Source organism: Miscanthus floridulus, chromosome 8, assembly GCF_019320115.1.
Source record: "Miscanthus floridulus cultivar M001 chromosome 8, ASM1932011v1, whole genome shotgun sequence".
NCBI lineage: Eukaryota > Viridiplantae > Streptophyta > Magnoliopsida > Poales > Poaceae > Miscanthus > Miscanthus floridulus.
Window position 1 is genome coordinate 162,557,079 of NC_089587.1, and position 71,526 is coordinate 162,628,604.

General features: G+C 46.8%; 5 protein-coding genes and 1 non-coding gene across 6 annotated transcripts; 5 read left to right on the forward strand and 1 right to left on the reverse strand.

Annotated features, from left to right (window-relative positions):
• Positions 1-17,362: 17,362 nt before the first annotated feature.
• On the forward strand, positions 17,363-20,760 carry LOC136473884 (uncharacterized). The gene is made up of 2 exons (XM_066471521.1): positions 17,363-18,396; positions 20,167-20,760. The coding sequence occupies exons 1-2, from the start codon at positions 17,443-17,445 to the stop codon at positions 20,290-20,292; spliced, it is 1,080 nt and encodes a 359-aa protein (XP_066327618.1). The 5' UTR covers positions 17,363-17,442; the 3' UTR covers positions 20,293-20,760.
• Positions 20,761-21,704: 944 nt separating this feature from the next.
• On the reverse strand, positions 21,705-22,497 carry LOC136473885 (molybdopterin synthase sulfur carrier subunit-like). Its single transcript, XM_066471522.1, has 2 exons — positions 22,349-22,497; positions 21,705-22,229 (listed from the first exon to the last, which is right to left on the reverse strand). The coding sequence occupies exons 1-2, from the start codon at positions 22,365-22,367 to the stop codon at positions 21,916-21,918; spliced, it is 333 nt and encodes a 110-aa protein (XP_066327619.1). The 5' UTR covers positions 22,368-22,497; the 3' UTR covers positions 21,705-21,915.
• Positions 22,498-22,513: 16 nt separating this feature from the next.
• TRNAS-AGA (transfer RNA serine (anticodon AGA)) lies at positions 22,514-22,595 on the forward strand. The gene has a single exon. It is a non-coding gene; the product is annotated as a tRNA-Ser (tRNA).
• Positions 22,596-22,888: 293 nt separating this feature from the next.
• LOC136473886 (APO protein 3, mitochondrial-like) lies at positions 22,889-25,273 on the forward strand. The gene is made up of 2 exons (XM_066471523.1): positions 22,889-24,067; positions 24,162-25,273. The coding sequence occupies exons 1-2, from the start codon at positions 23,655-23,657 to the stop codon at positions 25,030-25,032; spliced, it is 1,284 nt and encodes a 427-aa protein (XP_066327620.1). The 5' UTR covers positions 22,889-23,654; the 3' UTR covers positions 25,033-25,273.
• Positions 25,274-44,160: 18,887 nt separating this feature from the next.
• LOC136470099 (uncharacterized) lies at positions 44,161-44,583 on the forward strand. The gene has a single exon (XM_066468058.1). The coding sequence runs from the start codon at positions 44,161-44,163 to the stop codon at positions 44,581-44,583; it is 423 nt and encodes a 140-aa protein (XP_066324155.1).
• Positions 44,584-52,063: 7,480 nt separating this feature from the next.
• On the forward strand, positions 52,064-57,773 carry LOC136473887 (ferrochelatase-2, chloroplastic-like). The gene is made up of 11 exons (XM_066471524.1): positions 52,064-52,278; positions 52,362-52,480; positions 52,794-53,076; positions 53,445-53,588; positions 54,212-54,313; positions 54,757-54,860; positions 54,945-55,071; positions 55,540-55,692; positions 55,777-55,877; positions 56,043-56,244; positions 57,155-57,773. Exons 2-11 carry the CDS (start codon positions 52,374-52,376, stop codon positions 57,377-57,379), a joined length of 1,548 nt encoding a protein of 515 aa, XP_066327621.1. The 5' UTR covers positions 52,064-52,278; positions 52,362-52,373; the 3' UTR covers positions 57,380-57,773.
• Positions 57,774-71,526: the final 13,753 nt, after the last annotated feature.

A 71,526-nucleotide genomic window follows, 5' to 3' on the forward strand; every position in this document is an offset into this window, starting at 1 on the left:
AACCAAACTAGAGCTTTCAATCTCCCCCTTTTTGGTAATTGATGACAACCCTTATACAAAGTTATGAATTGAAATTCAATTGAATCCATATTGCTTGCCCAAACATATTTACCATGTGTAAAGGAATATTGAAATGACCTAATTTCCACGAAGGGAAATCCACAGAGTCGAAGTGTATTATGACCGTTGTAGATCATATTACCCAAATTCCAGTTGAATACCACATCCATACAATGATAATATCAGAGTACATAAAGTGTGGAATTACATAAATTATTACATCGCCACATTGGCGAAATCAAAGGTAGCATTCATCCAGAACAGCTTGGAGATAAGATCGCCAAAACTCAAGCGTAGGAACGAACCCCTCAACCGTCAAACTCCTCAGAGCTATACTCCTAAGCAGAACCTATGTGCCAAAGTTTATCAGTACAATTTGTACTGGCCACTCCCACCCTATGAGCAATGCTTTATGGAAATTGGATGCAAGTTGGATATAATCAAAAGGAACCTATAAGGCTGGGGTTTCCTATGTATTAGCATATCAAGTATATAATAGTAGTTGGTCAAGTTTTTAACACCATTCTCACACACATTCCACCCCCTTTTTCTATCTAGAGCCAGGTTTCGATCATGGGATCGATATACCACCATCTCCATATCATCACCATACCACCACCATACCATCGCTTAGTCGATAGGCCAACTCCCTCTCGGCACTGTCTCATGGCCTATAGCCCCTGGCTACGACCGACACTCTCTCACAGGGGAAGAAGAGAAAGACTCATCTCGCTATCTAGTTTAAGCGAAACCCAGGAAAGGTCCATAGCCGACAAGTCGGCATATGTATCGATCGATCAACCATACACTCTGCAGAGGTTTTACATAACCACAAGATCTGCCTTCTTTGCTGACCGTCGTCAACTAGGCTGATTCTGGCCGCTTGCTAGCCTAGGATAATGCCACTCTACCATTCAGCCCTAGTACACCCCAAGTCTAGTCTGGGGTGGCTAAAACTGTGAGTCATGAGCTGGGTCCACAAGGTCTCCATGAAGTCTCGGAAGGGTGTGGGGGAAATCCTCCGCGCCTCGTACCTCCTTGCACTATCCGCTATTGGCCTAGCAGTAGTGGCAATATCCTACCAAGTAGTTCGTCCGTCCCGCACCATATAGGGCAAGTGGTATGTAAGGCTTCCCGATGAATCTGAGTACTAGTAAGTCCTTAGGGATGACCAAGCCAAAATGTCTTCAATAGAGTTTCCATTTACCATGCCACCACAGCACCTCCACCCCGAGCTCCTCCCATCACAGGTTCACACCCAGGGCCACCTCATATCACCATTTACCCACCACAGGTATTCATTCCAGGGGTGCCTAGGTAGCACCTCATGGCAAGACTTGCTCTAGGCTCGTCGTATACTTCAACTTGGTCAACACAACCCTCATCCTCCACACACCTAAGTCACCCACGTAGCACTCTCCCCAAAGTCTAGATAACTCCAGTTTCCACCACGCATCAATATAGTATATATAAGCATAGTAGAAATAATAAGCAGCGAAATATAGCAGCGTGCGTGTGACTAGCCTAACAGCAGGGTGAGCAAGGGTAAGGTTGCGTCAAGGTAAAGGCCATTAAGAAGGCATACTACCATGCAAGTCCTATCATAGTGTGAAAATAACGATAAAGTAAGGCAATAGCAGTTCTATATTAGCCATGCGTAATAGGTGCTATGAGATTGGGTGGGATGTGGCACCTTCAGTGTAGTCGTCTCCGTACTCCTCATAGTACTCTCGGTCCTTGTCTGTCTAGTTCTCCTCTGAGTCTGCAAACGATCGCATTATAGTCGTGTTAGCGACGTCTATAGAATAGCACAAAGAAGCAATGAAAATTCAAAGGAGCCAAATGCACACAAACATGGGTCCATTGCGTAGAGCTCAATTTTTAGATGAATTTTGGTCTTGGTTTCATATTTTTCTGAGTTCATATGAATTAGTTATGAATTTCTGAAGTTTAAATCATTTCTGAAAAAGGGAAAAGGCTGAATTAATATCGTGCTGACACGTGTCACGCTCCTGTTGGTCCACGCGGCATGCTAACGTCAGCATGACGTCATCGTCTCGTTTCTAGTATTGATAGGTGGGGGTCCCGCTGATGTCATCATGATGTCAGCATGACGTCATCTACGTCATCAGCTACTGACAGGTGGGACCAAGGGCTCTTGGGTCACTGACATGTGGGTCCGGTCAAAGTCAACGTCAGGTCAACGGGCGAGTCAACGGTCAATGGATCACAGTCACTGATAGGTGGGGCCAGAGCTGCTGACGTCAGCAGCTGACGTTATCATGATGTCAGCATGACGTTAGCATGACGTCATCTCGACTGTTTCATCCTCTGACAAGTGGGTCTCGCATGGCGGTGTCACTAACATGTGGCCCCGATCAATGGTCAATGTTGACCGGTCAATGGTCAATACAGGCCGAGCCTCGATTAGGCTGGTTGGGCCTAGATTTGGGCCAGGCTTGGCCCGCCACGTGGCACGCGTTGGTGCGGCCACGTCACGACCCTGGACCTCTACTAGGCTCTGGTCCACCGATCCAGTGCATGGTGGACTGTGCGGTGTTGGTTCATGGACTGTAGACACGGTCTACGTAGTCCGAGTCCACCGATCCTTCTCCTCCATTTGGTTCACCAGGACCGGGTGCACGCGTACGTGAACTAGGCGGGGAGAATTCCCCATCGTCCTCGACGCTCCCGCCGGCGGTGAGCTCACCGGTGAGACTCTCGGGTAGTACTGGTGCGCGATTAAGGTAGGCAAAAGCGTCGCCAAGCCTCGGCGAGTGTAGTGGTGGGGTCAAGGTGGCAGCTGGGGCTTCCTAGGGTTCCAGCCACGATGAACGGCGGCATGGGTTCAACGGCGTGCATGGACAGGGCTGCAGTGGTAGCGAGAGCCCAGTTGGAGGAGCGTGTGAGCTCCACGGTGCTTCTACGGCCATGGTGGGCGTGTTGAAGGAGCTCCTAGTGCTCCCAGTGGCTCTAGCCATGGTGGTGGGGGCAAAGCGGAGGCGGTGGTGCTCCGACGAGGTGCGGTGCGGCAACACAGGGCTCCGGTGGGCTTCTTCCTCGGCTAAGGTGAGCGCGGTGTGTCTCTCATCATGGCGGAGCCAGTCAGGGTGTCAATGTCGCCTTTACCGCGATGTAGAAGACGTGGTGGTCTCGCCATGGTTGTGCTCTCGGCCATGGTGAGCGTGCCCATGCATGTGCGCTCCTGCTCCGATGTACAACGTCATGGTTGAGGTCCTCCTTTTGGCAGATGGTAGCGCGCATGGTGTGTCCTAGGTCTCGGCAAGCGTGGCCATGGCGGTCTCCCTAGCTAACTAGTTGGGCTAGGCCGGAGCTCGAAGCTTTAGCAAGGTTTCAATCATGGCGGTGCACGTTCCATTTGGATAGGGAGGTGGTCTCAGCAAGATGGCTCACCGCGGGGAGCTCGAAGGCGATGGTGGTGGTGCAGTGTCGATGGTGTAGCAGAGCCGAGCCGGGACAGAGGTACTCACCGTCTTCCATGCCGGCAGCTCCTCCCTTCTTGCTCCAGTAGCGGCATCCTTCTCCGTGCCTCTCCTTCTCCTCTCATCCCTTGGCTTAGTGTGTTGGTGCGAACCGCACGGCGGCGGTGAGGTGCTAGGGTTCCGGGCTCCTCCTTTTATAGGCGAAGCTCCAGGCTTCTCCAATGGCGATTGATCGGGCGGCGATGATGCGTGATGCGCATCAGACGGCTCACAGGCACGGGGCAGTTATCATGGGGGTCATGTGAGCACTATGCCAAGGGGACAGGGTCATGCTCTTTGCGTGACCCCGGGCCCACGCCTACTGCTCTGGTCGGTTCCCGGTCGAGGGAGAGGTCGGCGTGGGGAGGAAGAAGACCCTGTTGCTATGTGACTGACGACGAGGGCCCACCCGTCAGTTTGTCCTGGAGCAGGGAAGGCTATAGCTGCTACGCTGTGCTGCTGGGCCACGGTGTTGGGCCGGCCCGCTCTGGCTGGCACGCGGGGGAGTGAGAGGGAGGGGCCCTCGGCTGGGCTGGGCAGGCCGTTTGGGCCGAAATGGCCTTTGCCATTTTCTGGTATTCCTTGAAGGCTTTTCTATTTTCTGTTTTCAGCAATTAGTTACTAAGTCAAGGTTTAGTCAAAGTGTCTTAGGTTTTATTAGCTTGATGGTGGTTTACAAGGGTCATACATGGTGGTTTTTACCTTTCCCATATATTAGGGATATTATTGACTATTTTTGTTATACAAAAATAGTTGTGGTTTTTATTAAGGCATTTTTTCAAAATCTGGATATTGATTTAATTCAAGGAATTTAACAATTGTTATGAGGGTTTATTTACTCATCACATAAATCAATAAAATCCAAATCACATATTGAATTAAGATGCATGCAAGATTCTATTTCATGGGAGTTTCGAATACACATGTGACAATGCATCCTGCTCTGCTTCTGATATAACCTAGTTGGGTTGCACCTAATGCAAAACTAGGGTTTGGGTTCCACACATGTCACTTAACAATACATAGGTTTTTAAACAAAAAATTTTCAGTTGGAATTTTTGGTGTGTGGATTTTTGGGTTGTTACAAATATGGACAAGTTTCATGAATCATAAATGGTAGCAATTGCTCCCCCTACATATGTGCTAAGAGTTTGGATTGAAGCTTGCACATATGCTTAGATAGGAAATGTAGGAGACAATGTCTACCAAATGATGCTAAGGTATAAAAGATGGACCTTTGAAGCGTGATACCAATCGGAGTGCACCATTATACCATTCTTAGCACCATGGTTAGCTTTATACTACTTGAAAACATACTTTGAAAAGATACCACTTGGAAATACTTGGAAATGAAATCATTAGATATCCTATGCATGCTAGTTTTTCATTTTATCATTCAAACCTACAACTAGCATACATCACACAAGCATGGATATTTTAAGTTTAAAACTTATGCCATGCAAGCAAACATATGAAATGCACATTCAAATGCACCATACAAGTTCATGAGCTTGCTCCCCCTACTTGTGTGCTCAAAGTTTTAAATGATCCCTTTCCATTTATCATATCTCTCCTCTTATGTCAAGTTCTCCCCCTATCACTTGTATCTTTATTTCTCTTCCCCTTTGTGTTGTCTTTTCACTTATCTTTGTGCACTATCTCTCCCCCTTTGTCACTTATGTCTTTGTTTCACTTATATCTTTGTTTCTCTCCCCTTTCACTATCTTTGTGCACTATTTCTCCCCCTTTGTCATCAATGACCACAAAGGCTTAAAATATAGATAGTACCACTTGTAGGGTCGAGATTATCAATGTCAATCAATGGGGTGAGGATCATTTTCCCAAATTTGGTCTAATCGAGATCATTTACCAAGGATATTTAACTCGATTTGATCCAAGGACAAGCTTCTTCACACCTCCAAATAAGGGTTATCTTGTACCATGTTGAGTTAAACACTTAGAGTTCATTTTCTAGATTAAACACTAAGTTTACAAGCCCATAAACATGTCATATGCTATCACTAGATCAAGTCAAGCATAGAAGCAATAGTGATACCATATAAACATCAAATTCATTTGATTTTCATGAATGAGCCTAATAAAATTGAACCACTAGAAAGGTCCTAATAGAATTGAAAATATGACTAGATGCACTAAACATGTCCTTAGCAAGAATGTGTGTCATGCCAATCAACTTTTACCTTGGATTGCTCGAAGGAGAGGCATGTTATATAAGTGGGGGTGCATCAACACATATTTGAGAAATCCAATATGTTCAACTCATTCCTTAGCTTGCAAAACCTTTTCTCATCCAATGGCTTGGTGAATATATTGGCAAGTTGATCTTCGGTGCCTACACTTTCCATGCAAATGTTCCCTTTTTGTTGGTGATCTCTTATGAAATGGTGGCGGACATCAATGTGCTTTGTTCTTGCATGTTGAACCAGATTGTTGGTTAGCTTGATTGCACTCTCATTGTCACATAGCAATGGCACTTTCTTGAACTTGATTCCAAAGTCACTCAAAGTGGCCTTCATCCAAAGTACTTGTGCACAACAACTACCGGCAGATATGTATTCGGCTTCAGCGGTTGATAAAGCAACACTATTTTGCTTCTTTGATGACCATGAAACAAGTGATCTTTCTAATAATTGACATGTGCCCGAGGTGCTCTTCCTTTCAACCTTGCATCCCGCATAATCCGAGTCGGAGTAACCAACTAGCTCAAACTTTGCTCCTTTGGGATACCACAAACCAACATTTGGTGTATGATTCAAGTACCTCAATATTCTCTTTGTAGCCTTCAAATGACTTTCTCTTGGTGAGGCTTGAAATCTTGCACACATGCATACACTAAACATGACATCTGGCCTTGATGCAGTCACATAGAGTAGGCTTCCAATCATAGACTGATACAACTTTTGATCCATCATATTTCCACTTGCATCACTATCCAAGTTGCCATTGGTTCCCATTGGTGTGCTAATGGCTTTACTATCAATCATTCCAAACTTCTTGATCATATCCTTGATGTACTTGCCTTGACTCACAAATGTACCATTCTTCAATTGCTTGATTTGAAGACCAAGGAAATAACTCAACTCTCCAATCATGGACAACTCAAACTCATTAGCCATCATCTTTCCAAACTCATCACAAAAATCTTGATTGGTTGATCCAAATATGATATCATCAACATATATTTGCAACACAAATAGATCTTTTCCAATCTTCTTGATGAAAAAAGTGGTGTCAACCTTGCCCATTGTGAACCCTTTAGAGAGTAGGAAGTCCCTCAATCTCGCATACCATGCTCTAGGTGCTTACTTTAAGCCATACAATGCCTTCTTCAACTTGTATACATGGTTGGGCTTCTTGTCATCTTCAAAACCGGGAGGTCGCTCAACATATACTTCTTCATTGATGTAGCCATTGAGAAATGCACTCTTAACATCCATTTGATAGAGCTTGATATTGTGGGCACAAGCATAGGCTAGCAAGATTCTTATTGCTTCCAATCTAGCAACCGGGGCATATGTTTCTCCAAAGTCAAGACCTTCAACTTATGTATAGCCTTGTGCTACCAATCTTGCTTTGTTCCTTACTACTATCCCATCTTGATCTTGCTTGTTTCTAAAGACCCATTTGGTTCCAATCACATTGTGTCCCTTTGGTCTTTCTACCAACTCCCATACTTGATTTCTTGTGAAGTTATTCAATTCTTCATGCATAGCATTCACCCAATCAACATCCTTCAATGCTTCATCTATCTTCTTTGTTTCAATGGATGACACAAATGAGAAATGCTCACAAAATAAAGCCAATCTTGATCTAGTTTGCACACCTCTTGAAATATCACCAATGATAGTGTCCAATGGATGATCCCTTGCGATATTGGTTGGTTGGAGTATTGGAACTTGATTGCTTGCACTTGGATGATCATTGGGTTGAGATGATGTACTAGCCACTTGATCTTGTTCATTATCATGAGATCCACTTGTACTAGCTTGAGTTGTATCATCTTGCACATTTGAGTTAGAGAGCACTTGCACTTGATCATCTTCATCATCATTCACTTGCCTAGGCCTCAATTCACCAACATCCATGTTCATCATGGCATTTAAAAGTTGAATGCCTCTAACATCTTCCAAGTTCTCATTCTCTACTTGTGAACCCTTGGTTTCATCAAATTCAACATCATGAACTTCCTTAAGAGTACCACTATCCAAATTCCAAACTCTATATGCTTTGCTTGTAGTGGAATAACCAAGTAGGAATCCTTCATCACATTTCTTGTCAAACTTGCCCAATCTAGTGCCTTTCTTCAAGATATAGCAGTTGCAACCAAAGACCCGAAAATATGCAACGTTGGGCTTTCTACCATTCAAGAGCTCATATGGTGTCTTCTCTTTCAATCGGTGACAATAGAGGCGGTTGCTACAATAGCAAGCCGTGTTGATAGCTTCAGCCCAAAAAGATTGACTTACATTGTACTCACTAAGCATAGACCTTACCATATCAATAAGTGTTCTGTTCTTCCTCTCAACAAGTCCATTTGATTGTGGAGTGTACTTGGCCGAGAATTGATGTCTAATTCCAAATTCATTACACAACTCATCAATTCTAGTGTTCTTGAACTCACTACCATTGTCACTTCTAACTCTCTTGATGGTTGTTTCAAACTCATTGTGAATGCCTTTGACAAATGATTTGAATGTTGTAAATATATTACTTTTGTCCATTAGAAAGAATACCCATGTGTATCTAGTGTAGTCATCCACTATCACAAAGCCATATTTGTTTCCACCGATACTAGTGTATTGTGTTGGCCCAAACAAATCCATGTGCAATAACTCAAATGCTTTGCTAGTGCTCATCATGCTTTTCTTAGGATGGGTGTTTCCAACTTGTTTGTTGGCTTGACAAGAGCTACAAAGTTTATCCTTCTCAAACCCAACATCTTTCAAGCCTCTAACCAAGTCATGCTTAACCAATCTATTTAATTGTTTCATTCCAACATGACCAAGCCTTCTATGCCATAACCAACCCATGCTAGACTTAGTGAACAAGCATGTAGATAATTTAGATTCACTAGCATTGAAATCAACCAAGTATAGATTCTTATATCTAAATCCTTTGAAGATCAAATTAGAGCCATCTACACTTATGATCTCTATATCATCTACCCCAAATATGCATTTGAATCCAAGATCACACAATTGAGCCACGGATAGCAAATTGAAGTTCAAGTTCTCTACTAGCAACACATTGGATATGCTCATGTCATTGGATATTGCAATCTTACCAAGCCCTTTGACCTTGCCTTTGCCATTATCACCAAATGTGATACTATCATAACCATCATTGTCATTGGTGTTGATTGAGTTGAACATTCTTGCATCACCGGTCATGTGTTGAGTGCACCCACTATCAAGAACCCAATGCCTTCCTCCAGCTTTGTAATTAAGCTACAAAAGAAGATCAATTCTTTTTAGGTACCCAAACTTGCTTGGGTCCTTGAAGGTTAGTCACTAAGCTCTTTAGTACCCAAATGGCTTTCTTCTTTGAGCCCATCCATGGTTTACCAATGAACTTAGCCTTCACACCATTTGTACCCTTAGTAAGCATATAACATGAATCAAGCTTTATGAAGGATACATTAGCTTGTGATTTCTTGTTCATGCATTTTTGCTCTACATGACCAACTTGCTTGCAACAAGTGCAAAACCGACCATTGTTCTTCATAAAACTAGTCTTGTGAGGAGCAAAGGCCACCTTTCCTTTCTTGGGGGTATAGCCTAATCCCTCTTTGTAGAGAGAAGCTCTTTGGCTACCCAAGCACATAAGCAAGTGGTCCTCACCACCATAAGCTTTAGCCAAGGTGTGAGTGAGCTTATTGACCTCCTTCTTGAGGTTCTCATTCTCAACCACTAGTGAGGCATCACAAGTGAGACCATCACTACTAGATGAGGTGGAAGTGGAGGTGCTACAAGAAGGGTTAGTAGGAGCAACAATGATAGGCATAGATAGTGATTCATCAATTATATCACAAGTTAAACCTACATTGCAAGTTTCAACATGCTTTTTTTATTTTGCTCATCAAGCAAAGAGGAATGAGCCTTTTCAAGCTTTTTGTGAGCTTTGCCAAGCTTCTCATTGGCTTTCTCTAGCCTATCATGAGATGCATTGAGCTCATCAAAGGCTTGCTTAAGGTCTTTTAGTTCCTTATGCAAGTTTTTGCATTCCCTTCTCTTGATGTCAAAGTGTTCTCTAGCATCCTCTAGCATGTCAAATAATTCATCTTTAGTAGGTTCATCATTATCACTATCACTATCATGGTCATTTTCATTTTCATCATCATGTTCTTCATCGCTTTCATCATCACAAGATTGCACCTTAGTGGCCTTAGCCATGAAGCATGATGAAGATTCGAAGAGAGAAGGCTTCTCATTGATGGCAATGCTTGCAAGAACCTTCTTCTTGGTGGTCTTGTTATCATCACTATCATCATCATCATCACTTGAGAAAGCATCACTATCCCAAGTGACTACATATGAACCACCCTTCTTCTTCTTGAATGCCATCTTGTCCTTCTTCTCTTTCTTTTCCTTCTTGTCCTTCTTCTTGTTCTTCTTGTTGTCATCATCATTGTCGCTGTTGTATGGGCATTGAGCAACAAGATGATCTTTGTTTCCACATTTGAAGCACCTTCTTAACTCTTCCTTGTTCTTGGATGAAGACTTCTTTCTTCTAGCACGGTAGCCTTTCTTCACCATGAACTTGCCAAATCTCTTCACAAAGAGGGCCATCTTCTCATCATCATCATCATCCCAAGATTCATCTTCTTCACTTGATGTTTCTTGCTTAGCTTTGCACTTGGACGATGTGGCTTTGAATGCTATGCTCTTCTTCTTGTCATCCTTCTTTTCATCTTTCTTCTCCTTCTTCTCTTCCTTCTCATCATCATCTCTATATGTGTCATCGGTCATTATGTCCCCCAATACTTGGTTTGGTGTCATGGTGTCCAAAACGCTTCTCACTAGAATAGTGACCAATGTGCCAAATCTTGAGGGTAAGCATCTCAAGAACTTATGTGAGAAGTCCTTGTCCTTCACCTCTTCACCAAGTGCTTTAAGATCATTAACAAGCACTTGAAGCCTATGGAACATCTCCGGCACACTCTCATCTTCCTTCATCTTGAAGCTTGCAAACTTCTCTTTGAGGATGTATGCCTTTGCACCCTTCATGGCTTGAGTGCCCTCAAATGATTCTTCCAACTTCTTCCAAGCTTCATATGCCATCTCAATATTCTTGATTTGCTCAAATGTTCTTTCATCAATTGCATCATGAATAGCACTTAGAGCAATGTCATTGTTTTGGAGAAGCACTTCTTTGGCTGTGGTGGGATTCTCTGGATCACCAATCTCAATTTTGGTTTCTACCACCTTCCACACTTTTCTATTGATTGACTTGATATGTGTGGTCATCTTTGATTTCCAATACGGATAATTTGTGCCATTAAATTGGGGTGGCTTCTTGGTGTTGTTGATTTGAGCCATTTTTACATCGAAGGTTGTTAAGCCTCAAATCACGGTGACCTTGGCTCCGATACCAATTGAAAGGTCCTAATGGCTAGAGGGGGGGTGAATAGCCTAATAAAAATTTCTACAACAACACTTAACAAAATGGTTAGACAATTATGAGGCAAAGCAAGTGTTGCGCTAGCCTACTTAAAAAGCAAGCCACCTACCACAATTCTAGTTTAGGTAGTATCTATTCACACAATAGCTATGACACTACTCTATGTTAGTGTGCTCTCAAAGACTAACTAAAGAGCCACACCAACCAAGCAAGCAAGCTCTCACAACTAGCTACACTAAAGATCTTGACAACTAGTTTGCAGTAATATAAAGAGAGTGATCAAGAAGGTTATACCGCTGTGTAGATGAAAGAACCAATCAATCACAAGGATGAATAACAATGAAGACCAATCACCTCGGAATCAATGATGAACACAATGATTTTTTACCAAGGTTCACTTGCTTGCCGACAAGCTAGTCCTCGTTGTGGCGATTCACTTACTTGGAGGTTCACGCGCTAATTGGCTTCACATGCCAAACCCTCAATAGGGTGCCATACAACCAACACAAGATGAGGATCACACAAGCCACGAGCAATCCACTAGAGTACCTTTTGGCTCTCCGTCGGGAAAAGGTCAAGAACCCCTCACACTCACCACGATCGGAGCCGGAGACAATCACCAACCTCCGCTCGATGATCCTCGCTGCTCCAAGCCGTCTAGGTGGCGGCAACCACCAAGAGTAACAAGCGAATCCCGCAGCAAAATACGAATACCAAGTGCCTCTAGATGCAATCACTGAAGCAATGCACTTGGATTCTCTCCCAATCTCACAAAGATGATGAATCAATGATGGAGATGGGTGGGAGGGCTTTGGCTAAGCTCACAAGGTTGCTATGTCAATGTAAATGGCCAAAGGTGTGAGCTTCAACCAGCCATGGGGCTTAAATAGAAGCCCCATGAAATAGAGCCATTGTACTTCTTCACTGGGCACAACATGGGTTGACCGGATGCTCCGGTCATGTTGACCGGACGCTGGACCTCAGTGTCCGGTCGCCCGACGACAGCCACGTGTCCCGATCTCAATGGTCACTTGAGTTGACCGGATGCTGCGCTATAACTGACTGGATGCTCAGCCTCCAGCGTCTGGTCATTTCCAGTAAGGTTCTAGAAATGATTTTCTTTGACCGGACGCGTCCGGTCATGCTTGACCGGACCCTGCCAGCGTCCGATCACATAGTGACTTCTCTCTATGCTACCCGACAAGAGGACCGGACACACCTTGCCAGCGTCTGGTCACTGAGTGACCTAGCGTCCGGTCGTTTGACCGACGCCAGCATCTCTGCTGTTATAACTAACCGGACGAGCCGGTTCCACTAGGACCAGCGTCCGGTCACCTTGTGACTAGCAAGACTAACTCCTTTTCACCTCTAACTTCTTCACACTTGCTCAAATGTGCCAACCACCAAGTGTATCACCTTGTGCACATGTGTTAGCATATTTTCACAAACATTCTCAAGGGTGTTAGCATTCCACTAGATCCTAAATGCATATGCAATGAGTTAGAGCATCTAGTGGCACTTTGATAACCGCATTCCGATACGAGTTTCACTCCTCTTAATAGTATGGCTATCAAACATAAATGTGTTCACATTCTCTAAGTGTCTTGATCACCAAAACAAAATAACTCCTATGGTTTATACCTTTGCCTTAAGCTTTTTGTTTTTCTCTTTCTTCTTTCCAAGTCCGAGCACTTGATCATCATCATGGCATCCTCATTATCATGCTATGATCTTCATTTGCTTCACCACTTGGAATATGCTACCTATCTCATGATCACTTGATAAACTAGGTTAGCACTTAGGGTTTCATTAATTCACCAAAACCAAACTAGAGCTTTCAATAGTGCAGTGAGGACACCTAGCCAGCCGAGTCGACGTCCAGAGGTTCCAGAGACTGCAGCTCAGCAAGATGAGACCATCAGGAGCATAGCAGCTATAGAGGAAGAGGAGCTTGATGCTTAGCAGGAGGGAATTGTCCCGAGCGACCCTAGTGACAGCTCAGATGATGACTACCAGCCTATTCCTCAGATGCCTCCATGACGACATGACCATGAGGCAGGTAGCTCTAGTTCAACTCCACCTGCACTGCAGACAGACTCCGCTCTACTTGCCATACTTGAGCGGACGAGGCAAGATCAGGCTCCCCAGGCTTAGGAGACAGCTGCCACTTTTGCTCAGTTTCAGACTAGGCAGGATGAGTTCTAGCAACAGCAACAGGTGATCCAGCAGCAGCAGTAGGCTATACAGCAGTAGCTCCTCATGCAGTAGCAGCTCCTTGGATTTATGCAGCATGTTGTGATAGCTATTGGGGCTCCACTGCCACAGTATTCGCCCTAGCTAGGTCAGCCTGTCACCACTTCTATGACTCTAGCTTTACAGCCTAGTGGCCTTCAGAGTCAGGGACAGCCACTAGCATAGTTTGCTTTACCTACAGAGCAGGTGTCCTAGTGGTTTGCCTCACTAGTGCTAGCCCCACAGTTCACACCTCTTTAGATGGGTTTCACGCCAACTCAGACTTCCTCGCTGCTAGTGCTAGATACCTCAGTCTCTAGGAGCCTTGGAGCAACTTTCAGTGAGTTGACAGGGCAGCCTACTCCACCATATTTACATGTCCCAGGTCCTTCTATAGTTGCACCTATTACCGGGACTACAGAGACACTCCCTTCTTCTATTGCATCATCAGAGCCGCCTGCTTCAGTGATACCTGCATGGTCTATGGCCGCTCTAGTCCCTGATCCTACCTAGACTGCTTCAGCATCGCTTCCAGCTACATAGGGTCAGACAACTCAGAGCTCAGGGTCAGATGATGATGGCACACAGTTCCAGCTTGCTCCTCGTACCTCAGTGCCCAACTCGTACGCTGCAGCCCTGCCGACTGACCCTTAGGTTTTGGTGTTTGACGAAAAAGGGGGAGAGGGATCGAGTATGTTAGACTTAGGGGGAGCAACTACTTATCTAGGGGGAGCTTAGTATTCTATTATATTTGGTTTTTATGTGTGATACACTATTATGCATCATTGTGTTTACACTATTATGCATTCGTGTGTTTACTTTTATGCATCAAACTATATTTATGTGATAGTGATATCTATGTGATCGTGATATGTGACATGTGTGCTCTCTACTTTGAATCTTTTATATGTCATATCACTAGTGTTATGCTCATTTGCTTTGCTTCTGCGTTTTACTCCGATGCAAATGAGCTTTATTACTTGTACTCTTGCTTATTTCATATCTTTTGAGTATATCAGGTTGGCTTGGGTCATATAAGCTTGCCTAACTCTTTTGTTCTTATTGTCAAAAGCTTATATGAACCAAGCATGTTAAAAACCTCAACTCTTTCACATACTCGAGGTGGTATTGTCATCAATCACCAAAAAGGGGAGATTGAAAGCATCTAGGCCCCTAGTTGGGTTTTAGTGATTAATGATAATACGTGATTACTATGACTAATATGTGTTTTATAGAGGCAATTAAGTTAGGTCATGGTAATGGAGATCGATTGGGCTATCATGGTGGTCATGGCCCTACGATGGAAATCGTTTCAGTTTTCAAAGGATGAACGACAAGGTTAAGGATGGACTAGTTCTAAGTGTCGATTGGAGTGGAAGAGACACTTAGAGTAGTTTAGGACTTTATTTTTCCTTTGGCTGTACTATTAAGAGGGTATGAACGGATAGCTTGACCTAGGTGAGTCTAGTGAGTTAGGTGTGGTGCACACTTACTAAACCTAGCACTAGGTAGCTCCTAAAAAGCCCTTAGATCTATTAGAGCAAACTTTATTCACACATGATCGAGAGTTGGAAGTGAATGGAGGATCAAATACTGACCGGACGCTGGCGCAGAGTCCGGTCAGTTCATTTGATCAAGGTGAAATCGTCTGGTATGACCGGACGCTGAGAGATGAAGTGACCGGACGCTGAGTCCCAGCATCCGGTCGACTACAGTAAGGTTCTAGAGAGAGAAACTCACGACCGGACGTGTCTAGTCAGTGTTGACCGGACGCTGAGTTCCAGCATTCGGTCGACTCTAGTAAGATTCTAGAGAGGGAAAATCACAACCGGATGTGTCCGGTCACGTCTTAAACACTAGAGTTCAGGGAGAACTGACTAGAGCGTCCGGTCAACATGACCGGAGCGTCCGATTACCCCACAGAGGCACATAACGGTTCGTTTTTCAGCCATGGTTATAAATACTTCCTCCATTCGTATGTGGGGGTACTTTTGCTCATTCCAATAGCTGAGAAACACCTTTGAGAATGTCAAGAAGAGCAAGGTCCTAGTGAGGTGATTGAGATTTGAGAATCCCGAAGAGAGCCCTCATTAGTGAGATCAAGAGTAGCAAAGTGTGCATCCACCTTTCTCATTAGGCTTGTTATGGTCAAGTGAGAGTTCGTGCTTGTTATTCTTGGTGATCGCCAGACGGCTTGGTAGTGATTGGGAGTTTGATGATCATCCGGCGGAGCTTGTGGATGACCCAACTCAAGTTATGAGCGGTTGTGGGTGATTTACCGCAACGGAGTGTCGAAGAATCAACCCGTAGAGAGCACTTGATCCTTGCGTGGATCAGGGGGAGCTACACCTTTGCGCAGGTGCTCCAACAAGGACTAGTGGGGAGTGATGACTCTCCGATACCTCGATAAAACATCGCCGCATTCCTCCTTCTCTATTTATTTTGAGCATTTAGTTTGAGCAATTCAATTCTTGTCATTTATATTCATAGAATTACCATGCTAGAGTAGGATTGGAACATAGGTTGCTAAACTTTTGTGCGGTAGATCAATAGATACACTTTCTAGGCACAAGGGGTTAATTGGGCTAACCATAGGACTTAATTATTGCAAAAAAAATTTAGAATTAGCCCGACATCTTGATCCTTTCGCCAACTAATAGCAGCTAATATTAGCTATGAGGTGTTAGCCAGCTAATTAGTGGCAGCTAATGGATCCAAACATGATCTTAATAGCTGCTTATAGTGTACTGCCTTCGTTTCAAATTGTAAGTCGTTCTAGCTTTCTAATATAGCTTTTACTACACATCTAAATATATTGTGTTCGGTCTGCAAAAAATATAAATCTCACTTCCCGTAGATTAATCATGAGAATATATTTTCATAATGAACCTAATTGAAGATCTAACGTAGATAATATCTTATAAACTTAGTCAAATTTAAGATTTTTTAACTCCTCGTAAAACGAGATTACATTTTTTTAGGGTGGGGGGAGTATGTATTAAAAAAGCAACTTGGAACAGATGGAGTGTAACTTATCGTCTATTTTTAACTATTCAACCACCTAGCTTATAAAAAACTATTAGCTAACTTCCTCCGATTATTATAGCTAACAAAAAAAGAATTAGTTCATCTAATCATCGCCCTATTCGCTTGACTTATAAGCCGTACTTTTTCAGCCAACGAACAATATTTTTCTCTTATAATAAATCAGTCAACAATACTTTCAGCCATGACTTATCAGCCAAGCGAATGAGACAATAGCTCAATCTATCAAAATTATTAAGAAAATATACTAGTACTTCTTTTGTTCTTAACTGCGGCTTTTCTAGGTACATAAAACATCTCGGAGGGAGTACTTATAGCTACGTCATTCAACGCTGCGTGGCTGTCGGGTCCTCATCGGGAGAGCGCCACATGTCCACAAGGATATACCACGTCGGCGCTGCGGTGGTGTCTTGGAGAGCCAACGTTAGGTATTTTTTTCCTCGGCGAAAACTCTGCCCCACGAGAACCGAGCGGGGGCTCGGTTGTTCGGCTGAGCAGGGGCTCAGGCTGCCCGCCCGCGGTTCGAGCGCTGGCTCCCGCGCGGCGCCTCACCTTCTTTCTTAAGAGTATTCTGGAGACTCCCCCGTGCTTTAAAAAAAAAAACTCTGCCCCACTGCGCTGGGAGGGATTTTCCATACACTCGATGACAACCGGGTCCCAACGCAGAGCACACTTGGAGGACCCACTCCATACTCAGGCCAATGGGCTCCGCTGCGTGAGCGTAGTCGCGCGCTTTTTTCTCGCTATCCGACACGCGGGGCTTCTTGCTACGTGTCCCGCCTGGCCCTCCCCCACTCAGCCTTTTTCTCGCCCACACCCTTCTGGTCTATGCCGGCTGGGTCCCGCCAGCGCTGGGTCCCACATGCCTGCCTCCTCTCCGCCTCGGCTCTCCCCCACACCGCCGTTCCCCTCCCTTGTCCCTCCCCCCCCCCTTCCCTTTCCTTCCCGGAAGAGACGGGCAGACGGCAGAGCCACCACGGCCATGGAGGACGCCGCCTCGGAGATCAGCGACTGGGAGGTGCTCTCTGCCACCTCCGCCTGCGGGGGTGGCGGCGACGACGATGAGGTATTAATCGTCTCCGGCGGGGGCGGCGACGTCGTCCTCGACCACTTCGCCCTCACCCCCGACCCCGCAGCCGCCTGCCCCGGCGACGGCGAGGGCTCGCGGCCGGTCCCCGGGGGCGCCTGGCAAGGGTTAGAATTATTGGATGGATTCGATCCGATTCCGGAATCAAGTTTCAGCCTCGCAGCTGGTGTTAGGAGCCAGCAGCCGCCGATAGGCGGCGTCGATAACGCCCGCGAAGAAGTCTCGATTCTTCAAGCCACCCTGGCGCGCGGTGCGACCCGTAGCGCAGACGGGAATCAAGCGGAGGAGGTGGTAGACGGCGAGATTGAGCAGGAGAGTAATTCCGTGATTAGTCTCGGTGAATTGTGCCCGGTGCTGCAGCCGACGCATCATGGCGTGGGAGAAACTCTGGATTCTGATGCAGCTACACCTACAGGTGCCTTGCTCCAAAGTGAGGTATCGGAGAGTCCCCTTGTGCAATTGGATGATGGAGGAATTGGTGCGGGTGTAGAAAGCTCATGCCTTGAGGATGCTGTGTCAAGTGATGGGATTCATGGTGAACAGCAGGAGCAGGAGCAAGGGAGCAACGCTAATGCTGCCACTGGTTGCGATGAACCAGATGGAGAGGCCAAGGATGGTGCTTTGCCGCTGGCTCACACGCCAGGTACTGAAGAGGGAGAGAAGCAATTTGTTGTCTGGTGGAGGCTGCCGCTCAGGCTGCTGCACTACTGTGCCTGGAAGGTGAAGCCGGTGTGGTCCTTCTCCATCGCCGCTGCATTTCTCGGCCTGGTTGTGCTGGGGAGGAGGATGTACAGGATGAAGCGCAAGGCAAAGGGCTTACCTCAGATTAAGATTGCGTTTGATGATAAGGTAAACTCTTTGCTACTTACTGTTGATGTTGCTATATTAGAACCTGATTCTTACTGTGGTTTAGTCCAGGACAACACATAAGTAGCAATAGCATATATAGCTGATAGGAAGAGTGGAAGACTTAATTGGTTCATGAAATAGTTTATTTGGTGGAGATGATTTGTTATGAGAATTGATGGATGAAGTATGATCAATACCGAGTCATTAACTTGAAACATCACAGCCTGTGGATATAATATTCAGGCACAAGTATCAAGGAAAACAAGATAATTGTGAATCATAATTTACATTTATGCTGTAAAAGTGATAGCAACCTGTATTCTTTGCAACTTTTTCATGAACGTTGATTTGCATGGTCTTATGGATGAACTTGCTTCCAAATTGGGTGTGAGGTGACAAGAGTTTAAGCATAATAGCACAGAATTATTGGCACGGTAACATAATGAGCAATTAATGAATGGTAGAGTTTTGCTAAATCATTTTGAAGGGTGAAATAATGCAGTATATATGCATGGAGTTTTTTTGCCATTATATTGGCAGTGGGTTTAGATAATTTCCGAAAATTCAGCACTCTATAGGGGATCGTTGTCTTATGGGATCTATAACTGTTTGCTATGATCATGTCTCTGGGGTTTTGCAATATTATTTTTCCTGCTCTAACTATGGGTATGGGAAACATCTCCTCTCGTGCTACCACTGGCAGCCTTCACACTTCACTTGGAGAAGGTGGATTCATTAGTTACGTTCGGTTTCTCACGCTGGTCTCAAAATCAGTTTTTTTTTCCAGATTTTGTCATGACCAACCCCAATTTGGCTAATGCATAATATGATCATAACTGCTACCCAGTGAGGCAGTATCCCTCATGTAGGGGGGATGTATTAAGAGGCACCTGCCAGTGTGTTTGACTATGGCTGACGGAAATTGGTATTATATCTTCCGTTAAATGACACTGAATTAGGGTTGTGTTTAGTCATTAGTATGTTTTGGCAAGCCAGGACCAAAGATTAAATATTTTGTCATACTTCAATTTGGATACCGAAGGGCGGGCCTGGTGCAAGCGGTAGAGTCTTACCGCCTGTGACCGGAAGGTCCCGGGTTCGAGTCGCGGTCTCCTCGCATTGCACAGGCGAGGGTAAGGCCTGCCACTGACACCCTTCCCCAGACCCCGCACAGAGCGGGAGCTCTCTGCACTGGGTACGCCCACTTCAATTTGGATACCATCATACCATAGCTTTTTTTGGCTCCCTTCTTTCCAGAATGGAAGTCATGGCTCACTATAGCTAAGTTGAGGCATGTTGATTGATGATTGCTGTCCATATGGAAGTTAAGAGGATAACAATAGTACCTGCTCTACTGCCCAAAGTGTTCACACCCAGAAACCCCAAAATGCACAGTCCAATTATCATGGAGAAGCCAGGGATATCAATTGCACCTCGCTGTTCATTTTCAAATAGATGTAACACCATTTTCAGGTGGGAAAGAACACCAGGGTACAATTATTGTGAACCATAGAAAACAAGCTAGTAAAATGACTTGTGGCTAGGCACTCACTTTCTGCATTTAAGATGACAAGGTAGCAAAATGACTTGTGGCTATGCAGTGTGTGTTCACTCGCTTCCTGCATTCCTCTAAACGATGAGTCAGTGGTCATAGTTGATAGCGTTTTATTGTGTTGACATCATTAGATTTCGATCAGGAGGTACAGCTCATGACCATACTTGTCTTTCCAGGAAGTGTCTAACCATGTTTTCCTTGGTGTGAAAATGCAGAGGGCCTCCCAGTTTGCTGATCGCGCGGCACGTCTCAACGAAGCCTTCCTGGTAGCGAGACATGTTCCTATGCTAAGAACATCATCTGGTGCTACGCTTCCATGGTCAATGGTTCATGACAGATGAGTGAAGCTGCTCAAAGTTCCATAAGAAGTTTCCCACAAGCAACCATTCTGGATGATGAACATCAGTACGAGCATCCGAATTGGCTTTGCCTATACCTTTTGTTTTAGATGACGCATCAAGGAGGATGCCAATGTTGATGTCCGTGGTCTCTCTTTATCTTCTTTTTTTCTTCCTTTAGTTTTTCTTTCTTTTTTGAGGAACTGCTTCTTGTGCTCCAGGTTTTCATTTTTTTTAGTCCATGGTCAGTGGTGGTCTCCTAAAATTTACCATTCGTACATACATGTTTTTTTTTGTTGTTAATTTGGATGCTAGTGTGCTCAGTTTTCATGTGCTCTCTTTTGCCATTATCGCCTTCTTGTGTACTTCTCACACTCATGTACAGTGTACACTGATGATGATGATGATGATGTTGGCTTGTGGGCCCAATCTTCAACCTCAATGCCAAAACAGTTATATCCTCTACATCTAGTTCTAGCGGGAGTGGGTGTCTGCAGCCATGCATTCAGTATGCTGCAGCTTGAAAGCTTATCAGTGTTGGTTGATCTCAGCCGGTTCACGGTCCTACTGAGTGCGCAAGGTTTTCGGTATGCTGCAGCTTGAATGCCTCCAGTGTTGTCTGATCAGAAGATCTGTGTTGCTCCCCTGTTGTCTGTTACTATGCACATCACAGATCCTCTGGGTGCGCAAGGTTTCAGAGGGTTAAGAAAGCCAGGTTTGGTGCCCGTAACAGAGTTCTGAACTGAAAATTTTGGTTTAGAGGGAGCAGAACTGAGCAGCCCTTGGTCGATCCTGACCATTCCGATAATTGAAGAACAGAGTTTTTTTAACCCCAAGCATTGTCCTCTTGGCTTTAACAGTGCCAGCTCTGAAGTAAATGATTTCGATAGCGGCTGCATTTCCTACCTATGGTAGCTAGTTCCATGACGCCATTGGGTATGGAACACCACTTCTGTAGGACCGTAAAGCAGAAGAAAAAAAAATGCAGAACTTTTTTAGTAATCAGGAGCTATACTAGTCAAGAGAAGAGGGCAGCATCAGTGACATGAACACCAATTTTCTTTACCTTTTTCCTGCAAAGACGATAGTAATTTCCTTGATTTATCTTTTTGAGCCGTTTCTAATTTTCCTGAAGGATTTGTTTGGATTGTATCTCCAGGATTAGCTAGCGAACGAGTTTTTTCATTGTGAACCATTTGAAAGGAGAATTTTTAGTACGGCTTACCTTATAATCCGCACTATTTAGCTTATTTTTTCAGCCGGAACAGTATTTTTCTCCCACAACAATTCAACCAGAACAGTGTTTTTCAGACCATTCAGCCGAGTTTGTTCAGCCAGTCGAACGGGGCCATCGGTGTCTATCAGTGATCAGTGGTGAGCGAGTAACACATTTATCAACATACAAGCCAGTGGCATTCATTTCATCCATTCTTTCACAACAAATATTATTGATCAATGTGAACAAAATTGTAATCAAGAACAAGAGATTATTTCATCGAGCATATAATTTCAATCATTTGTGGTAACAAGGAAGAAGGGAGAGGAACATTTCAACTCTCTGTTTTTTTTCCAATGATTTATGTGTTTATATCTTTTCACCTCCACACAAGTCGGTCGTGATTAGCGTCAGCCGCCACTGATGGGCGGTATGACAGCGAGCTCGTCGCCATGGGCGACGGCGGTGGACTCGGCCGCATACTCCTCGTTGAGCGCGAGCACGACGGAGCCCCGGATCTCCTCCAGCTTGGGGAACCGGGCCAGGACCCGGGCGAGGCACTCCCCCGCGGTGCTCCCCGGCGGCACCTCCACCGCCGAATCCGCCACGCCCGTCAGGTCCCGCGCGCGGGCGAAGAAGAGCACCTTCACCGTCGCCGCGGCTGGCGCTGCCTGTTCTTCGGCCGCGGCGGCGGGCATCTCCTCCTCCTCCTCCGGAGCGGCATCTGGGAGCAGCAATAGGGGATGAGATGAGCGGGTGATTCACATCAGGTGGGGATAAGATTGATCGGTGATGATTCGTGCTAGGGCCTGCGGCGTAGAAGCGACGCGATCGGCAGGTTACCTTTGGGATTCTTCGCCATCGCCGGAGGAAAGGAAGCGGCTGGCTGCTGTGGTGCCGGCTGGAGACTTATTCCGGAGTCAGAGGACGATGCAAAAAGCGAGACGGCTTCGTTGTTACGTAGCAATTTCAGTAACAAGTAAATTGGTGTTGAAATTCAGCACGCAAGTGGTCGTGCCGGAGTGGTTATCGGGCATGACTAGAAATCATGTGGGCTTTGCCCGCGCAGGTTCGAATCCTGCCGACCACGTTTTTGATTGTTTTTTTTTTTTGGTATTTTTCTCGGAAAAGCCGATGGCCGTAGTTCACGCAAATGTGTTCAAACTCTCGCGACCTTGTATTCATCAGTCTCAAAATCAATCAATGGAGCTCACTGATTTGAGCATCTTATTCCAACCACCACTCCGTGCCACTTCCATAGTTGATGGTTTTTTTTAGGGAACTTCCATAGTTGATGGTTGTTATCTACTTATCATTCGCATCCTTCCAGTTCCACAGCTATAAGAATTAGAATAGAAAACAAAACTAACAACGACTCGAGGTTGCCGTTCAGCGGCCTCTCCTAGCCGCCCGCCGCTATCCATAGGCGGACCCCCCACTCCGGCAGTCCCTCGGCCGGCGACCGCCCGAGGCCCCGAGCGGTGACCGGAGGTGGAAGATGCATCGGGCTCCCGAGGCCCGGAGCGAGGGGCACAGCGGCGCATGACTCCGTCTGGCCAGGCCCAGTGGCGGAATGGCCCATCTCGCTAACTGGACCTTAGGGCAAGCAGAGCAGGGCCACAGGCCACAGGCCACGACGCTCGACTGTCCCCACCCACGGAGTCGGGCGCTTGGCAGCGGGGGCGGCGCTCCAAGGGGACAAGGCCGCAAGGCGGAAGGTGGGCGGTCGCAGGTCGGCACGGGCACGCGGCCCCGCGGCGGCTGCCAGCATCTCGCTCCCCCTCTCAGGTCCCATCGCGTAGCTGATCGGCAGGCTGCCAGCAGCCGCGGCCCGCGGGAGAGTGGAGACGGCCGGTCCCGGTCGGCAGCGAGCAGCAGAAGCCGCGGCTCGGCGGCTGGCCGGCTGCATCCGGCGGCCGCGCGCCTGCGCCGCTGCGGTCCGCCCTACCTGAAATGTTTGGCTGGGTCCGTCACTGCCGCTATCGTTGGCAGCTTGACGAAAACTGAGCTCGGCCGCGCCTGCCTCTGCCCTTACGCGCGGCTGCCGAACGCTGCTCGCGTGAGCGTGTTCCCCCACTGCGCGGTCGCGCCCGTCAGGTGCTTGACAGAATGCCGTTTCAGCCCTAGCGCCGCCGCGCACGTCTGACAGATGCAGGGTTCCCTCGGCGTCCGATCCAGAGCGCCGAGCGCGTCACTGCGTGTTCTCTTCCCGCGGCAGCTAACCGCGAGGGCGAGATGGCTGCAGGGCGGCGGCGGGCGGACAGGGGCTTCGGAGGAGGACGAGGCGGCGGTCCCGTACGTCGACGTGCCTCGGCCGGGCAGGAAGTGGGAGCGGAAGCCGTACGTGACGCCGATGAAAGTGCTCATCCGGCGGGCCAAGGAGGAGAGGCAGGCCCGCCGGGAGAACCCGTGCCGCGTGCTCGAGCACCCGCCCGACAACGGCCTTGTCGTGCCGCACCTCGTCGACGTCGCCCGCCGCGTGCACGCCGCGAGGGAGGGGCTCCTCGGCGGCCTGACCAGGCTCGTCGAGGGCGAGGGCGCCATCCCGGTGAAGCGATGCAGGTGAGGGACACTCTGCTCGGAAGCGCCATGGCTCACGAAATCAGTCAGCAGTGATGGAATTATGGCATGATGAATGAAATAATGCTGTTGCCAGGTTTTGCCCGGAGGTGCACATCGGCCGCGTTGGGCACGAGATCAGGACGTGCGAGGGGCGTAACAGCGGCGCGAGGAACTCCCTGCACGTGTGGCGGCCGGGGACCGTGCGGGACGTCGTCGGCTTCCCCTACTGCTACCACCTGTTCGACCGCGTCGGGAAGCCCAGAGTCGTGCACAAGGAGAAGTACGACGTGCCGAGGCTCCCAGCGATCCTGGAGCTCTGCATCCAGGCCGGCGTCGACGTCCAGCGCTACCCGACCAAGCGGCGCACCAGGCCAGTCTACTCCATTGAAGGCAGGATCGTGGACTTTGAGCCGGACGACGAAGCAGCTGGGACGTTACCTGAACCGCCAGCGTGCACACCATCGTTGTCCACAGCTGCGCCAACCATAATAAGTTCAACTTCTCCTGATGTTAGCGAAGAAGAGGAAAAGGAGGAGATCACCGTGACTGAGCTTGCGTCGAGGACACTGCAATCGTGGCTGGACATGAGGTCCGGCGCGGCGAGGCTGATGAAGAAGTATAGCGTGCACACCTGCGGCTACTGCCCTGAAGTGCAGGTCGGTCCCAAGGGGCACAAGGTGCGGATGTGCAGGGCCACCAAGCACCAGCAGCGGGACGGACAGCACGCGTGGCAGGAGGCCACGGTGGACGACCTCGTCCCGCCCAACTACGTGTGGCACGTCGTGGACCCCGCCGGCGACGAGGCACCGCCATTGGCCAACGAGCTCAAGCGGTACTACGGCAAGGCCCCTGCGGTGGTGGAGCTGTGCGTGCAGGCTGGCGCGCCCGTGCCCGCGGAGTACCGGAGCATGATGCGGCTCGACGTCGTGCCGCCAGCGCGCGACGAGTACGACCTCGTCGCTTGAGGCTGTCGCGCGTTGTGTGGCCTTGTTCGTTTCGTTGATTGCGGATGATCTGATCTCCCGTGTGCTTGAAATGTGAGAAGTCCGGCCGGGTTTGAATTGTGAGAATGAGGGGTTGTTGTATTGTGTGTCAAACGAACAGTTTGCATATGTATTTAGATGAACGCTGTCACGATGCAGAACAAATTTCTTGATGCTTTCCTGACACTCTTGGGCACAGTGACGAATCCAGAAAAAAATTTAGGGGCTGAACAAAAGAATATAGACTTTTTTATCTTCTCTTAACCTTAGCCCCTCCTACCTAATACATGTATGCATAAAATTTTAAGAGATGGCTTAGGGAAACTTCAAGTGCTCAGGATCGGTAGGGGGCTGAAGCCCCCCTAGCCCCACCGCTGGATTCGTCCATGCTTGGGCAGCTTACTCTTCGATGCGGCTGTAATTGTAACTTGCTTCCTGTTTGTTGCTGATGAGGCTGCTCAAATGGCCATTTTTTGAAAAGAGAAAAATTCATGGACGGTCCTTGAACTTGTCGTGGGATGTCATCCAGCTTCCTATACTATTAAAGTGCTATTTCTGGGTCCATGAACTTGGCTTCGGGTCTCATCTAGGTCTAAACAGGTTCTAGTCTGCTCTGGATGTTGATGTGGCACGCCGCATGTGGGGCCCACATATTAGGTGGAATATATTAATTTTTTTTGTTCTTGTCATTTTTTCTCCTCCTCGCAGCTTGCGCCGTAGAGAGAAAGAACGAGAGCGGACAACTGTCTATGGGGCGTGGACCGAGGACGCCTGCGCTGGGCACACAGAACGGCATTGGCCAAGCTTGGACCATGCCGGTCCAAGGGTTGATGCTAGGGGCCCAGGCGGGCGGGCCATGGGGCGCGGAGAAGGAACCGCGGGGCGGTTGGTTGTAGCCGCGACCTTGTGTGGTTTTGGTAATTGAGTGACAATTCTAGGTGGACTAATTGTGTTTATGTGAGATACACAGGTGATTAGTCCACAAGTACATGTGTGTGAGCAACATATGCCGTGAAGGTGAAAATGGTTGGAGATGTTGCAAAGCTCACACATGTAATGATGAAGGAACTTATTGCACATGAGACATGACATTGAGTCATGTGATCAAGGTGGAGAAGATCAAGACAAGACTTGGCTTGATAGACCGGTTGCAAGCGTGAAGGACAAGTCGGAGGTTTTGGAGCGATGGACCGCATGGCGGTGAAGCTTGAGCAAGACTTGGCGTCGATGGACGAAGGCAACGGTGAAAAGCAAGTGAAGTCAAGATCGATGAACCAATATGATCACGTGATGATATGAAGTGGATCATATCATTGTTGATCATGTTGGTGCATGTGTTGCATTGACATTGGAGGAGATGGAATGGAATGCGCAAGGCAAAGGTATAACATATGGCATTTCATTTCACCGGTCATAGGTGTGTAGAGAAGTTGATGACCAGGTTTAGGACAGATAGTCGTACTATCAAAAGGGGCAAACTTGTTTGCATATCGGTCATCTAGTGCCACTCGAGTGATCTAACTTTGCATCATCGCTAGGATCGAGTGGCGTGGCAAGTTGAGTGACTAATCCTTTGAAAAATATTTGTGAAAAGCTAACACACATACACATGGTGGTGCACACTTGGTGGTGTTGGCACATTTGCAAAGGAAAAGAAGTGATTCCAATTCATTACTCTAATAGCAATGTGAAGTCCAATTGTAGTCTTGGCTAGACTGATAGATTTAATTCCACACTTATTTCGGTTAGCCGACGCGATTAAGTTTTAGAAACGACTATTCACCCCCCACCTCTAGTCACCATCTCGACCTTACAACCACGCCCGTGGCCACGACCAGGACCCCCGTGTTGATCACCGCGAGGCGGGGCGCCGTGGCCAGTTGCTGGAGACTGGGAAGCAGGTGGCGTGGTGCTGGAGCTGCCATCGCCGGTGGATGGAGTGGGTGACCTAGAACCGCCGGAGTTGGAACCGCCGGAGGCGATGAGGGCATGCTGAGCGGCAGTCTTGGCGTGCTCAGGGTCGTATTGCTATTTGTGGCAGAACAGCCTAATCTAATGCCTCTCAAAAGTACTTGTTTTCCATTAGACCCTAAGTACTCAAGGGAGGACACCAAATTACGCAGTTCCGTCGAGCACACCCCAAGAAAGAACCCGAAAATCCACATTTTTTATCAGGATCACAAATGAGAGAATAAAGCTTACATCATTATTAACCATTTCTTACATCACTTTTCATGTAACATCATAGTATAATATTTATTGTTATAATAGCAGAATATGAACATGTTATCAGAGTTATGAAGAATTTAATTTGACAGCGGAATATAAACATGTGATCGGAGTTACAGCGAAAATAAATATCTATTCATGACATGATTAAGCATTGATATATAAACTTTGACAACAAATTATAAAACCTTTATTTATAAAAATATTTAGTGAGGGTTATAAATAAAACTATGATCGCAGCGTAAAGGAATCCTCTCTGAGCCCACCAGGAGAAATCCATATCCAAGAGTCAGCTCTAGCATCCGCCTGTCACTTGCAACAGGAGAAAATAAAACCCTGAGTACTTAATTATACTTAGCAAGACTTATCCGATAGGAGGAAAGAAAAGACTCCAAGGATATGCAAGGCTATCTGGCTTGTAGGTTTATTGCATCTGCAGGAAGCATTACTAAGCGTGCGTCCTGATATTCAATTTTATTAGCAGTCAGCATTAGCTCATTAACCAATCATTCTATGTAAGCACATGTGCTACTTTCAAGTAGGTGGTAAGCAATCAGAATTATTTTACCATCTTTCATCTTTCGGTTCTTACTACGATGCTAGATTGTAGACAAGTCGTACCGGATCGCCCGGCAATTCGTGAAATCAATGTGCCCAGTTGGGTACCTCGAAACACACGCCCCACTTATACTCCAGGCACAAGCAGGACCAACCCACTACTCTCTTGTCATGGGGTCCAGGTTTCCGTCCAAACTTAGACTCCAAGCCCTCGCTCCTGAGTCCTGGACTCAGTGCGGTGCTTAGACCTCCAACATCTCCGCCTCCAATTAGTCAGTCCGGAAAGAGCCAAAACCCACGACAAGAGAGCAACAAGCCTTCACTGCGCCCATATACAAGTTTGTGCTCGGGATAATAAGTCTGTAACTTGCCTAGAGTCCAATGCAAAGGCCGGTCCTTAACCGACATAGGCAGAACAAATGCAATCCAAGCCTCGCTCGAACGCCAAACCAAGTCCAAATTCAAAGTACCATTCCATCCAGTCTCCAATTATCATTTATATATATTCCATGTGATAATAATATAGTAACAACAATAATATATTTATTATCTCTCGCGAGTGACAGGCAATCACTCGACTTCTACCGGAGTCCTATAGCATAGCAATCTACACAATCTTGTCATACTAGTAAGACTTATAGGATAAAGATATATATATATATATATATGCAAGTGGGTTTCATTCAACTCCTTAAACTCAATGCACAAGCATAAATTAAAGTGCAGAATAATAGTGGTTATGCACCGAGGCTTGCCTATGTAAGATTTATACTGCATCTTCAGACCATCCACCATCATCTGAATAGAAAGTCCATTGCATCATCTTCTGGAGAGAATACCATTATACCGTCTTCAGATTCCCAATCATCCTTCAATTGATATGTTGATCCATCATCATACCTATATGATATTCATTGATGCAAATAATGCAACAGATAATTAACAAGGCAACAACAACTCTTAAAACAGAGTACATACTACGAACTAACAAGCTAGCTCTAATGACTAACGTATTAATCTATACATCAATATCATCGAGAAAGGTGTCATTTCCCAACAAGTGCTTTAGTTATAAAATTCCAAAGTGTTTCTTTATTTCATTTATTTGATTTACTATATATTCAAACTAGGGCTCATTTGCTATCTTAGTAATTTAATTTCTCTATAGCTACAAAAATTACAGTGGACACCTAACCATATGATGAACTTACCATAAAAATTTCATAGCATTGGAGCAAGGAACTAGTTTAATTAATTACCACAATAATAGATTAATTCTTAAGGCAAATTATTTTGCACTAAAGCATATGATTTTACGTGTTCACTATATAGTATAATCTGTGTAGAGTCCAACAAAATTGGATTTTTCATTTTAAACAAAAACTAGAAAAAGAAAAGGGCACTTGGGCCGGCTTCGGCCAGCTCGGCCCACGCTGAGGGGCCAAGAGGCCTAGGCACACGTGGCCCAGCGCTGTGGAAGCTGTAGAGTGCTCGCGCGTGCTCGCGAGGGGTGCTGGCGATGGGCGAGCGGGAGATGTGGCACGACGATGTCGGCGCGCAGCGGCGTTGAAAGGTCCTAATATGGCTAGAGGGGGGTGAATAGCCTATTCAAAAATCTACAAATCAACTAGAGCAATTTGATTAGTATGACAAATAGTGTAATGCAAACTTGCTCTAGCTCTACAAGGGTTGTAAGCCACCTATCCAACAATTCTAGTTGCAATGATTACTTAGGCACCCAAACTTGCTATGTAACTACTCACTAAGAGCTCTCAATCTTGGTACTCTAAAGAGCTCAACTAGATGAATGTAAATAATAAAGCAAGCTCTCAATTCTAATTACACTAAAGAGCTTGTATCAACTAGTTTGCAAGAATGTAAATAGGTGAGTAGGGTGATTATACCGCCGTGTAGGGGATGAACCAATCGCAAGATGAAGATTAAGCCAATCACCGGGAGAATGCAAATGACAAGAGACAACTGATTTTTCTCCCGAGGTTCACATGCTTGCCAACACGCTAGTCCCCGTTGTGTCGACCAACACTTGGTGGTTCGGCGGCTAAGAGGTGTTTCACAAACCTCATCCACACGATAGGACACCGCAAGAACCGACCCACAAGTGAGGTAACTCAATGACACGAGCAATTTACTAGAGTTACTTTTCAGCACTCCGCCGGAGAAGGTACAACTCCCCTTACAATCACCGAAGGCGGCCACGAACAATCACTAACTCGTGTTGATCCTCCACCGCTGCACCGAGCCGTCTAGGTGGTGGCAACCACCAAGAGTAACAAGCGAAATCCATAGCGCAACACGATACCAAGTGCCTCTAGATGCAATTACTCAAGCAATGTACTTAGATTCTCTCCCAATCTCACAATGATGATGGATCAATGATGGAGATGAGTGGGAGGGCTTTGGCTAAGCTCACAAGGTTGCTATGTCAATGAAAATGTGTAAGCGTTAGAGCTTGACCCGGCCATGGGGCTTTAAATAGAAGCCCCCATCAAATAGAGTCGTTGTACCCCTTCACTGGGCACAACGCAGGCTGGTCGGACGCTCCGGTCAGACTGACCAGACTCAAGACCCAGCGTCTGGTCAATCGATGTAAGCCACGTGTCATTGTCCATTCAACAGGAACCACCCGATCGCCACAGCTAAGTAGCGACCGGACGCTCCGGTACAAGTGACCAGACTCTGGACCCCCAGCGTCTGGTCGTTTACAGTAAGGTTCCAAACCAGGTTTTCTTCGACCGGACGCGTCCGGTCCACCTCGATCGGACACACCTCAGCGTCCAGTGCAAAACCCTGGATACTGTGCTGACCCATAAGTTCAACCGGACCCGAACTTCCAGCGTCCGGTCAATCTAGACCCAGCGTCCGGTCAATAGACCGACGCGCGCACCCTCTGCTGCCACAGACCAGACGCACTGGTCCAACCGAGGCCACCGTCCGGTCACTTACAGTGACCTCCAACTTTTCTATCTAGGGCGCCGGTGAGGTATCTTACCCTTGCTCAAATATGCCAACCACCAAGTGTATCACCTCATGCACATGTGTTAGCATATTTTCACAAATATTTTCAAGGGTGTTAGCACTCCACTAGATCCTAAATGCATATGCAATGAGTTAGAGCATCTAGTGGCACTTTGATAACCGCATTTCGATATAAGTTTCACTCCTCTTAATAGTACGGCTATCTATCCTAAATGTGATCACACTCAATAAGTGTCTTGATCACTAAAACAAAATGGCTCCTACATTTTATACCTTTGCCTTGAGCCTTTTGTTTTTCTCTTTCTTCTTTTCCAAGTTCAAGCATTTTATCATCACCATTGTTATGATCTTCGTCATTGCTTCATCACTTGGAGTAGTGCTACCTATCTCATGATCATCTTGATAAACTAGGTTAGCACTTAGGATTTCATCAATTAACCAAAACCAAACTAGAGCTTTTAATCTCCCCCTTTTTGGTAATTGATGACAACCCTTATACAAAGATATGAATTAAAGTTCATTTGAATCCATGTTGCTTGCCTAGGCATATTTACCATGTGTAAAGGATATGGACAAGTTTCATAAACTCCAAATGGTAGTAATTGCTCCCCCTACATATGTGCTAAGAGTTTGGATTGTAGCTTGCACATATGCTTAGATAGGAAATATAGGAGACAATTCTACCAAATGATGCTAAGGTATAAGAGATGAACCTTTGAAGCGTGATACCAATCGGAGTGCACCAATATACCATCCTTAGCACCATTAGTAACTAGACATTCACAAAAACTAGAATACCCCATGAGATCAATATTACAAATAAGGGTCTAGTTTCCATAGAATGAACATAGGTTTAGTTATTTTAGCCTATGCATGCTAGTTTTTCATTTCAACATTCAAACCTACAACTAGCATATACCACACAAGCATGGATATTGAAATTAAAGATTTATGCCATGCAAGCAAACATATGTAATGCATATTCAAATTCACCATACAAGTTTATGAGCTTGCTCTCCCTATTTGTATGCTCAAAATTTTAATTGATCCTCCCCTTCCTTTGTACACTATATCTCTCCCCCTTTGTTTCTTTGTTGTCTTTTTACTATCTTTGTACACTATTTCTCCCCCTTTGTCGTCAATGACCACAAAGGCTTAAAGTATAGATAGGGTAGGATTATCAATGTCAGCAATTAGCACAAAAGGTGACCTCACATTATAGATATGTTAGGGTGAATCCATGTGAAATGAGGATCATTTTCCCAATTTGGTTCAATCTAGATTACTTGCAAAAGATATTTAACTCGGTTTGATCTAAGGACAAGCTTCTTCACACCTCCAAATAAGGGTTATCTTATACCAGGTTGAGTTAAACACTTATAGCTCATTTTCTAAATCAAACACTAGGTTTACAAGCCCACAAACATGTTATATGCTACCACTAGATCATTTCAAACATACAAGCAATAGTGGTACCATACAAGCATCAAATTCATTTGATTTTCATGAATGAGCCTATTCAAATGTGAAATATGTCTAGATGCACTAATCATGTCCTTAGCAAGGATGTATGCCATGCCAATCAACTTTTACCTTGGATTGCTCGAAGGAGAGGCATGTCATATAATGGGGGTGCATCAACACATATTGGAGAAGTCAAGTATGTTCAATTCATTCCTTAGCTTGCAAAACCTCTTCTCATCAAGTGGCTTGGTGAATATGTTGGCAAGTTGATCTTCGGTGCCCACACTCTCTATGCAAATGTCCCCTTTTTGTTGGTGATCTCTTATGAAGTGATGACGGACATCTATATGCTTTGTTCTTGAGTGTTGAACCGGGTTGTTGGTGAGCTTCATAACACTTTCATTATCACATAGCAATGGCACTTGCTTGAACTTGATTCCAAAGTCACTCAAGGTAGCCTTCATCCAAAGTAATTGAGCACAATAACTATCGGCCGAAATGTACTCCGCTTCGGCGGTTGAAAGTGCTACACTATTTTGCTTCTTTGATGACCAAGATACAAGTGATCTTCCTAATAGTTGACATGTGCCCGATGTGCTCTTTCTCTCAACTTTGCATCCCGCATAATCGGAATCCGAATATCCAATCAACTCAAATCTTGCTCCTTTGAGATACCATAATCCAACATGTTGTGTATGCTTCAAATACCTCAATATTCTCTTAGTTGCCTTCAAATGATTTTCTCTTGGTGAGGCTTGAAATATAGCACACATGCATACACTAAACATCACATCCGGTCTTGATGCTGTCACATAGAGTAGACTTCCAATCATAGACCGATACATCTTTTGATCTACCATGTTGACACTAGCATCACTATCTAAGCTTCCACTTGTCCCCATTGGTATACTAATAGCTTTACTTTCATCCATTTCAAACTTCTTGAGCATGTCCTTGATATACTTGCCTTGACTCACAAATGTGCCATTCTTCATTTTCTTGATTTGAAGACCAAGGAAGTAACTAAGTTCTCCAATCATAGACATCTCAAACTCACTTACCATCATCTTGCCAAACTCCTCACAAAATTCTTGATTTGTTGATCCAAAGATGATATCATCAACATAGATTTGCATTACAAATAAGTCATTTCCAAGCTTCTTGGTGAAGAGAGTGGTGTCAACCTTTCCCATCTTGAATCCCTTAGAGAGTAGGAAATCCCTCAATCTCTCATACCATGCTCTAGGTGCTTGTTTTAATCCATACAAAGCCTTTCTCAACTTGAACACATGGTTGGGTTTCTTTTCATCCTCAAAACTAGGAGGTTGCTCAACATACACAAGCTCATTTATGTACCCATTTAGAAATGCACTCTTCACATCCATTTGGTACAACTTGATGTTGTGGGCACAAGCATAAGCTAGCAAGATTCTAATTGCTTCCAATCTTGCAACCGGGACATATGTTTCTCCAAAGTCAAGACCTTCAACTTGAGTATAACCTTGAGCCACTAATCTTGCTTTGTTCCTTATTACTATCCCATCTTGATCTTGCTTGTTCCGAAAGACCCACTTGGATCTAATTACATTATGATCCTTAGGCCTCTCAACTAAATCCCATACTTAGTTTCTTGTGAAGTTGTTTAGCTCTTCATGCATAGCATTGATCCAATCAACATCCCTCAAAGCTTTATCTATCTTTTTAGGTTCAATGGATGACACAAATGAGAAATGCTCACAAAATGAAGCCAATCTTGATCTTATTTGCACACCTCTTGAAATATCACCAATGATAGTGTCCAATAGATGATCTCTTGCAACATTGGTTGGTTGAAGCACTTGCACTTGATTGCTAGCATTTGATTTATCACTTGGTTGAGATGATGAACTAGCCATTTGTTGATCTTGCACATTTCCATGACTAGTGCTTGCTTGGATTTGATCATGAGAACCACTAGCTTGCACATTTGAGTTAGACAGCACTTGGTTCTTATCATCTTCAACATCAATCATCTCTCTAGGCCTTAACTCACCAATGTCTATGTTCTTTATTGCATTGACCAATTGAGTGCCTCTTACATCATCTAGATTATCATCTTCCTCTTGGGAACCATTTGTTTCATCAAACTCCACATCATGAACCTCCTCAAGAGTACCACTAGTCAAATTCCAAACTCTATAAGCTTTGCTAGTAGTGGAGTAACCAAGCAAGAAACCTGCATCACATTTCTTTTCAAACTTGCTTAATCTAGTGCCTTTCTTCAATATATAGCATTTACAACTAAAAACCCGAAAGTATGCTATGTTGGGCTTTCTTCTATTTAAAAGCTCATAAGGTGTTTTCTCCATCATGGGGTGACAATAGAATCGGTTGCTATAGTAGCAAGCCATGTTGATTGCTTCGGCCCAAAATGAATGACTCACATAGTACTCACTCAACATTGATCTTGCCATATCAATCAAGGTTCTATTCTTTCTTTCAACTAGCCCATTTGATTGAGGAGTATACTTGGCCGAGAATTGATGTCTAATTCCAAATTCATCACATCACTCATCAATTCTAGTGTTCTTGAACTCACTTCTATTATTACTTCTAACTTTCTTGATTGTTGTTTCAAACTCATTGTGAATGCCTTTGACAAATGATTTGAATGTTGCAAACACATCACTCTTGTCAACAAGAAAGAATACCCATGTGTATCTAGTGAAATCATCTACAATCATAAATCCATATTTGTTTCCACCAATGCTAGTGTATGTGGTTGGTCCAAACAAGTCCATGTGCATCAACTCAAATGCCTTAGATGTGCTCATCATGCTCTTCTTAGGATGTGTATTACCAACTTGCTTTCTGGCTTGACATGCACTACATAGCTTATTCTTCTCAAATGTGACATCTTTCAAGCCTCTAACTAAGTCATGCTTAATCAATTTGTTCAATTGTTTCATTCCAACATGACCAAGCCTTCTATGCCATAACCAACCCATGCTAGACTTAGTGATCAAATATGTTGACAATTGAGCTTCTCTAGCATTGAAATCAACTAAGTATAGATTTTCATATCTAAATCCTTTGAATATCAAGTTAGAGCCATCTACACTTATGATCTCTACATCATCCACACCAAATATGAACTTGAAACCAAGATCACACAGTTGAGCTACCGACAAAAGGTTGAAGTTCAAGCTCTCTACTAGTAGCACATTGGAAATGCTCAAATCATTGGATATTGCAATCTTACCAAGCCCTTTAACCTTGCCTTTGCCATTGTCACCAAATATGATACTATCAATCCTATTGCTCTTGCTTTCATTGATTGAATTGAACATTCTTGGATCACCGATCATGTGTTGTGTGCACCCACTATCAAGCATCCAATGCCTTCCTCTGGCTTTATAATTTACCTACAAAAGAAGATCAATTCTTTTTAGGTACCCAAACTTGCTTGAGTCCTTGTAGGTTAGTCGCCAAGGACTTTGGTACCCAAATGGCCTTCTTCTTTGGGCCCACAATTGGTGTACCAATGAACTTAGCCTTCACACCATTGGCACCCTTATAAAGCATGTAACAAGAATCAAATTTGATTGATGATACATTAGGTAGCTTGTTCTTGTTAGTCTTGCAATTTTGCTCTATATGCCCAACTTGCTTGCATTTATTGCAAAACCGACCATTGCTCTTCACAAAGCTAGCTTTGGGAGTGACAAAGGCCGCCTTGCCTTTCTTGGGGGTACAGCCTAATCCCTCTTTGTTGAGAGAAAATCTTTGGCTACCCAAGCACTTTAGCAAGTGGGCTTCTCCACCATATGCATTGCCTAAGGCACGAGTGAGCTCATTCACCTCCTTCTTGAGGGTTTCATTTTTCACCATTAGTGATGTATCATTCATAGGTGAAGTGGAAGTTGTAGTGCTACAAGAAGTGTTAGTGGGAGCAACAATAATAGGTTCATGAAAAGATTCATCAATAAAATCACATGTTAGTCCCACATCACATGTTATGATCACTTGCTCCTTCTTGGCTTCCTCCACTTTGACTTGCTCAATGAGAGAGGAGTGAGCCTTTTCAAGCTTAGAGTGAGCTTTGCCAAGCTTCTCATGGGCATCCATTAGCCCCTCATGAGTGGCATTGAGCTCATCAAAGGATTGCTCGAGAAATTTTACTTTCTTGCGCAATTCTTTGCACTCCTTTCTTTTCATCTCATTGCAAGCATGCACTTGCTCACACATGTCCAAGAGCTCCTCCTTGGAGTACTCCTCCTCATCATCATCATCATTATCATTCCTACATGAGTCACTTTCACATTCATCATCATCACTCTCATCATATTTTACCTTGGTTGGCTTTACCATGAGACATGTTGATGGAGTGTCGAAGATGGAGAGCTTCTTGTTGATGGCGATGCTTGCTAGTGCTCTCTTGATAGATTTCTTGTCATCATCACTAGAGCTATCACCATCCGAAGAGCCATCACTATCCCATGTGACCACATAATCTCCACCCTTTTTCTTCTTTTGGAAGGTCATTCTCTTCTCCTTCTTCTCCTTCTTTTCATTCTTATCTTTCTTGTACTTCTTCTTCTCATCTTCATCATTATCACTATTGTAGGGACAATTTGCTACAACATGATCGGGGCTCTTGCAATTGTAGCATCTTCTCACATATTCTTTGCTCTTGGTGTGATCTCTTCTCTTTCTTGCACCATAGCCCTTCTTCTTCATGAATTTACCCATCTTACGCACAAATAGGGCCATGGCTTCATCATCAATGTCACTAAGATCATTATCGTCACTTGATTCTTTCTTGGACTTGCCCTTGTTCTTAGATGATGATGAGCTAGCTTTGAATGCTATACACGTCTTCTTCTTCTTGTCCTCTTCTTCCTTCTTATCATCCTTGTCATCCCCCTCCCTTTCCACATGATATGTCTCTTGTGTCATGACATCACCTAGTACTTGGTTGGGGGTAATGTCCTTCAATCCTCCTCTTATGATGAGCAATCTCAACATCTCAAATCTTGGAGGTAAGCACATCAAAAATCGATGGGAGACATCATCATCCTTGATCTTCTCTCCCAATACCTTCAAGTCGTTGACAATGACTTGCAATCGATGGAACATCTCCGGAATGCTCTCATCATCCTTCATCTTGAAACTTGTTAACTTGTCCTTGAGGATGTACAACTTGGCACTCTTCACCGTCGGTGTGCCCTCATATGTTTCCTCCAATCTCTTCCACACCTCATTTGCTCTTTCACAATCCTTGATTTGCTCAAACACCTTGGAATCAATGGCATTGTATATGGTGTTGAGAGCCATTGTATTGCATTGTTTGTTGATCTTATCTTGATTGGTTGGATCATCGGGATCAATGATAGCATAGTCATTTTTGGTCACTTCCCATACTTGATCATTGATTGAACCAAGATACATCCTCATCTTTCTCTTTCAATAAGCATAGCATGTGCCATCAAAGAACGGTGGTTTGCCCCCCACATGGTTGAACACAACTTGAGCCATAATTTGACACCGAGGTTGTTAAGCCTTCAATCAAACAGTGACCATAGCTCTGATATCACTTGAAAGGTTCTAATATGGCTAGAGGGGGTGAATAGCCTATTCAAAAATCTACAAATCAACTAGAGCAATTTGATTAGTATGACAAATAGCGTAATGCAAACGTGCTCTAGCTCTACAAGGGTTGCAAGCCACCTATCCAACAATTCTAGTTACAATGATTACTTAGGCACCCAAACTTACTATGTAACTACTCACTAAGAGCTCTCAATCTTGCTACTCTAAAGAGCTCAACTAGATGAATGTAAATAATAAAGCAAACTCTCAATTCTAATTACACTAAAGAGCTTGTATCAACTAGTTTGCAAGAATGTAAATAGGTGAGTAGGGTGATTATACCGCCGTGTAGGGGATGAACCAATCTCAAGATTAAGATTAAGCCAATCACCGGGAGAATGCAAATGACAAGAGACAACCGATTTTTCTCCCGAGGTTCACGTGCTTGCCAACACGCTAGTCCCCGTTGTGTCGACCAACACTTGGTGGTTCAGCGGCTAAGAGGTGTTTCACAAACCTCGTCCACACGATAGGACACCGTAAGAACCGACCCACAAGTGAGGTAACTCAATGACACGAGCAATTTACTAGAGTTACCTTTCGGCACTCCGCCGAGGAAGGTACAACTCCCCTTACAATCACCGAAGGCGGCCACGAACAATCACCAACTCGTGCCGATCCTCCACTGCTGCACCGAGCCGTCTAGGTGGTGGCAACCACCAAGAGTAACAAGCGAAATCCATAGTGCAACACGAATACCAAGTGCCTCTAGATGCAATTACTCAAGCAATGCACTTGGATTCTCTCCCAATCTCACAATGATGATGGATCAATGATGGAGATGAGTGGGAGGGCTTTGGCTAAGCTCACAAGGTTGCAATGTCAATGAAAATGTGCAAGCGTTAGAGCTTGACCCGGCCATGGGGCTTTAAATAGAAGCCCCCATCAAATAGAGCTGTTGTACCCCTTCACTGGGTACAACGTGGGCTGATTGGATGCTCCAGTCAGACTGACCGGACTCAAGACCCAGCGTTTGGTCAACCGATGTAAGCCACGTGTCATTGTCCAGGAACCACCCGATCGCAACGGCTAAGTAGCGACCGGACGCTCTGGTACAAGTGACTGGACTCTAGACCCCCAGCGTCCGGTCGTTTATAGTAAGGTTCCAAACTAGGTTTTCTTCGACCGGACACGTCCGGTCCACCTCGATCGGACACACCTCAGCGTCCGGTGCAAAACCCTAGATATTGTGCTGACCCGTAAGTTCGATCGGACCCGAACTTCCAGCGTCCGGTCAATATAGACCTAGCGTCCGATCAATAGACCGACACGTGCACCCTCTGCTGCCACTGACCGGACGCACCGGTCCAACCGAGGCCACTGTCCGGTCACTTACAGTGACCTCCAACTTTTCTATCTAGGGCACCGGTGAGGTATCTTACCCTTGCTCAAATATGCCAACCACCAAGTGTATCACCTCGTGCACATGTGTTAGCATATTTTCACAAATGTTTTCAAGGGTGTTAGCACTCCACTAGATCCTAAATGCATATGCAATGAGTTAGAGCATCTAGTGGCACTTTGATAACCGCATTTCGATATGAGTTTCACTCCTCTTAATAGTACGGCTATCTATCATAAATGTGATCACACTCACTAAGTGTCTTGATCACTAAAACAAAATGGCTCCTACATTTTATACCTTTGCCTTGAGCTTTTTGTTTTTCTCTTTCTTCTTTTCCAAGTTCAAGCATTTTATCATCACCATTGTTATGATCTTCGTCATTGCTTCATCACTTGGAGTAGTGCTACCTATCTCATGATCATCTTGATAAACTAGGTTAGCACTTAGGATTTCATCAATTAACCAAAACCAAACTAGAGCTTTCAATCTTCCCCTTTTTGGTAATTGATGACAACCCTTATACAAAGATATGAATTAAAGTTCATTTGAATCCATGTTGCTTGCCCAGGCATATTTACCATGTGTAAAGGATATGGACAAGATTTATGAACTCCAAATAGTAGTAATTGCTCCCCCTACATATGTGCTAAGAGTTTGGATTGTAGCTTGCACATATGCTTAGATAGGAAATATAGGAGACAATTCTACCAAATGATGCTAAGGTATAAGAGATGGACCTTTGAAGCGTGATACCAATCGGAGTGCACCAATATACCATCCTTAGCACCATTAGTAACTAGACATTCACAAAAACTAGAATACCCCATGAGATCAATATTACAAATAAGGGTCTAGTTTCCATAGAATGAACATAGGTTTAGTTACTTTAGCCTATGCATGCTAGTTTTTCATTTCAACATTCAAACCTACAACTAGCATATACCACACAAGCATGGATATTGAAATTAAAGATTTATGCCATGCAAGCAAACATATGTAATGCATATTCAAATTCACCATACAAGTTTATGAGCTTGCTCCCCCTATTTGTATGCTCAAAATTTTAATTGATCCTCCCCTTCCTTTGTACACTATATCTCTCCCCTTTGTTTCTTTGTTGTCTTTTCACTATCTTTGTACACTATTTCTCCCCCTTTGTCATCAATGACCACAAAGGCTTAAAGTATAGATAGGGTAGGATTATCAATGTCAACAATTAGCACAAAAGGTGACCTCACGTTATAGATATGTTGGGGTGAATCCATGTGAAATGAGGATCATTTTCCCAATTTGGTTCAGTCTAGATTACTTGCAAAAGATATTTAACTCGGTTTGATTCAAGGACAAGCTTCTTCACACCTCCAAATAAGGGTTATCTTATACCAGGTTGAGTTAAACACTTATAGCTCATTTTCTAAATCAAACACTAGGTTTACAAGCCCACAAACATGTTATATGCTACCACTAGATTATTTCAAACATACAAGCAATAGTGGTACCATACAAGCATCAAATTCATTTGATTTTCATGAATGAGCCTATTCAAATGTGAAATATGTCTAGATGCACTAATCATGTCCTTAGCAAGGATGTATGCCATGCCAATCAACTTTTACCTTGGATTGCTCGAAGGAGAGGAATGTCATATAATGGTGTGCATCAACACATATTGGAGAAGTCAAGTATGTTCAATTCATTCCTTAGCTTGCAAAACCTCTTCTCATCTAGTGGCTTGGTGAATATGTCGGCAAGTTGATCTTCGGTGCCCACACTCTCTATGCAAATGTCCCCTTTTTGTTGGTGATCTCTTATGAAGTGATGACGGACATCTATATGCTTTGTTCTTGAGTGTTGAACCGGGTTGTTGGTGAGCTTCACGGCACTTTCATTGTCACATAGCAATGGCACTTGCTTGAACTTGATTCCAAAGTCACTCAAGGTAGCCTTCATCTAAAGTAATTGAGCACAACAACTACCGGCCGAAATGTACTCTGCTTCGGCGGTTGAAAGTGCTACACTATTTTGCTTCTTTGTTGACCAAGATACAAGTGATCTTCCTAATAGTTGACATGTGCCCAATGTGCTCTTTCTCTCAACTTTGCATCCCGCATAATCGGAATCCGAATATCCAATCAACTCAAATCTTGCTCCTTTGGGATACCATAATCCAACATGTTGTGTATGCTTCAAATATCTCAATATTCTCTTAGTTGCCTTCAAATGACTTTCTCTTGGTGAGGCTTGAAATCTAGCACACATGCATACACTAAACATCACATCCGGTCTTGATGCGGTCATATAGAGTAGACTTCCAATCATGGACCGATACATCTTTTGATCCTAAATGCATATGCAATGAGTTAGAGCATCTAGTGGCACTTTGATAACCGCATTTTGATACGAGTTTCACTCCTCTTAATAGTACGGCTATCTATCCTAAATATGATCACACTCACTAAGTGTCTTGATCACTAAAACAAAATAGCTCCTACATTTTATACCTTTGCCTTGAGCCTTTTGTTTTTCTCTTTCTTCTTTTCCAAGTTCAAGCATTTTATCATCACCATTGTTATGATCTTTGTCATTGCTTCATCACTTGGAGTAGTGCTGCCTATCTCATGATCATCTTGATAAACTAGGTTAGCACTTAGGGTTTCATCAATTAACCAAAACCAAACTAAAGCTTTCAGGCGTTGCGGACTGCGACAGAGAGAGGGACAGAGCAGAGAGCACGAGCGTTCGTAGCTCGTCCGCCATGGCTGCTCCAACGTCGGCGTTCAAGACCGGAGGAGCGGAGCTATGCCAACGCTTTGCTGAGTTTGCAACTCGCCATTAATGGCAGCGCTGTGCTCCGAGCGGCAGCTAGTGTGCGTGGTGAGCGTCTTCTTGCAGCTGCTTGGCTCTGCCGTAGCACAAGGCGACGGGACGAGACGAGCAGGTAGTGGTGCACCGTGTAGCGGGGGAGGTGAAACTAGGCGCGATGGTGAGCCCGGCGGCGTTGCTTATGTGTGTGTGCTTGCCCAGTGCAATGAATTTGCACGATGAGCATGCTACTGTTGCCTGAGCGCGTGCTTGCTGCTACTTGAATGCATATTTGCGTTATGCGCTGGTGGCTTCGATAGCTTGGTGCGGTGGAGGAGAGAAGTGAGACAAGGACATCAGTAGTAGCTCGAGTAGGTGAAATGAACGGTCGAGAGCGAGTGGGACGAGGTAGTTGAGGTGAGCGGCTGAGATCGCTGGCTACAAGTGCCGGTACACGAACAGAGCACCAACAACATGTCCACAACGCATTCTAGCGAAGTTCGGTCAATTGTTGCGTGAGCATCGTAACTCTAACGTAACCACGACCTGCACCACGTTCTAGTATACACCTAACTGCAACTGATCGTGCGAAGACATAGATGTAGTGCTTAACCATTTTTGTTTATAAAAATTGTTTTTCATGCTCAATCAAATAAGCCATTCGCTATTTATTTGTTATCAGATATTTTTTAGCACTTTCTTCATACTTTTCTAAAACAATCCCTAAACAACTTTTGTCCACAAGATTATTTAAAAGTTGTTAAGCATCGAGACAAGTTGACTAGCGACACTTATTTGCTCGTTTTATTTACGAAAGCGAGTCACACAAGATTCGTTTATAATTCCACGTGTGCTTTAACTTTGAACTCGAAAAATTGTTTTACTAATTACTCTTAGGCATTAACCTAGGTGCTAAGCAAGCTCGTAACACGCGAGGTGTTACATTCTTCCAGCAGGAGGTACAAGCGCGCCGAGAGGAAGGTGTGCGGCTGTTGCCGCGCCGGGATCGCCGGGATGGCATGACGGTACTTGGTGCTGAGGCCGCGCAACATGTTGGGCACTTGGCTCGTCTCGTGCACTGGCTGGCCTACATCGCGGAGGCCGTCGGCAAGCTGCTTGAGGTGCCGTGATGTCCATGTCTCCTTGGACGAGGCTCCGGAACTTGGACTCCAGGTAGACAGCGCGATGGAGCTCGTTGTCGCGGAATTGGGCATGGATGCCATCCCAGACGCGATAGGCAGTGGCGTTCGGGGCGCGCACGATTGCGTGCACGTCCTTGGAGATAGAGTTGTACAACCAACTCAGGATGCATTGGTCGACGATGCGCCATTCTGGATCGCGACGCTAGGTCGGGGTTGGCGGCGAGGAAATGTGGGAAGTGAGACCGAACTTGCCGAGGAAAGTGTTGAAGAAACGACGCCATTCTTCGTAGTTCGGCTCGGCGAGCTCGAGGACAACCGGAACATGAGATTTGATGTTCACGGTTTGGAGGACAGCAGAGGGAGGTGTGTTGGCGGTGGGAACGTCGGCGTCGACGGAGGAAGTATAGGAAGCGACGGAGGAGGTGTCGGAGTCAGAGTGGTTGACACCGAAGAGAGGGTTGTCATCCATGGTGGGCATGGCGGCAAGGGAAGGTCGAAGGTGAGCAGCGGAGGTGGGAGACGGCGAGCAGGAAGCGACGGCGGCGAGCAAATGGAGGTGATCAACCCGAGCTAGCATTTACCATGTAGAGAGAAAGAATGAGAGCCAACAGCTGTCTATTGATCTCTGAATGAATGTATATAGGTTACAACAGAGGTTGCCAATTGCAGCAACCGTATCTCTACTCTAGCGTACAACGTGTGCGATGTGGGCGCGGGAGCGCCTGGTGACCGCGCACTCGTGCTGGTCAGAGCTGGGCTGTTGCCGGTTGCAGTCTAGGCACATATCCTCAACATGCGCCTCCTCGTCGGCTGCGGCAGAGACCGCGGCGGCGTGCGGCGGCGGCGAGCCAGCACGCGGCCGGCGTGGAGGACGAGACGAGCGGGACACCGGCGACAGCTCGCCTCGGCCAAGGCGGCACCCTTGCCGAGTTCGCCCCAGCCATGGCCGCGATGGCCCCCGACGCGCTCGCCTCGACTTCCCCACGTCCGGCCATGGCTGCGCCACTCCCCGCCCCCGCCGAGCTCGCACAGGCCATGGCCGCGACGGCCCTTGACGAGCTCTCCCCGGCCATAGCCGCGACGCCCCCCGACGCGCTCGCCCCAGCCCGCCGCGCCGAGCTCGCGACGGCCGCGCGCTGTCATCCCCGAGGTCTCGCTCTCCCTCCCCGCCGGCCTCGCGCTCCGTCCTGCCATGGCCGCGTGGGAGCTCGGGCCACCGCGCCGCACCACGAGCTGGTGCCGCCGCGCCCCACCGCGCTCGCGCCGCCCCCGGCCAGCCACGCGCCCGCCACCGGCGCGCGAGAGCTCCCCGCGCGAGCTCCTCGCAGGAGGGAGCCAAGGCCGCGCCGCGAGAGCCCATCCTGAACGTGCACCCGTCGTCCAAGAACGTCGACGAGGCACGGCGGTGCGACAGCAGCACGCGCAGGAGCCCATCAACGACGCACCAGACAGAGGTGGGCTCGGCGGCTTGCCGAGGTGGACCTGAGGAGAGCTCGTCGGGGGCGCCCCTCTCCGCCGCGCTCGCGGCGTTGGGATCCACCATCTGCCTGGAGCGCAGGGGGGTCAGGCAGGGGGGCGTCGCGCAGGGGCGGCGGCGTGGCCTGGGGAGTCGCGGCACAGGGGCGGCAGCTGCCGGCGTTGGGATCCACCATCCGCCTGGAGCCGGTCTTCCGTGGACGAAGAGAGCTCGAGACAGAGGAGGGAGATAAAGGAGAAGCCTGACAAGTGGGCCCTATATGTCGGATGCACAGTCAGTGTGCCACGTCACCCATAGAGCGGGTAAGGACCCATTTAGACCTAGATGATACGAGGAGCCAACTTTATGTAACTAAAAATAGCACTATGATAGTATAGGAACTTGGATGACATCCCACGTCAAGTTTAAGCATCGCCCATGTATTTTTCTCTTTAAAAAAATACAGGGTTACAGCCTGTGTGATTGGAATGGTAGATGGTGGTTTTGTTTTTGAGTGCTCAGTCCGAGGAATAAGTGTGAAGAATTCTTTCATGACCGTAAGTAGTGTTTCTATTTCCCTTCAAGTTTGGGTCTTTACTCAATATTTTCCCTTCAAGTGAATGAAAATAGTGACTAACGGGCCTTTCTGGAACACAAAATTCCCAAAACACATGAATTAGAAGATGCACATAGGACAATTTCCTTCAAAAATCCTATGGTTTGAGCCATTTCCTAAGGATTTTATAGAATTTCAAGTTATCCAATCATTTGTTCCAAAGAGCCACATAGGATTGCAAAAATTCAGTCCTATTAAAAAAAGAATCCCAAATCCTACAACATTCCTTCGTAAACCATATGTTCCAAAGGGGATCTAAGCATTTTCTAGGCATTACTAGCGCTCGGACGTCTGGAGCCCCCTCTCTCCAAAATATCGGACGCTTTCGATGCATCATGCAGAAGGCCGCGCCGCACGCGAAAAAGCCTATGACGCCTCTTTTCGAGTGCCCCACCGTGTGGAACCCATGCTGCGTACCACCCTACCTTCACGCTCGTCGTCCGGCCTCAGGCACCCGCACAACCCATGGTACGCCCCAGCAGCTGCAGTAGGCAGTTGGGCAGGTGGGTCCCCATTGCAATACCCGATCTGCTTTTCGCAACATCAAGATGAAAACACTTGCAACATACGTCCAAAACAGTTGAAACACTTGCAACATACATCAGAAACACTTACAAAACACCAAAAAAAACTTGAAAACATGTGTGTAGCCATTGCAAATATATGCAAACATTCAGATGAAACACTTGCAACATACACCTGAAAACACTTGCAAATATATGCAATATCCAGATCTACTTTTGCAACATCCAAATAAACACACTTGCAACATCCAAATAAAATACTTGCAACATACGTCTGAAACAGATGAATAAACATTTGGAACATACACTTGAAACATACGTGTATAGCCATTGCAACATGTGCAACATCCCGATCTAATTTTACAACATCGATATAAAACAATCACAACATACCTACGAAATATCTGAAACACCTGAAACACACGCGTGTAATATGCGCTTTTTTAGTGTAATGTCACCTGGCTGCTTAGACTAATGGAGACTCGTCGACACGCACAACTCGATGTCGGTGTGGAGATCGATGCCGACGCGGGGTGGGGGTGCAAGTGGGCGGGTGCAATGCCCGCAGCGAGTGACCCCGCGCTGGAGAAGGCCCCGGCGGGGGGGGGGGGGTGCGGTGCCTGCGGCGCGGCGCCCCTGCCTTGGAGAAAGGCTACAGAGGAAGGGGATTGGGCCTCGCTGGCGGGAGCGAGCGTCGCAGGCACGGACAAGAGCGAGTGTCGCATGCCCCGCGACGAATTGGAGCAAGCGGCGCTGGCTAGGAAGCGCGTCGTCCGAATGGACGGGCGCCCTGAGGAGAGCATTACCGAAAAGGGAATCCTGAATCCTACAATATTCCTTCGCAAACCATATGTTCCGGAGGGGATCTAAGCATTTTCTATTGTCATCCTTGTTGAAAATGCGAAGCAGAAGCACATTTTTAAAGGAAAAAAGGATCATTGCATATAAGTCTCGTTGTCAACTGTCAATTGTGGTAATAGGTGGTCCAATCCGAATAATGTAGGGACAGGATGAGACTGCGGGGCATGCCTGGGCAAGCTTAGTCAACACTGATAGTGGGTCGGGCAGGTGCAAAGTGTACTGTCGTCACCTTCTGTCAATGAATAGGAAGTACTACCACCGTCCATGTTCATTTCTAAAACAACTATCTTTTTGAACAGAGGTGGTTTTTTTAATTTTAACATTTTTTGTAAAATAATTTTAAATCTAACACTGTTTTTTTTATTAAAACTAACATATTTGGCCGCGCCTATTGTCGTGGCGCGGCGAAATGCCTATGCCGCGCCATGCATGGTGCCGCGGCAGGAGGGTGACGTGGCAAAGACTAGGACCACTGACCGGTGACGTGGCAGGGTCTGCCACGCCACCGATCTTAGCGCGGCACTGACGCACCATGGCGCATGGCGCGTCAGGATCAGATAAATATTGCCCGTGAGCCGCCCCTGCCCGAAGCGCCGCCGCCGCCGTGCCTACACGCCGACCACCGCGCCTGCCCGCCCGCCCGCACACCCGTAGAGCCCTACCAGCCGCCCGCCTACTCCGGCTGCGCCACGAACGCCGGCGCGTCATGGCCGCCGCCCGCCCACCCACCCACTCATATCAAGGTAGGCTTTTCTCGATTTTATGTTATTATAATTGTTATTTTAGTTAGGGTTAGTGATTTAGGATAGTTAGGTTAGTGAATTTGTTAGGATTTGTTAGTGATCTAGGATAGTGATTTAGAATTTGTTAGGATAGTGATTCAGAATTTGTTAGTGATTTAGGATAGTTAAGATTTGGTTAGGTAGTTAGGGTTTAGGGATTGATTTTGGGTTTAGGTTAGGTAGTTTTGGTTAGGTAGTTAGGGTTTAGGTTACTGTTAGTTAGGATTTTGGGTTTAGGGATTGATTGTCGGTACTTAGTAGTGCGTGATACGGTGATTTGGATGACTTGATGAAGTTTCGTCAAATGCTTATTTTTCTAGTGAAGTTGTTTAATATGTCTGTTAATATTACTTTGAATATATACATGTGCTTTCATATTGTGTTCGTATTGCATAACAAGTAGTTCAAATTTTACAATGCTACATAATGTTAATTTGAATATTGTTAATTTGAATACTCTAACCCTTTGTTTATCAATTTGTAACAGGATGGCCCCTCCCACGCAGCACCCGTTGTATCACATTCTTGAGGTGGAGTACGACGACCAGCACCGAGCACACATCTTGAGTGACATCGATGCACATGTGGCCTTGGCTACTTTGAGGCCCCGCACACACCAGGGCGCACCAGTGGGACGAGTGTTACACGTTGTATATACGGCGTGCCGGTTTCCTCGAGCTTGTCCGTGTTGTCAACTACGGTCTTCCGCCCCTTGACTCAACACTACTTACTGCAGCTGTAGACTGGTGTGAGTGCCTTCTTTGTACGTAAACATTATTATAACAAATTTGAGGCAACTAACAGTCGTTCTATTCTTATAACAGATGGAGGCCTGAGACCCACACGTTCCACCTACCTTGCGGCGAGATGACCTTGACCATGCAGGATGTGAAGGCTATCTTTGGCCTTCGGTTGGGGGGACTTCCAGTGACAGGGATAGTTGACAACGATCACTAGAGGGAGCTAGTGGCGTAGTTCACTGGCTTTCTTCTACCAGACGACGAGGCTTCTAAGAAAAATAAGTGAGCAATTCAAGTCTATTTAATACTTGTATTGCTTTCCTGCAGTCATCGGGTCTCATTTTCTTTGGTCAATTTTAGGAAAAGTTTCGGTGTTTCGTCGTCCTGGATCACAGAGCGCTTTGAATACTTGGACCCACAGGTTGAGGAGGCTCAGATCGACAAGTTCGTAAGAGTGTGGCTCTGGCACTTCCTTGATGCTTTCCTCTTCCCAGACGCCTCGGGCAACACCATCAGCTGGATCTTCCTTGACATACTACGCCAGCCGTGGGAGAACATAGCGGCGTACAGCTGGGGCAGCGTAGTCTTGGCATGGACGTATTGACAACTATGCGTTGCCTGCCGTCGCACCTCAGGGTATGCGAACCTTGGGGGTTGCTCCTACCTACTCTAGGTTTGGTGTTGGGAACAATGGCCCTTTGGAAGGCCTCTTAATACTGGTTTACCGGTAAGTACTTCGGTTCACTATATTCTTCGAGGCAGTGACATATGATGAAATTATTAATGGCTAATTCATTATCGTGTTCAATGCAACAATGGAACGGGCAGGATACACTCCCTATAGCTCTGTATATCTGGATAGAAGCAGAGTTAGTTAGAGGGAATGCGAGGCGCAAGTATAGGGAGTACACGGACGGTCTCGACGTCCTGACACAACACCAGGTTACGCTCTCTTTACTATCGTACATGTGTCATGTTCGATGTACACTATATCACAACCTAACTCAATTACGAAATGTTCAGGTGTATTGGTGTCCTTGGGATGCTCCGGAGCTCGAGTACTATCTGAGTCCTGTCACTAGGGACGAGTCAGGCGAGTATCGCTGCAACATCCCTCTTATTTTATTCCACGTGGTTGAGATTCACTTGCCCATCAGGGTCTGTAGATAGTTTGGAAGAAAGACATGCTTCCCACCACCGCTTTACTCCACCAACCAAGGATTGCTCGGGTGTGTTATCGATTAATAACAAAGCTATAATTCAGAGGACTGTGTGGTACAACTAACATCGTTTTGTTGCAGGTATGACCGCAGGAAGAGGTACAAGACCAAGGATGGACGCGTGATACACAACGCGCACATCCACTTGTGGGAGACCAGGGAACGACAACCGGTCCATGCGGGTCCTCCACAAGACCAGTACATCTTTGACGAGTACCTGCGGTGGCTTCACATGTCTACGAGGACACATATCAAGCCCCCGTATACTGAGGAGGTGATTGATGAGGACTCGAAGGAAGATGTGATCGAAGATGTGTACGACGTTGTCACTAGGGAGGACACACAGCTACAGAGAGCTCCGCTTCAAAGATACGTTGTAAGATACTTGAATGGTATAATTTGTTATCCTTTTGGTATTAAGTATGTGTACTAAAACTGTCCAACCGCGTCTATGTACCTAGGCGATACAATTGTCAAGGATGTCCAACGAAGCAGCGTTTCGGCTTCACAAGTCTAGAGGGCAGGGGCCATGCGTTCTCGAGGCTTTTGTGGAGGTAAACATAAACTTGTCCGTTCCAAAAATGTTTCTTTATTGTATATGCGTTTGGGAAATGCACCAACTTTAGCGTCTATTTATGCAGAAGGTGAAGAAGAGCTATAGGAAGCTAGCTCAGAAGCTGAGCTGCATGGACACTCCTTATGTGGAACCACCACTCCCGGTGCGGTCGGGTGGCACGTCTTCAGCCTCTTTGAGGACACCAGCTGGCTCTTCTCAGCCGGTGACAGGTGTCACTTTCGCAGTGCGTACACCACCACATCATAGCGCTGGGAAGGACCCTACAACCGAGGAAGACGAGGACGACGACGACGACGACGACCCCCCGGGCTTCCGCAGACAGCACAACCAGTGGGACGATTAGCCGCAGGACGAGATCGACATATCTCAGCTAGGTGGTGCCCCGCTTGGTACCCAAGGAGCCTCACAGGTACTAACAAATGTAGTTTCTTTAAATACGTAGGCTCCATGAACTAACGATCATAAAGATTATAAGTAATCGTGCATATCATATACTTGCAGGGTACGAGCCGTACGCAACGGCGACGCGACCACACTGACGTTGGCTACACTCCCAATGTGTTGCCAACAAATCCGAAGAGACAGAAGCGTCCAAGGATTCCTTACACTCCTGGGTCTTAGTTTGTTAGGTCGAACGAATATTGTCGTCCGAAACTTGTAGGCTTAGTTAGTTATGTTATGTCGAACTTATGTCAAACCAATGAAAAATTTATGTGGCAACTTGTCAACTTGCGCACGGACTCCATTTATTTGTTTCATATTCGTTTCAATGCGTCGCGACAGCACTGCCGGCGAGATTAAGTAGCAACTAGTTCGGAAACCAGCAGTCCCGGCGTATCTCGACGCCGGTGGCCGGCGTCTTGACCCCGATCCTCCCGAGCTTGGTCATCGCCGCCACGAAATCGCAGAAGAAGGCACCCTAGTTAGATGCGCAAAAGTCAACCGTGCTGCGTGACCCCATGTCGGACTAGAGCACCTGGTTGGAGCCCACCAGAAAGGGGTCGACCAAGCCAGGGTCCATGGTCCATGATCGCGTCGCTGCCGATCCTCAACCAAAAGCTGCCGATCTTCTGTCTGCGCCCAGGTTCTGCCGCGCCATGCGCCGTGGCGCGTCAGTGCCGCGCCAAGAGCGGTGACGCGGCAGACCCTGCCACGTCACCGGTCAGCGGCCCCGGTCTTCGCCACGTCACCCTTCTGCCGCGCCACCATGCACGGCGCGGCACAGACATTTCGCCGTGCCATGACAATAGGCGCGGCCAAAAATGTTAGTTAAAAAAAAGGTTAGATTTAAAATTATTTTATAAAAAGTGTTAAAATAAAAAAAAATCACGGAGGGAGTAGCATCTACTGCCGCACTGCTGCACGTTGACACTGTGGTTGGGGCTGGGGAGGGCAATGCTGTCAGCGTTCTGAGTAGTCCTTTGTGGCTGAATGGGGTAAACTCAAATTCAGTCAGCAGGTATGTACGATGTACTCATCAACCTAGACTAGAAGTAGAGCAAAGTTGCCACTGCAGGAAGAAGAGATGGCTTGGCGTTCAGGCCGTGTGCTACTATCTGGAATATCTGATGGATCTGATGGCTGATGCCCATGCCGGAGCCGGACAAACTAAAGGCCGTGGAGTCCCGAACAACATTTTGAGGCCCGAACGGTGGAAATGGAAGGCATGGCTGCGCATCCTCCTCACCAAACGAGACGATATTCCATCCAGAAAATAGGTACAAAATCTGATCCAGGTGCTGTGGAAGCAACTGCGTGGTTGCGCGCAAGCAATATCCGCTTCGCTTGCGTTGTTGAAACTTGAAAGGGACCGAGGAGAAGGAATAATGATGTCCAGTCTCTCAGGAAAGCGGAAGCAGGGACTGCACCGTAAAAATTTCACCAAGATAATTTTCTCCTCTCTCCGTGCGCGGGAGGCGTTGAACATTCCACGTCCCGCCCGGACCTCCGTCACGAGGCGGACTGAAAGCGTCAAGCAGTGGGGCCTGCGGATCCGTGGGGGCCATTGGTCAGTGACTTCGCTCCAGCTCGACGCAAGCTAAAACCCTCCAAAAACGCAGGGAGCCAGGGACCAACCGCTGCGGATGATTTCCCCTCGTCTCGTCTCTCGTCCCCGTCCGTCTTCACCCTCACTTGCGTCCCAGGTCGCGACACGCCGCTGTACCCGCCCCGCCCGCCTGCGCACTTCCCCCACCCCCGCACCGTCTCCGGCGACGGCGAGCCCTCCCGGCGCTCCTCGACCGATCCGTCCCTCTCGCGGCCTTTCTCTCCGCCTCCACCCGAGGTAAGCCTCGTCACGCTCACGGGGATGTTTCGTCCCTTTTCTGCGGTCGGGTTTTACGCGGGTGGATCCATTTTGACGCGCAGGGGAGGGAGAGGATGTGGTCGTCGAGCCAGGCGAGCACGAGGGGCGTGGTGGACATGGGGAGGGTGGAGGCCGGGCCGTCGCATTTCCCCAAGAGGCCCGCGCCCCGGAATTCCGCCAGGTATGTTTGTCTTATCACTTGTGTAGCAAATGCTCTCTGTTCTGGTGCCAATGCAAAAGGATGTACTAGATCTGCTAGTAACTCACCACTCACTTGCTGTGGCTGCGCAAATGAGCTACGATGTTTGTATTAATGATCATGTCTATGTTTGAACATAACAAGGGATGCAGGCACCTGTATCTGATTCCCTGCATCACACGTCTCTTTTTCTGCTGAACTGCCGGCAGTGATGATATGCATAGACAGTACTTCATCTATGACTATGAAATACCATTGTCAATGTTTTACCTAACATAGCTACTGTGCCTAACAGGGTCAATCCATCAAGGACACGCGCAGTGAAACCTTGCTCAGCTGGCGACCGCCCAGGAATTTCTGTTAAATGCAACTTGGGGTGGTCTTCTCAAACATCTCCTGACTTGAGGCATCACTTTAGAGGATATTCATCAGCATCAGAGGCAGTTCTTACCGCCCAATCAGATTTGAGAAAACTTCTTGTTGGCAATGAAAAAATTGGTGTTCTCTTGCTGAATCTTGGGGGCCCAGAGACTCTTGACGATGTGCAGCCTTTCTTGTTTAATCTTTTTGCAGATCCGGTAATTAACATACTGCAAAGCAACATTAGCTTATAAGTTTTTGACTTGCAATATTTTTTTCATACTATTATTGCCTTGCAGATTTACCAAAAAAATAATTAATGCTCAGTTACTTAAATCTTCACGGGAATTTGCACCAAGTTCAATATATTGCTGATATGCAGAGAGTCCAGCAATATAATACTGTTTTTGTGCAAATGCCACACTTATTTGTATTCATTAATCAACATTGAGCCTAGCTTTGTAACATCATTTTTATGAATGTTTGAGATAGAAAGATGGATGCAAAGACAGAGTCGATGCTTATTACTACATCTTAATGCAGGTCTTTTCCTTCTAATTATGTATCCCATGATGCATGATCGCAGGACATTATCCGTCTTCCTAGGCTCTTTCGCTTTCTGCAGAAGCCACTTGCAAAATTCATATCGGTAGTGAGAGCACCAAAGAGTAAGGAAGGTTATGCATCCATAGGTGGCGGTTCTCCTCTCCGACAAATTACTGACGCACAGGTATATTGTGTTTTTTGTGGTCTATCTAATTTAAAATTGCCAATTGGCATGACTGCCATTCATTGAATCTTAGCACTCTGGATTTTCCGTTACCTAGCGTCAGAGAGGACACAAGTGCGTCATGGGAAAACTAATTTTCTTTTGATTAATTCCATAGCCAGTATTCTTGTCACATGACGAATTAAGCCATCCATTAGTGTCACATGGGGTTTTCGTGGAACTTCAAATAATCGCATGCTGCTTCTCACTTGGTTGACAAATGATTCTCCCAGCAATTGGGTTGATATTGTGATGACTCGTAGGTTAGGTCTAGGAAATGCCCTCGCGATCTTAGACAATGAGATGACACAGAATTGCATTTGCTGTTTCACCTATGCTTCATTGCCACTACGGTGATCCTATGCTGTGAAAACAGTATTTGTGGTTTTAGTATCGTTCTGGTCATTTATCTTTTACATTGGACAACGATAGGATTAGAATGTGAATGGATGCTGCTATATTACTTTATTAAAATTAGTAGTTTAGAGAATAATTAATGATTTCCCCACTTGTCGTAAAATGTCTAAAATATGTCTAAAGCTGCACTATGAGCTCCCATTTGATGGCTTTTATGAATTGTGCAGGCTGAAGCACTGAGGGAGGCATTATGTGGAAAAGATGTTCCTGCCAAGGTGTATGTTGGAATGCGGTATTGGCATCCCTTCACTGAAGAAGCCATAGAACAAGTAGGGGCTTGGCATATACCCAAAATACTTCTGTGTTCTGTTGATTTTTCAGGTTTTTTTTAATCATCTTAGAGCGAAATTCTACTTGTAAATTTCCATTGTTCTTTAGTAATGCAAGCCATAAAATCAATCAAGTGCATTGAGTTGAACACTTTCTAATTAGATCTTTGTAGAAAGTAGAAACATTTTTCCATAGTAGCATTTGCAGAAGAATATGAGTCCAGATTGCAGTTTCAATAGTTGCATGAACCATTTGCAGCATGAATGCTATTCTATTCTAGATACGAAACCATTAGATAATTATGGTATTGTATTCATGACACCATTTGCTATTCTAGACATACAAATAGGTACTTTCTGGTGGTTCAGTGTTCATATTTGATATATATCTATTTGAAAAATACATTTGTGAACTCACTAATTTTGTTCTTGTTGCATTCTAGATAAAACGGGATGGAATCACAAAACTTGTTGTGTTGCCTCTATACCCTCAGTTCTCCATATCAACTAGTGGTTCAAGTCTCCGTTTATTGGAGAGCATATTCAGGTATATTTGGAATTACGGATACCTGTATTCTGATGCTTAGAAAATTGATACTTATGTGCTTATGTCACTTTCAATTTCCTGTAGAGAGGATGAATATCTTGTGAATATGCAACATACAGTTATACCTTCCTGGTATCAACGTGAAGGATATATCAAGTCTATGGCAACTTTGATTGAGAACGAATTGACAAAATTTCCAGAACCCCAAAAGGTAAGACGAGCCATGACTTTGAGCACTTGTGGTTCTCTCTTGAGCCAAAAAGGTAGGAGGTTATTGGACTTGGTGGACATTTACTTTATGTGCTACAAGTCATTATACAAGGCTATCTCTTGTGTGGAAGAGTATATGCAATGTTTTTTCTCTCTTATTCTTCAAACAAAGCACAATTCCATTTCCACCAAGCTTCCAATGCTTGCAAAAGGCTCTCAGTACTGCTAAAAGGGCTGGAATATATTATCTTAAAAGAGAAAAAGGGCAGAGGGCTTGACTTCTTTAGACACCAAGAAATTGTCTCTTCTAAAAATTTCTTTTCTCTGGGGAATATTTCCTCAAATAATGTGGTAATGTTGGAGTGAGGATGGCTTCTAGTAACAAGAAATATTGTCCAGAATCATTTTGATTTTGCATCCATTTGCCATCGAAACCTAGGTACATCTAATTTGAGAAATCCATTTGCAGGTTATGATATTTTTCAGTGCTCATGGAGTTCCTCTGGCATATGTTGAAGAAGCTGGTGATCCATATAAAGCAGAAATGGAAGAGTGTGTCGATCTTATCATGGAAGAACTGGAAAAAAGAGGAACAACAAATCCATGCACACTTGCTTATCAGGTCAGTGCAGATCTCTCACTGTAATGGCATTAGCCAAATATGGTGGTTGCTCTTCTTTTACTAATTGATGTTCTGAATCGACAGAGCCGAGTTGGACCAGTGGAATGGCTGAAACCGTACACTGATGAGACAATTATTGAGCTTGGGCAGAAAGGGGTAAAGAGCCTGCTTGCTGTTCCCATTAGGTATTATTTCTCTCAACTTAGCTCCTGTTATCTCTGATTGAAGTGGTGTTCTGTCTGTGCTACACTTCTTATAACCTTCACATCTGTCATCTTGCTGCTGATTGTTCTCTCCCACCAATTTAACTCAGATAATCTTCCTTTTTTCTCATGGTCTTCCCTGTTCAGTTTTGTCAGCGAACACATTGAAACTTTGGAAGAAATCGATGTGGAGTACAAAGAGTTGGCTTTAGAATCTGGCATCAAGCACTGGGGACGAGTTCCAGCATTAGGTTGCGAACCCACATTCATTTCGGATCTTGCTGATGCTGTTATTGAAAGCCTTCCTTATGTTGGTGCAATGGCAGTTTCCAATCTTGAGGCTCGGCAGGTAACAACTAGCACATGGCAAATAAAATTCTCTCTCTCTAATTCATGATTGATCAAAAGAATATTGCTATTTCCAGATGCTTTGTGTATTGGTGTTTCATGTTTGTGCTTAACTTAATGGTGACTTCAACTATGCATGTGTTTTATAATAAAATAACAATATGTTCAGAGTTCAGATGGTACCTCAGTTAAATGGAAGCTAAGATTGAGTTTACCCGCTTTTCCAAGTTATTGGCCAACACATTGAGATTGCATTTAACCATATACTCACATAATAAGACTAGCTTCGTTGGATAGTTGCACTAAGATGAAAAGAGGACTAGTTTTAGGACAAGCTGGTTTGTTCTTCTGGGAAAAAAAGAATAGGTACAAGTTGCGTATTTCTGTGTATAAAAGAAAGAGATACCACAAAATCATCTGTTTGATGACAGTGCACCCGCCATTTTGCACCCCTCCCCCCACACACACCAAAAAAAAAAAACACCCATCCACCCCACAAAAAAAGGACATGCATTTGGACAGGATCACACGTCCAGCACCTTACAAGATTGCCTTGCAACTTGCCCATCTCAAGAAAGAATCCTGCTATTCTTGAATGAATAATATATGAGATGTGAATAATACGTTAGGTCACCCTGTTCGCTTGGGCTTGTTTGGCTTATAAGCCGTACTTTTTCAGCCAACGAACATTATTTTTCTCTCACACCAAATCAGCCAACAGTACTTTCAGCCATGGTTTATCAGCCAAACAAGCCCAAGCGAACAGGGCGATGTCCTGTGAGCTGAAATAGGTTAAATTATTTCCAAATTCAATGATACGATGCGGCATCATTTAGCTCACATCATACCCGCTCTATTGTAACCCAATTTGCTCGAGTTTGAAGTGATGTGGGGTGGTTTTGCATTTGCAGTCTCTCGTACCCCTCGGGAGCGTGGAGGAGCTGCTAGCAGCATACGACTCGAAGCGCGATGAGCTCCCCCCTCCGGTGATCGTGTGGGAGTGGGGCTGGACGAAGAGCGCAGAGACCTGGAATGGCCGTGCTGCGATGCTGGCCGTGCTGGCTCTCCTGGTGCTGGAAGTGACCACCGGCAAAGGGTTCCTGCATCAATGGGGAATCCTGCCCCTGTTCCACTGAGCCGACAATTCTGTTCATGATCGGGTCATAATTTTTCTGCATCCGAAGGACGTTCTGAACTTTTGATGCTGTATATGAATCGATTTGCCTTCAATCGTCGGGGAGAAAAAGAGGAGAAAATGGTAAAATATGGACAGAACTCGACGGTATATATCATGTTAATACTGTACCTACCTATGGGACATGAAATAGGGCTCTCAGACATGCGCAATGGAAATTGGAATACACACAAACCTACCACGCCCCATGCTGCACAAACTCCTGCTGCTACTAGTAGTACCCAGATCCTCTGTTGTCTGTTCATAAGTGGATGTGCGTTGCTTTTAGAGAATAATCATATGAGCGGATGAGCATCTGCATAGTGCATATCAATCCAGCTCAATAATTTCAGGGTTAGCTCAAGCAGATTATTTTTTGGGTTGGTGGATCATGGGTTTCTGAAGGTACAATTGTCATAACTCTCATCCGCACGCAAAGCCTTCGGAGCTGTCGTGGTCCAGTCATACCAAGTGGAAAAATGAATAGGAAAAGTTTGGTAAGATAAAAATAAATGCACGGTTTTCTGGATCAAGAATTATATTAATCTCTTCTAAAAAAAGATGTACAGTTCCTCTAAAAATAATAGTTACAGGCTACAGCAATCGCCTCCAAAAATATGCCCTCTTTGGGGGAAAAATGGTTTTAAAACATGAGAATAAGAAAAGTATAGGAATGATATGTCCTAACACTTCAAATTCTTTGAGATTTTAGAATAAAAGAAAGTTTAGAAAGATACCTTTGTAAGCAATGTAGAAAAAAAAACATAGGAAACAAAAATAATAAGGTCAAAGAAATGGAGCTCATCTTTAGACCCCTTTGCAACAAAGAAAAAACTGAGGTGTTCTAAAGGTCTGAAATCCTATAGGAAAATTTTCTATAAACCTTGGAACAATGGATTGGGTTCCTACAAATTCTATGAAATTCCTACAAAATGACTTGTCTCTAAGGATTTTTAGAGAAATTTTACCATGAGATTGAGTTTTCTTTGATCACTCTCTCATTGAGCTCCTGTGTTTTTTCTACACTCCATCCATCTAAGGCCTTCTTTGGATGCATATGTATTCATCTCAATCCATATGTATTGCAGTTGTTTGCGGTGGAATTTAAACTAAATTTCACCTCAATCTACTCCAACACACGTGTTAAATTTCACCCCAAACAACTCCAACACACATTAATTGAGTTAAATACATATGCATCCAAACAAAGTCTATAGGGCCTGTTTGGATCCATTAGCTAGCTGCTAGCTACTAGCTAATTTTTAGTAGGGAGTTGGTTGGATCCACCTGGTAATAGGTGGTTGGATAGTGAATTGAAGGTGTATATGAACTATTAGCACCTTGTCGGGGTTGAAACCCCGAGGTGTCTCAGGGCACCGATTAGTCAGCAGGCCACACGGCCCACAACTCACCAGTCAGTGAAGGTCCGAACAACCGAGGCCCAACTAAGCCGAATGCATCAAGGCTAAGGTCAACCACGACCCCTCCTCCAGCCTTGATCGCACGACGCTCACACACGACCTCTCCCTCATCGCGACCCCTAAGAGGGATGGAAGAGGTCGAGCCCCGCCAGGCGCGCCTGCTCTGATAGGAACGAGCATGCCATACTGACCCCACAAGGACCAAGGGGACAACAGTCACCCTGGTCCGGTCAGATGCTAGCCCTGTGCCACAAATATCGAACAAGACAACACCGCCATGAGACGGTGATGACATGCACGAGGACCACCGGCCAGATACAGGACAAGACACATGAACGATCTCACCCAATACGGGATGGGATCCACAACAGGGGCCTTGACTTAAAGGCCACCCGGACCGATGAGAGCCATGACCCCAATGATTGGGATCATGGCCCTCAGCTCCTCAGCGACGACTAAGTGATCGACGACCCAGGGTAGCTACCTAATGTGGGTATGACGAAGGCCACGACGGACACCGTGTTGCACGGGACGGCTGACGAACCACCATCGAGGCTACAATACTACCACGGTCAGCATAGTAGCGCCACATCATATCCTTCCACAACGTGGCCAGAAGACCATGATGATAGCCACGACCGGACGTGCACCAGAAGACGGCGTAGCTTACAAGCCAAGTTAGCTAGGCCCTCCCTCAGGATCTTGACCCTTCGGTCAGGAGAACCTCCTCTCTTTTACAAACCCTGGCCCCGAACTCTATATAAGGGCAGCCAGGGCACCCATCTCTAGGATGATTCACATCCTCTACCATTCCATTCATTCACCATTGTAGTAGGGCTCCTAGAGCTTCTCTTTGGGCAGCCCTTCACCTAGCATAGGACCTTCCATCTCTTCCACCTTTCTTGCACCCCCCATTGTAAGAACTTCAGAGCATTCAGGCGAGGAACACACACTCAATCATCTCTGAGACTGGACGTAGGGCTCTGGCCTGAACTAGTATAAATCCTCGTGTCCATTGGATACTACTATCTTCTTCCTAGAGCAGCACGACAATCGTATAAGTTTACTAGTTTGGTTTACAAAACACCGACAGTTGGCGTGCCAGGTAGGGGATAGTCGCACACTCTCGTTTGTTGAGACAGAAGCGATGGCTCCTCGCACTGCCAGTGAACTCACTGGTGGAATGGCCCACGGTGGCCACATCCGCCGCAAAAACTACGAGTTCACCAGCACCAAAGGGCCAGCACCCGCGTTCGCCCGTAGCTACGACCCAAACCTCTGCCATGGAGATCCAGGACGCGTAGCCCGCATCGGACACACTCTCAAAACTGGCTCCGGTGGCAGCATCGTGGAGTTCACTTATCCAGAGGGGCCAGTACCCTCGCTCACCACCGGCCGTGGCCAAGCCTCCCTCTCGGGAAACCGGAGGTCCACAGCTCGCAACGAACTCGCCTAGGGAATGGCCTCAACTGGCCACATCCTTTTGGGAAACCACGTGGTCAACCGTACCGAAGGGCTAATGCTCGTGTCCGCCCTCAGTTGTGACCCTGACCTCCGTCCCGTAGGTCTAGATCCCATAGTCCACGGCGAACACACTCTTGGAACTGCCCTTGGGAGCTGCATCCCAGAGTGCACCCACATGACGGGCCTAGTGCCCTTTCTCATTATTGGCCATGGCTGAGACCCCTACCCGGGAAACCAGACAGCCATAGCTCACGGCGATCTCACCCAAGGAATGGCCTACGGTGGCCACACCCTTTTTGGGAACCACGAGATCGCCCGAACCGATGAGGCAATGCCCATCACCCGCTCATACCCTGTCTAGACTCGCCATGTGGCACTAGATCCTACGATAGAATCATGCCCCAGGCAGCATCACCACCAGCAAAACACAATGAACCAGGGTGCGCACAAATGACAAAACTCCACGCCATCACGCGGCGTCATCACGAGTGATCCGATGGGTAGTTGGCGCCACGCTGCGCAGGGTCAAGCCTAGAACTAGGGTCCGATCTTGCATAACGGGCAAGCTACATGACACACCACGATGAACTATCAACTGTCGCTTGGAGGCACGTGCATCCGAGGAAGCGAGCTCCTCGAGCGCACCGCGTGCCGCGATGAGCAGACCGAACCGCGTTGCACTCAAGGCCAGCTCCCACAGCGACAGATCATGATAGTTCTTCGTCAAAAGCGGCAGCTACACCCGGACATGGAGATGTGGCGACAGCGGCGATGTCGAGCTAGGAGGACCCGGGCACCAAAATGCACGAGCCCTCTAGGATGGAAGCTACAACAAGCCGTATGCGAAGAGGCCATCCTAGGGGGCTCATGGGCACATCGAGGATATCGAGCCAGCAAGGAACGGCCCAAGGCTACCCGAGGGGTCGATCCTCGCCAGCTGCGACCACTCAGAGTAGTGGAGAAGTGACCTCATTGGCTTGCGGCCAAGGGACCACGATAGCTCCAGCGCGAGCAAGCGCTCAGGGGCTCGTAGTGCCTCGAGCAGCAACTCCACTAGGAACAGACACTCAGGGGCTCAATGCGCCCCGAGTCATGACAACCAGATTCGCAACGACTTCCGACACATCGGTCAGTAACGCTATCCCTGACTCTAGCCGCTCTACCCAAACACGTCCACATACACATGTAGTCTCACCCCTAACTTGAGAAAATCACGACCAACTCGTGGGGCAAACCATGGAGCAGTGCTCTCAAGCACCCTGTCTAGGAGCCGCTTAGATCCCCGAGTGACCCGCTCTAGCTCGCGCCAGCAGCCGAACATGAGTCACTCGCAGAGGACACACACGAGGTCACATATATATGTCCCACGACATAGCACTGCTTGTCACTGTCCTAGTGACCCCTTTCCCAAACATCTTCTGATTGCTCCCCATGCCGTGACGAGCCGGTAACCCATGTCCTAACCTCTCGCTTGGGTCGCCCCGGCCGACCCAACAGACTAGATCCTAGGTGAGGCTAGGCACCCGCGCATAAGCCTAAGAGGAAACAGGAAACCTGTTCGCTCAGGACCAGGGGAGCGAAAGGAAGGGGGCTCATGTCGTTCTCTCACTTTCTTCCTGCATCGTGCTAGATCTGTGATCATCCTCCACCGTCCTATCTCTCCACCAGATCATGCACATTTTAGCCCCATAGACCAGTCCTCAGGTTAAGATACGCATCCACAGGCATAGACCTAGGGGGATGAAGCACATTCCAATTTGAACAGAAAGTAAATAAAAGAACAGGGTAATGACAAGCGAATACGCCAATCGCACTCTAGGTGCAAAGACCCCAATCATCATCAGTCATTGAACGAGAGACCTACTTTGAATTTCTCCACGTGTACCCACAGCAGGACAGAACAATGAACCGCTTCCCAAACTCCTTACCGCAATGAGACACCTCTCAGACCAAGCCTCTCGGACCAGCTCTAGGGCAAAGTTGGGCACTCACACAGATGGGGAGTGAAAGGAAGCAAAACACCGCTCTACCCGAGCAGGTGGAATGGGGAAAATCGAAGCCTACGCCCTCCGCTCGGTTTTCCCCTTGCATCAAACTAGATCGGCGACCTAACCCCGATGCCTCGATCACAATGTCGGGCCGCATAACGTTTAGCTCTATGGTCCAGCCCCTAGGCTAGGACATGCACCCATGCTTGCAAGGCTAATGGAGAAGGAGCACATTCTAACCTGAACTAGAGGAACACAGGCGGCAACACGACAAGGTGGGATCACATGCCAACAACATCACGTGTAGGAGCAGCAAGCACCGCAACAACCGAGCAACCCTCAGTGCGCGTAACTCTCGAATAAGTCGGCCCGCCCTGAGCCGGAAGCACACAGTCGCTCATGGTCGACCCCGCACGTTCAAGAAAAAAAGACCAAGCGAACAACCTCGGCAGGAACAAATCCCACACGAGGAGCCCGATGAGGCCCAAGTCAGCAGGCAAGACTCACCTGCGGAGCATCTACGCTTGCCCGAACGACCGTGGTAGGTGCATCATCTGGCCAAACAAAACCATCAAAAACTCCTCGAAGCCCTAATAAGCACGACCCGCTCGAGAACGCCAGGTGCCTTGGTGCACACTCGAACGGTTTATTAGGTCCACTCCGCCTGGGTCCGCGGCAATCGCTCCCCCAGAAGGAGGCCTCATGGGGAGCGACAAACACGCCGCCCCTCATGATTGCGATGGAGCACACCGTGGTACGTGGGCATGAATCCCCACAACCTGATAATGGCTCAACAACGAGCCTAGCCGAACAAAACGATTCGCGAAGGTCGACAACACAAAGATTAAATAGCTTGGGCAAAAACCCTTCATGCCAAGGATCATCGACACAAGTCATGCAAACAACTGACATTAGCAATGACAAAAGGGAAATCAGAAAGGGCAACACATACATCATAGCCTCGGGGGCTTACGCGTTTGCTAATTACAACACTATCCTAAACATTAGGATCATCAGCTTCTAAAGCCACGAGCAAAAACGTCTAGTCCAGCTCATCACATGACTAGATGGACCCTAGGTTACAATAATCATCAGATCCTCTCCCGCCTATGATGGACATCTCATGAAACGGAGACGTCGGTACAAGGTGTCTCTAACCTTCGAAGATGCACCATGAGCAAGAGAGGACTATCGAAAGAAGCCTCGGGATGACTGCCTCACGGAGCTCCCTCTAACATCTGAGGAAGAGGAGCTCCTGGTGATGAGCCAGCGAACGGGCCACCGAGTTGATGCTCGAATGCTCCTAGACTTAGAGCTGGGAGCCGCGTGCCCGACAACCATGGGGGAGCTCAGCGGCCTAAGCCTCCCATGGCATCGTTCCTCCCCATCTTCATGAAACTTCCTCTAACACCCATGGAGGACGAACATCGGTAGGGTGTGGTGGAGCCCGACCTCTGAGGGTCCCTCCCGATGATGGCGAAGCCACTAGGACGGACCGCGAACCATGACGCCTGATGGAGACAGCTGTTCTCTCACTCGGATTGGACATCGGGGAAAACTCAGAAGACAGGGAAGAAGTAGGGATGAGGCGCACTACCCTCTTCTCCCTCGACTTAAATAGATGGCACGAAGACGAAGGCGGAGAAGACGATAGTCGACATTCAAGACAGGCGTGAACCCCAAGACGCATTTGCAATCAAGAGGTAGAAGACGCGATGGTTCAGTCTCCTAGGCAACACAAGACCTAGCAATGGTCATAGGAGGTACATCAAATGCATGCGTACATTCCGCCATTTACTAACCACCTCCTCATAGCGTAGGAGAGGTAGAGGCAGTAGGGTGAAAGATTGAGCAAGTGGGCATCAGCGCAGCAACATATCCTGAGTAAACATTGAACCTTTCGCCTTCATTACCTCACAAATTCATGCACCTGCATTCTAGGGTGCACAACTGCACGCAAGAGGGCATCGCCAGGGCACAACATGGATAGGGGAGGTCGATAGCCCCCTAGGTTCACACGTCGAGCGACCCTCCACATCCACGACCCCACGTCGTGCTTAGGAAACCTTCTCTTGGGCTGGCCCTTAGAAGGGCTCGAGGCCACAAAAGGGATAGGGGCAGGGAGGAGATGGGGCCCTATGGCTCTAATCAGTGGTACAGAGCCACATGACCATCTCTCCTTGTGTTTGAGTCATCTGCTTCAAAGTCTCCTGGGTTGACCCCCTTTGGGGGGGAGGCATCTTGCCCTCTGGCCGTTGCGGAGGTGGTTGGGGACCAATGGGATTGATGGCCAACGATTTATGGGACATCTCACATGAGGCACAATCGAACTCCATGTCGATTGGGGACGATATCGGGTCCCACTCAAATTACCCATAGACCCCGACGAGGTGCACCGCTCCGACCATGTGGTTACGGTGAACATGCCTCTACCCGCATGGGGTGAAACCAAACCCACCTGTAACAAGGCAACACGACCTCCCAGGGTCAACAAGGATGCTAGGGAAAAACAAATTTCGGGTCCCCACGACCCCAAAAAGGTTAGGGCCAAGCCTCGACCAACTCTGCCCTATGACCCAGGTCTCTGACCTAAGGCCTGCTCTGGAGACTCATAAACCGTTAGGGGTCCATGACCTCTTCAGGAGAGATCAATGAAGCAAGAGGCTAGGGTGATGCGCAATGCGAAACCCAAAGTGTGATCACGACTCGGTCACGTAGAAGAGACAGAAGGTCCAAGACCTATGAGCCAACGCATGACCATGGAAAACCTCATGACCATAAGCATAGAGGCCGGGGAAACATTTCCTCGCATCAAGAACCCACCAACAACATCAAGCTGAACCTGCAAGTCCGGCCCTCATGACACGGAGGCCCGCCGCCTCTGCAAAGAGGGGAGTCAGTGTTGAGAAAAGGAAACTCTCACCCTAAGTACCCATGAGTACCAAAGCGATCATGTCGCATGACAACATGAAAGGTACAAAGGATATGGTGCCACCTCATCGGTGGCACCTCTAAAAAAGCCAAAGGGCGGATGCTACAAAAGCAGGGAGGGTGAGGTCAAATTCGCCACACCATCCCTCTTACAAGCATCAAGCTCCAGCGGCCAGAGCATAGAGGAGTGAGAATGTTGGCCCCGACGGCCCTGAGGGGCCCTCCGCGTGCACCAGGAGACTTCTAGGAAGCACTCCTAGGAAGCATGAAGCCCACCAAGCCAACGGGAGTCAACCTCGTCCCAATATGGTAGAAGGAAGACCGGCTGGCAGCCAAAGAGCACTCGAGCTATGACTACATCCAGCCCGGTGAGGGCAGTGTGATAAGGCCATGCTACTTCATCCTCCTCCCATTCCGTGAATGGCGTAAAGCGGCCGCCAAGTGACCTCCCTCAGAGGGCACGGCGCGCTGCCGGCCAACGCGCGGCACTCGGGAGGAAGCGGGAGACGTCCCCAGCCATCGGCCGCTTTGGGCATCGAAACCAACATGGTCCGAAACAAGAAGCGGCGCTAGGACGGGGGCCCGAGGTCATGTATGACCGAACTCAGAGCCCACAGGACCTCTCACTCCCCTACTCGCAAGTTCCCTTCTAGCATCGACCGCTGAAGGAACAATACTAGCTCCGGCCATCACAAGCAACCCCCGGTGGGGCACATAACGAGAACCACGTGGTTCCCCTTAAATGACGATACTCTTGCCTCCTTACCTCATCGGCACCTAGCCTTTTAGGAAACTCTAGGAGGAATTAGATTCACAACCACTAGCAGCCCAAATGGTAGAAGAACCCTTACTTATAGGCCCCTATGCCGCACGACGAGCCATGGGGGGACACACCCAATGTCAAATGTCATCACGAGGTCAGGAGGATCGAGATCCTCACAAAAGTGGACTAGTACAACGTCGATGAGACTACTCGGTCCCGCTTGGGTCACAAACCCCAACACGCAGCGCATTGACACGGTAGACGTCAACGACCACCTACCACATTGAACACACTGGCTCGCAAGAGGTCAAGCAACGAAGCTCGAGAAGGTCACAACCACAAGTCTGTGCTCTAACACACTGAAAGGTCCTAATGGGTAGATGGGAGGGTTAATAGCCTATTAAAAATTTCTACAACAACACTTAACAAACCGGTTAGACAATTATGAGGCGAAGCAAGTGTTGTGCTAGCCTACTAAAAATGCAAGTCACCTACCACAATTCTAGTTTATATGGTTTCTATCCACACAATAGCTATGTCACTACAATAAGTTAGTGTGCCCTCAAATGCTAACTAAAGAGCCACACTAACCAAACTAACAAGCTCTCACAACTAGCTACACTAAAGAGCTTGATAACTAGTTTGCGGTATTGTAAAGAGAGAGAGAGAGAGCAAGATAGTTATACCACCATGTCGAGGAGTGAACCAATCAATCACAAGGATGAATACCAATGAAGACCAATCACCTCGGAATCAAATGATGACATAATGATTTTTTACCGAGGTTCACTTGCTTGCCGGCAAGCTAGTCCTCGTTGTGGAGATTCACTCACTTGGAGGTTCACACACTAATTGGCATCACACGCCAAACCCTCAATAGGGTGCCACACAACCAACACAAGGTGAGGATCACACAAGCCACGAGCAATTCACTCGAGTACCTTTTGGCTCTCCGCCGGGGAAAGGTCAAGAACCCCTCACAATCACCACGATCGGAGCCGGAGACAATCACCAACCTTCGCTCGACGATCCTCGCTGCTCCAAGCCATCTAGGTGGCGGCAACCACCAAGAGTAATAAGCGAATCCTATAGTGAAACATGAACACCAAGTGCCTCTAGATGCAAACACTCAAGCAATGCACTTGGATTCACTCACAATTTCACAAAGATGATGAATCTATGATGGAGATGAGTGGGAGGGCTTTGGCTAAGCTCACAAGGTTGCTATGTCAATGCAAATGGCCAAGAGAGTGAGCTAGAGCCAGCCATGGGGCTTAAATAGAAGCCCCCATGAAATAGAGTCGTTGGCTCAATTATTGGGCTGACTGCGCATCGACCAGACGCGCTACTCGAGTGCACTGGACGCTGCACTGGATGCACCATTCATGAATACTGGATGCGTCCGGTAGGTCAATTGGACACGTCCAGTCGCTCCCAGACGGCCACATGTCTAGTGCAAACCAAAGTAGTTGTTGCTGCCCACACTTGATGACGACCGAACGCTCAGACCGGACGCTGAAATTGAAATGACTGGACACTGAGGCGCAGTGTCCGGCCGAGTCCAGAGAGTACCCGAGGCCGACCGGACGCGTCCGGTAACTCTGGACCAAACACAGAAGACACAGCATCCGATCAAGTCTAGTAAGCACCTAGGTCCGACTGGAGGCTGCCAGCATCCGATCAACTGTTTCATCGAACAATGACTTTGCTGATTCACACCGAACGCGTCCATTGTGGCGATCGGACGCGTCCGGTCGCTGAGTTTGCCGTTAATACCAGACGTGTCTGGTCACCATACCGGACGCGTCCGGTCACTCTGTGACCAGCGCGACTAACTCCTTTTCACCTCTATCGTCTCCACCCTTCCTCAAATGTGCCAACCACCAAGTGTATCACCTTGTGCACATGTGTTAGCATATTTTCACAAACATTTTCAGGGGTGTTAGCACTCCACTAGATCCTAAATGCATATGCAATGAGTTAGAGCATCTAGTGGCACTTTGATAACCGCATTTTGATACGAGTTTTACCCCTCTTAATAGTATGGCTATCGATCCTAAATGTGATCACACTCTCTAAGTATGTCGATCATGAAAACAAAATGGCTCCTACCATTTATACCTTTGCCTTGAGCCTTTTGTTTTTCTCTTTCTTCTTTTCAAGTCCAAGCACTTGATCATCACCATGGCAACACCATCATCATGTCATGATCTTCATTTGCTTCACCACTTGGAATGTGCTACCTATCTCATGATCACTTGATAAACTAGGTTAGCACTTAGGGTTTCATCAATTCACCAAAACCAAACTAGAGCTTTCAATCTCCCCCCTTTTGGTAATTGATGACAACCCTTTCACAAAGATATGAATTGAAATTCAATTGAATCCATGTTGCTTGCCCAAGCATATTTACCATGTCTAAAAGGATATGGATAAGTTTTATGAACCCCATATGTTAGCAATTGCTCCCCCTACATATGTGCTAAGAGTTTGGGTTGTAGCTTCCACATATGCTTAGATAGGATATATAGGAGACAATGTCTACCAAATGATGCTAAGGTATAAAAGATAGACCTTTGAAGCGTGATACCAATCGGAGTGCACCAATATACTGTCCTTAGCACCATGGTTAGCTCGATACCACTTGAAAATAAAATCACTAGATAACCTATGCATGCTAGTTTTTTATTTCGTCATTCAAACCTACAACTATCATACACCACACAAGCATGGATATTGACATTTAAAACTTGTGCCTGCAAGCAAACATATGAAATGCACATTTAAATGCACCATACAAGTTCATGAGCTTGCTCCCCCTACTTGTGTGCTCAAAATTTTAATTGATCCCTTTCCTTTATCATATCTCTCCCTGTCGGTGCAGAAAGTGACCAACAAGTAAATATTAGTAGTTTTGCCATACGTTGTGATCGGAGATGGCCTAGCACTCAATGACACAAGGTTTATACTAGTTCAGGCAACGTGCCCTACGTCCAATTTGAGTCGGTCGGTGACTTTATTCTTGAGCCTAGGTGCTCGAAGTTTGCAGTGGGGTTACAAACGAGAAGGAGAAAGATGCGGTGCATGAGAGGCCCGGTTGGCTCCGGTTGGAAGGGCCAAGAGTGACAGGAGCTCCTCTATGCGCTAAGTGTTCGAGCGTGTGCTTGAGGTCTGAACCTAGTGGTTCTGTGGTTGTGAGCTAGTGAACTTGATTGGTCTGGATTAACTTGTATGAGCTTGAATCCACCTAGTCTCTTGGGAGAGAGCGCATCTCCTTTTATAGATGAAGGGGATGGCCTTACAAGTGAGAGGGAGAGAGTTCATATGCTTCTAAGTCTTGTTGCCACGCCGGTGGGTATAGGAGGATGGTAGGCGCCGACAACACTGTTGGATGTCGATTGTATGTGGGAGGTTATGTCGTCTTGTTTTGGGTATGGTAGATGTCGACACCTGCATATACTGTTGATGCCAAGAGGCATGTGAGGAGTTTCACCATGTTCACTTAGTATGGTAAATCCTGGCACCCACAACACTGTCGATGCCTAGAGGCATGTGGGGGGCCTTACCGTATGGGAGTTAACGGCGCCCACAATACTATAGAGGAAAATGTCAGTGCCTACAATACTGTTTGTGTCAGGGTAGTTGCAGAGTACTATTCCTATAGGTGATAGGGTACGGTCCCTGGTATCATGGTTTGACTTGAGTGCCTTGCCTTGCTTTCTCTGTTCATTCCCTGGTCCCTTCCGGGTTGGTGTCCTCGGTCGGTTGGTCTCAGTCGGCTCTGGTTGCGCCAGTCGAAGAAGAGCAGTCAGCAGGGTCTTTGCATACCCTGGTCGGAGATGTGGGGTTAGAGTCGGAGGTAGTGCTTTGCCAGGCCTTCCGGTCGGAGAGACCATCTGAAGGCGCTGGAGACCGAAGTGAGCACTCCAGTCGGAGAGGTGGGCCAGAGTCGACAAGCGGGCGTTGTTCCTCCTCGGCCTGACCTTCTGGTCGGTGACTGGACCGCCCTTATGGCCTGTTGTTTTAGACACTTGGGCCGGCCCATGAGTTGCGCGCTGTCTGCTTGGGCCGAGCCTTTGTGGGGAAGCCGGTCCGCGAGGGACCCTGGGTTTATGAACCCAACAGGAGCCCCTGAGCCCCTAGGTGATTCAGGCAGAATTGTCTAGGGGATTTTTGCCTCAACAGCGGGTGCGCGTGAGCGCACCCGCGGGTGTAGCCCCCGAGCGCCCGGGCGGTTTGGGCAGAACCGTCTAGGGGGTTTTCCGTGTTGCCAGCGGGGAAAGTTTTTGTTTCGTCGACGGGCAGGTGTAGCCCCTGAGCCCCCGGGCGGTTCAGGCAGAACTGTCTAGGGGGTGTTTGTTAGCAGGCGTGTGTGCGTGTTCTTCAGTCGAGATGGAGTTTTTTTTAACCAAGGCGTCATTGCGCAGCCGAGGTGCTTTAGTTTTTTTTGGGATCGGTCGAGAGGGAGCTTGTGGATCCTGGCCTCGATGCGTGCCATGGGATCGGGCGGCGCAGTTAGTTTGGTTAGTTTGGGATCGGGTGAGCCGGAGCTTGTAGATCCTGATGGGGCGAGTTCGGGGTCGCAGACCTAGGTTTTTTGGAGTGCAGGCGAAGCGTAGCCGGATGGGGCGAGTTCGGGGTCGTAGACCCAGGTGTTTTGGAGCATAGTCGAAGCGTAGCTAGATGGGGTGAGTTTGGGGTCATAGACCCAAGTGTTTGGAGTGTAGTAGGAGCATAGCTAGATGGGTGAGTTCGGGGTCGTAGGCTGTAACAACCCAGAAATTTCTAGATAACAAAAAAATCAAAAATCACAACTACAATTTTTTTTAAATAGCCAATGGTTGGTGAATGTCTTGTAGGAAAACTACCCTAGTTGCATAAGTAGTACCTATTGTAGATGTTTATATCCTAGTATACAATTAAATTTGCATGAGTTGCTTCTTATGTTCTTTTGTATTGATTAATAAAAGCAACAACATTTATTTAAATATTTAAATATGTGTGTGTGTCGTTGCCAACCCTTGGTTGAACCCTAAATGACCTCTAGTGGACCCCACTAGGGCATACATGTGTAGGCAACACATGAGTATGCATGTAGGAACTATGGAGTAGCTAGAAAAATGAAGACATAACATAGAAGAGCTAATTCAATTAAGCTAAAATGGAGAAACCCCTTGGGCCCTAGAGCTCCAGCCAGCCTGGTTCCATAGCCCGCGAACAGACTCTAGCCCAGTAGGCCGCGCCCCGGCACCTGCAGGCCAACCCAACTCCCCCCAACTGGCCTAGCCTTTTAGCTGCCCCACTCCCATCATGACCGGCCACAGATTCGTCATGGCCCAACAACGCCGAGGCGGCCTAGCTGGGAGCCGCTCTTCCCTTTTCTCGGTCACCGCCAGCTGGGACCCCGTTGTCATCGTCCTCCTTGCGCCTTCAACCCCTTTTCACGCCTGAGTTAGGATAGAGGAGGGGGAATCTCCATCGCCAGCCATTCTCTTCACGTCGGGTGACAGCGAACGCGTGGATGCGACGCCACATCGCTTAT

Excerpts from the sequence above, each read along its gene's own strand:
- LOC136473884 (XM_066471521.1), top strand. The coding sequence starts at position 17,443 with ATGGAGGACGCCGCCTCGGAGATCAGCGACTGGGAGGTGCTCTCTGCC. Across the intron at positions 18,397-20,166 it reads AGATTGCGTTTGATGATAAG|AGGGCCTCCCAGTTTGCTGA; the intron begins GTAAACTCTTTG and ends GTGAAAATGCAG.
- LOC136473886 (XM_066471523.1), top strand. The coding sequence starts at position 23,655 with ATGCAGGGTTCCCTCGGCGTCCGATCCAGAGCGCCGAGCGCGTCACTG. Across the intron at positions 24,068-24,161 it reads ATCCCGGTGAAGCGATGCAG|GTTTTGCCCGGAGGTGCACA; the intron begins GTGAGGGACACT and ends TGCTGTTGCCAG.
- LOC136470099 (XM_066468058.1), top strand. The coding sequence starts at position 44,161 with ATGGCCGCGATGGCCCCCGACGCGCTCGCCTCGACTTCCCCACGTCCG.
- LOC136473887 (XM_066471524.1), top strand. The coding sequence starts at position 52,374 with ATGTGGTCGTCGAGCCAGGCGAGCACGAGGGGCGTGGTGGACATGGGG. Across the intron at positions 53,589-54,211 it reads GACAAATTACTGACGCACAG|GCTGAAGCACTGAGGGAGGC; the intron begins GTATATTGTGTT and ends TGAATTGTGCAG. Across the intron at positions 54,861-54,944 it reads TTATTGGAGAGCATATTCAG|AGAGGATGAATATCTTGTGA; the intron begins GTATATTTGGAA and ends AATTTCCTGTAG.